Source organism: Cololabis saira, chromosome 17 (assembly GCF_033807715.1).
Source record: "Cololabis saira isolate AMF1-May2022 chromosome 17, fColSai1.1, whole genome shotgun sequence".
Classification (NCBI taxonomy): domain Eukaryota; kingdom Metazoa; phylum Chordata; class Actinopteri; order Beloniformes; family Belonidae; genus Cololabis; species Cololabis saira.
This window is the reverse complement of record NC_084603.1, coordinates 15,311,679-15,383,767: the sequence shown is the minus strand read 5'-3', so window position 1 is coordinate 15,383,767 and position 72,089 is coordinate 15,311,679. Positions and strand designations below refer to the sequence as shown.

The 72,089-nt window shown below is 42.3% G+C and overlaps 2 protein-coding genes and 1 long non-coding RNA gene across 3 annotated transcripts; all 3 read right to left on the bottom strand.

Moving 5' to 3' along the window:
• Positions 1–6,821: 6,821 nt before the first annotated feature.
• calm2a (calmodulin 2a (phosphorylase kinase, delta)) lies at positions 6,822–10,612 on the bottom strand. Its single transcript, XM_061745951.1, has 6 exons — positions 10,519–10,612; positions 9,170–9,200; positions 7,951–8,094; positions 7,760–7,866; positions 7,541–7,676; positions 6,822–7,452 (listed from the first exon to the last, which is right to left on the bottom strand). Exons 1-6 carry the CDS (start codon positions 10,519–10,521, stop codon positions 7,424–7,426), a joined length of 450 nt encoding a protein of 149 aa, XP_061601935.1. The 5' UTR covers positions 10,522–10,612; the 3' UTR covers positions 6,822–7,423.
• A 13,621-nt stretch (positions 10,613–24,233) lies between these two features.
• On the bottom strand, positions 24,234–53,258 carry LOC133464108 (neurogenic locus notch homolog protein 1-like). Its single transcript, XM_061746093.1, has 11 exons — positions 53,255–53,258; positions 52,912–53,090; positions 49,465–49,657; positions 49,171–49,290; positions 48,977–49,096; positions 44,652–44,672; positions 43,145–43,224; positions 42,397–42,589; positions 42,200–42,328; positions 40,160–40,307; positions 24,234–24,375 (listed from the first exon to the last, which is right to left on the bottom strand). The coding sequence occupies exons 1-11, from the start codon at positions 53,256–53,258 to the stop codon at positions 24,234–24,236; spliced, it is 1,329 nt and encodes a 442-aa protein (XP_061602077.1).
• Positions 53,259–61,375: 8,117 nt separating this feature from the next.
• LOC133463463 (uncharacterized) lies at positions 61,376–65,053 on the bottom strand. Its single transcript, XR_009784351.1, has 4 exons — positions 64,947–65,053; positions 63,875–64,018; positions 62,809–63,026; positions 61,376–61,451 (listed from the first exon to the last, which is right to left on the bottom strand). It is a non-coding gene; the product is annotated as an uncharacterized LOC133463463 (long non-coding RNA).
• Between the last annotated feature and the right edge of the window lie 7,036 nt (positions 65,054–72,089).

Genomic DNA, 72,089 nt, shown 5'->3' with positions numbered 1-72,089 from the left:
CTTGCATAAAAACGTAATAAAAATCATCTGATCATAGTTGCTTTTAGGCAAGTGTGTATAGAGGGAATGTGCAATGACGTCACAGATGCGACTTCACAGCGGGTTACACCCACTGAGTGTCAGAAAGACTGAGTGTCAGCGTAAACTTTCAGTTTGAGCAACTGGAAAACATCTAAAATGGGAAAGAGCTGTTGTGCGATCGACTGTACTCATAGATTTAGCAAGAAATCTGAGTTATCGTTTTACAGACTGCCCAAAAATAAGCTTAAGAGAGACAAATGGATCACTGCAATTCACAGAAACAACTGGAGTCCAGGCACCAAAACGTGGATTTGTGGTTCCCATTTTGTATCAGGTAATGTTGGATTTTTGGGTAGCTAACGTTAAACGGTCAAATCATAAAGTTCGGTGTCCTCATCACTTTAATTTCACCAACAAATCCTGCCTTGAAGTCGGACCAAGCGTCAAGACTTTTGTATGCCTTCAAGCTTTGCTTCGTGTATTTCCTGGTGTAGAAATTAAGTACATATAAATATCAGGAAACTGGATTGGTGGCCAAATATTAATGTCCATGGACCACTGGTTCTTGGTAACTGTACCAAATATTAATGTCCATGGACCACTGGTTCTTGGTAACTGTACCAAATATTAATGTCCATGGATCACTGGTTCTTGGTAAATGTACCAAATATTAATGTCCATGGACCACTGGTTCTTTGGGTAACTGTACCAAATATTAATGTCCATGGACCACTGGTTCTTTGGGTAACTGTACGGGTCACTGTCAAGTCCAACTGACGCTAATTTAAGTTGATAATCAGCTGTTATCCCGTCTTTTCCACTAGTTGCAGCTGTTTTTGCTACTTGTGCCAACATCTGACAGATCCCATGCTCTGTTGAATCTGCTTCCATGTTTCTATATATTTATTGTATCTATTGTCTCTTTGCTTTGTTCTGCTCTTTTACTTCTTTTTTATTTTTCTATACTATTTTTTGTGCACTATTCCAGGTGGAACAGGTGGAAAATAGCAAGCTGCTACAACCTGGCACAATGCATATTCTCTTGTACAAGATTAATGTCTTATTGTGCACTGTTCCTGTTTTGAAATAAATAAATTACAAATAATGTTTTTACTTCCATGACAGAAATCGAGGATTGAAGAGTTGCAGCCGGGAGCTGCTCATCCCCATCATTCAGTTGTATGTGCATGCAGTGCAAACAGGGGAAGACATAAGCAGCGGCCTTGGGGAGGCAATCATTCCTGCACATCAGTTTAAACGTCGTTCTGCGGAGAGCACGGAGGATTCACACATGGAAAACATTGAAGGCGGTCGTTAATCTTCCCAGATGTGCACGGCACAGCAAGTTTACCCCGAGGTCAGACCGTGCAATGCTCAGATTAATACCAAAACAAAACAACAAAAAGGACATGACAGCATGATTAGAGGGAAATTGGACAAGTATGAATTGTTTGGGAAGAGCTGACGGGAGAAATCCTTCTGAGTAACACGACAAACATCTACAACCAGGTCCCTGAACACACCGCTCCCTGGACAAGCTGTTCAGCCTTAGTCTGCAACAGTCAGTACGTTTAAATGCACTAACAGAAAGTCGAATTGTTGCTTTAATCCGACCGATATTGAAGTTTTAACAGCCGTGTTTACACCTTAGCCGAACTGAAGTGAAGCTCTGGAGATTGAGTTTTTAGTGCGGGATAATGCTCCTAATCCGAGTTATTCCAGCATGTATACGCTAGCCGAGCTAGCTACTGCCCCGGTGCCCCCCCTTCTGGAAGTGACGACGACGAACTGTCATTACCCGATGTGAGTCGCTACCCGATTTGAGTCACACATGCGCAGTGGCGTCCAACATCATCGGCCATCTTGGAAAGCAACATACAGCATCACCACTTGGACAAACTGTCGTTACCCGATGTGAGTCGCTACCACGCATGCGCCACTTTTCGCTGTGCATTTCAGCAGGAAATCAGTCAGTCAGTGGAGAAGTAGAGAGTGTTGTCATTACCCGATTATTGATTAAAATGAGCGAATTTTTGGGGTAATATTAAACCAATGAAAATGGCGTTTCTTCTCATTCATCATTAGTAATATCATAGGGAACTTTTACTTATTTCATTAAAATTCAGACCAAATAGGAAAAGCAATCATGTAAATAATAATATCCCTAACTTATTGTGAGTAGTGTATATCAAAACAAGTGTGTGTTTAGATCTTGTCTATCAAGTCTGGCGACGTAACTGTAGTTTGTCCAAGTGGTGTTGCCGTATGTTGCTTTCCAAGATGGCCGATGATGTTGGACGCGACTGCGCATGTGTGACTCAAATCGGGTAGCGACTCACGTCAGGTAATGACACGAACCACAAAAGCCAGAATATCAACACATTAGGAGAAGAAGAAGACGAACAAAGAAGACGGAATCGGAAAAACCCCAACGCAAAAGAGCTTGTGGTGCCACCTAGCGCCGCAGAGTTGAACGCACCTCACTCAATAATCAATTGTCTTCTCTTGTTTTTCTGGGAAACTCACGTTTAATCCTGAGGTGGATTGTTGCCTATAGAGGGTCTGCATTGACGTCGCATCCCCACTGGACCAGTCCCCTTACTCACACTGAGTGGCAAAAACAGCTGCAAATAGTGGAGAAGACGGGATAACAGCCAATTATCAGCTTAAATTAGCGTCAGTTGGACTTGACAGTGACCCGTACAGTTACCCCAAGAACCAGTGGTCCATGGACATTAATATTTGGTACAGTTACCAAGAACCAGTGGTCCATGGACATTAATATTTGGTACAGTTACCAAGAACCAGTGGTCCATGGACATTAATATTTGGTACAGTTACCAAGAACCAGTGGTCCATGGACATTAATATTTGGTACAGTTACCAAGAACCAGTGGTCCATGGACATTAATATTTGGCCACGAATCCAGTTTCCTGATATTTATCTGTACTTAATTTCTACGCCGGGGAAATACACGAAGCAAAGCTTGAAGGCATACAAAAGTCTTGACGCTTGGTCCGACTTCAAGGCAGGATTTGTTGTAGAAATTAAAGTAATGAGGACACCGAACTTTATGATTTGACCGTTTAACGTTAGCTACCCAAAAATCCAACATTACCTGATACAAAATGGGAACCACAAATCCACGTTTTGGTGCCTGGACTCCAGTTGTTTCTGTGAATTGCAGCGATCCATTTGTCTCTCTTAAGATTATTTTTCGGCAGTCTGTAAAACGATAACTCAGATTTCTTGCTAAATCTATGAGTACAGTCGATCGCACAACAGCTCTTTCCCATTTTAGATGTTTTCCAGTTGCTCAAACTGAAAGTCTACGCTGACACTCAGTCTTTCTGCCACTCAGTCTTTCTGCCACTCAGTCTTTCTGACACTCAAACTTCACACATTCATCCCATTCTCCTCCTTTAGAAACACACTCCCAACATTCATCTGTGATCATTGCACATGTTTGTAACTCTTCCGGAGCAGCGCTACCACTTTTTACTCATATTTTTTTAATGTGTTGTGTGTTTTTTATACATCGTGTTTGATTGTTTGTTTCACTGTAATTTTTTGTCATTTATTTATTTCAAAACAGGGACAGTGCACAATAAAACATTAATCTTGTACAAGAGAACATGCATTGTGCCAGGTTGTAGCAGCTTGCTATTTTCCACCTGTAGTCCCTGGGCAGGTTGATGGAATAGTACATAAAAAATAGTATAAAAACAAGAAAAAATAGTTAAAAGAGCAGAACAAAGCAAAGAGACAATAGATACAATAGAAAAATAGAAACATGGAAGCTGTGATTGTATGTGCTTGACTCTTTGTGTTGCCTCTTGCCCCGGTCGTCATTAATAAATGAGAAACTGTTCTCAACTGACTTACCCGGTTAAATAAAGGTTAAATAAATAAATACATAAAATAAAAACCAAGCACAGCAGTCTAGCAGGATCAGCTCATGCCTGCAGTCCAACACGGCGGTGGAGGGATGATGATCGGGGCTTTTTCTGCAGCCACGAGGAACTGATCTACCGGTCTGCTACCATGGTGGAACCTTAACAGAGCCGAGGCCCCAAAAACGCCTCTGAACCGAAGCAACGTTGTGGAGAAGAACAGAGGAGAATTCCTCCACAGATGCGAGAGACTGATAAAGTCATACAGGAAACTACAACCTTGAGATATCAGCGCCTACAGGTGGATCTACAGGTCTCTGAATCATGGGGGTCTTTAGTGTGAGTACCGTATTTTCCGCACTATAAGGCGCACCTAAAAGCCTTTAATTTTCTCAAAAACCAGCAGTGCGCCTTATATATGATCATTACGGTAATTTCTGTTACTGTAGTCAGGGGGATTGTGGGTAATGTAGTTGGTGTCGCCAAAGTAATGGCGTTAAAAACATCAGGAATCGTCACAGATGTTCAAGACAACAGCAGCTACGCTGACTCGCATCATGGCGAGTTTGACGAGACGGAGCAAAGCTGTTTTTATTTTGTTAATAAAGTTTGACATACGGTACTTTTCTTCTTTTTTTTTTTTTTTGCATTTGCTGTAGGATTTTGCAGCATTCCCTGTAGCGCAGCCACTATAGTACGGTATTTTACCAGATATTTAGTGCGCCTTATAATGCGGTGCGCCTTATATATGGAAAAGGTTTTTACATACGTCGTTCATTGAAGGTGCGCCTTATAGTGCGCCTTATATTGCGGAAAATACGTATACGTTAGTAGCATTTAGTAACATTAATTTATATTAATTTACTGTCCTGCAAAACCATTAAAAAACTAAACCCCACATAGCTTGAGTTTCATTTACCGATATCAGATTGAATTAGAGGAAACTGCATCTCCTTAAGAGTGAAGAGTCACTATGATGAGGTAACAGTTTTAGTATTCATGGGCTGAACGGAGGCTTCAGTCATCACCTGCAGAACATTCTGCAGAATCACCTGAAGACAAGTCTGTGTCACTGTGGTCAATGATTTTTGGTTTGGATAAAGCTGCTTTTCAAAAATCCCTCAGGTGAGGTCCTCAGGTCAAGCCCAAATTCACGTTTGATGCACCAAAAGGCAAAATGCCATTTTCCGCTGATTTTTAGATCATCGAGACCTCAGTCCAGGTATTGGAGCGGATCCAAGTCAGAAACCCTGATATATAATAAAAGACTTCCTAAGACAGTTTGTGAAACCTTTACTATGTTTGCGAAAAAGAGAGTGGTGAAACTGGATTAAATGATCCCTCAAATAGTAAGGTGTAAGACTAGAACCCACCCATCCCATCCCATAAGAAACAGGAGACTAATTCCATCCATCCCAACCTAACTGGCTAGAACTGGTCCTGATGCTGATTTATAGTGTCCTGCGTCGTTGGCCGTATCGAGTTGGTCAGCTGCTGGTCAGGGTTTGGGTTCACGGTGCTACTTGGACCGCTACCACCCCAACACTAAGATACAAGCCGAGCAAGACACAGGTGGCGGTTGGATGATACGAATATGCTCCCAACTCGCTGAACTCAGAAGCTGATGTCCTCTCCAACAGAGACGTCAGAGGCCACTTCCTTCCTGGGAAGTTACCAAGACATGTAATAAACTCACTTAATTGGCTTTGACAAGATGACACCGACCTGAAATCACAAAAAGCTTCATTCTAAAGCCTGAATTATGGTTCTGCGTCAAACCAACGCAGAGCACACGCCGTCACCGTGATGCCGTCGGACTTCTCCGTCACTCCATTTGGCCGCGGTGCAGTCCCCCCCGTGACCGCTAATTTGCGATCTTTTCCTGAATGGTTTATACGACTTTTTCCGGTCACAGTGAATCAAAGAGATAAGGACAACTATTGAGCAAAAAAAAACACATAGAAACAGGCACCGAAATTTCACGACTGCTTCAAACTGGAAACCGGAAATGCGTTGCAACCAAGCGAACCAATCACAGCTCTCTCCGTCGCCTCGACGCGTAGTTACAAGGGAGGCACGCGTCAGTGACGGCGTGTAGTCTGCATCGACGCGTACCACACGCCGTCGTTTTGACGCAGAACCATAACTCAAGCCTCGAAATAGAGATGCTGTTTGGAAAGGGCAACACCCCCTTTCCCTTCAGCTCCACGTACCACGAGATAAAGGCAAATTCAAAGCAGGAGTGATGAAATCAAGTTAGCTTTTGGTGCACGACGTGTACATTTGGATCCATTTGAATTAATTTTAAGTCTCATTGCAGCAGCATGAAAAGAAAAATTACAAATTTTTAAGTCTGATCAAACTTGTTTTAGCCACTGAAGGTTTTCAGTAAATGTTTAAAGATGCTTCTACCAGAGAAACCACACAGGAAGCAGAACCGAGGTCCACAATAGAGCTTTATTTTATCATTCAAAATAACAAACTTAGTATCTCTGCAAGCTACTGTAACAAACTCAGAAAAAGAAAGAAAAGTACACCTTATTTACACCATGTTTGATGTTCCACCTGCAGGTGTGGTTGCAGCTAGAGTCCAGTAAGACGTGAGCGGCTTCAGCAGGTCGGTATGCGCCGGGGGGGCGAGGGTAACGGATCCACGGAGATCTGATCCCACCACATGCCCAAGTTTAATGACAATGACCTTAGATCGTCAGAACATGAAGAGGCATTGGCTGATGCTCCTTGGTGTTTTCAGGATTCAAGAGGGAACTTTGAGCTGGTCAACATTTCAATGTGCGTCAAAGAAAACGATCCTTTCAGAGCCGGAGCATCCCGTCCTCTTACAGAAGTTTGGAGGGAGGTGGGGGAAACAAACTTAACTCAACTGAGAAAACAAGACAATTTTCAAATCTGGGTAGATTGTAAATTTTATTGGAAAACAAAAATATACAACTTGGAATGGATTATTTGAGGCATGACCAGAGGTCAAAACAACAAAAAAAAAGTTAAAGTGAGTAAAACATTAAAAAGCATGGTAAGATTAACAGCAGATACAAAAGAGTTTGTACGAGTACCGAGGAGATACACCCGTGTCATTTTTTTTGCAGTAGTGCAATGCTGAGAGATTTCCATATATACTTTGTCCATAGTCCATGCAGAGTTTCAATCCTCCACATTGCTTCCATGCCAGCGTTTGTCAAGTGACCAGCGGCTGACAGGTTTCCAATGTCGCCAGGCGTGGAGGGGCCCCGAGCACTCGAGACGGGGGAACGTCGAAGTTCTGACTCCCAGGGGCCTCCACGGGCGTCCGGTTGTACGACCGTTCCGTCACCCCCAAAACACCATGACAGCAAAAGAAAAGGGACATGGGGACAAGAGCCTATGCAGTTTACATGCAGTTCCTTTGGACAGCAGGAGGGGCGGGACGAATGGGGGCTATTAAGATTTTACAGATAAATTACACAAAGAAAAAAAAGGCAAGTTATTTATATACGAAATCTGTACAAGGCCTTCACTTCGCCGTCATCATTTGTACGAACTCTGTGGGGAAGAGAAATAAGTTGTCTCAAAAGTGTGTTTATGGGAGGAAATAAAAAGCAGGATGTAAAGGTGAAATACAAGTACCGACCTTCGTAGTTGACCTGTCCGTCTCCGTCGATATCTGCTTCCCTGATCATTTCATCCACCTCCTCGTCGGTCAGCTTCTCCCCCAGGTTTGTCATGACGTGGCGCAGCTCGGCAGCGCTGATGTAGCCGTTGCCGTCCTGAAGAAAAGCTCAGTCAATAACCAGGAGGGAGAAGAAAGGGCTGGAAATATTCACGGATTAGCGAGTGCCGGCGTATTTACCTTGTCGAACACTCGGAAAGCTTCTCTGATCTCCTCCTCGCTGTCTGTGTCCTTCATCTTCCGCGCCATCATGGTCAGGAACTCTGGGAAATCTATCGTTCCATTTCCTGGAGACAAAAACCCATGGAGGAATTGAGCAAGGCGCAGGGCCGGTTGGCTGATTTGTTTTAAAAGTTAAACCGTGATCTCACCGTCAGCATCCACTTCATTGATCATATCCTGCAGCTCTGCCTCCGTGGGGTTCTGGCCCAGAGAGCGCATAACTGTGCCAAGCTCCTTGGTGGTGATGGTTCCATCTCCATCCTTGTCAAAGAGTGAAAACGCCTCTTTGAACTCTGTTAGAAAGAGAGTGGATGAGCCTCTTTAGTGATGCCAGTGATCCTTAAAAGCTCGTGCAAGTGTCAGCAACATAATCTTTGCCAGAGTTGTCCAACCAGATGGAAACAAACCCTGATCTGGGAGAGAGTGAAGCATTTGGGTTTTTAAACCCATCATACTTCAGTAAAACCACAACTTGCTGATGCATCCCTCTGTTTTTACTTCCAACTTGCAATTGTTTCTGACTAAACAATGACAGCAGCCACAAGACTGAGCAGCCGGGGCCGAGTCGGGGCCATTATCAGCAACAAATAATGGCCTGCATAGTTTGTCGAGGGCCGCGAGGGACGAGAAACAATGACACACTCACCAAGCAGGATGAGCCCAATGAGCAACAAGCAGTGGCATGCAGCAGCTTGTCATAAAAACTATAACCTCCGCATTCTGAGACAAACGCAAAGACCAACACCCATTTTGTTATCGTTAAAGATCTGTCCAGTGAACGGGTTCAAACACATAAAAACCCTAAACAGCTACTTAAACCAAAACTATAGTAATTACTACATATTTACAACCAGAATGTAGTCTGAAAATGACAAGACTGGACATACATGGAGTCAAATCTCCAAAGAAGTCACTACTGTGAATAAATATAAGTGTTTGGGTTCACAATTTGCCATTTTAAGTTATAAAATCACAATATCCAAGTATCATCTTGGAGGATGTGAAGTAATTTTGAAGATACTGTAGTCTTGAGATGCTCAAAACAAAAGGGCAAAGGACACAGCATATAAAAAAGGTGAACGCCTCAGGAGAACACACCACGTCCCTCCAGATTACATCATTTATTACATGGCAACCATAAAAATGCAAAGTTTTCATAGAGGGAGTTCTTCAGCTCTCCAGATGGGGAAAAAAAAAAAAAGGAAAGCACAAGGCAACAGCAGTTTCTTTCATTCCCACTTTATGGCCAGGAGTCTGCCCTGCAAAACGCCTTAAAAGGCAAAAGAGTAAATCCAGCGAAAGGGGCTGTAAGGATCCATAATGCAGCCACTTTTGAGGGTTATGAGGGACAATGCAGTGAAGTCTTACCGGCAATCTGCTCCTCTGTCAGCTGATCAGCCTGCAAAACACAATCACACAATAATCAGTACACCAAAAATGGTTAAAACCTGCCCAAAGCTATGTTCATTTTGGTCATCTTTCTATAATACTCTCTCAAAAGCCCTTAAGAAACCGGTGGATTCTAGCCCTTTAATTTCTATTTTTGGTGTACCTGAAGATTTTAATTGTTTTACTATGAAGGAGATTAATATAATTGCTTTTTCCTCTCTTGTAGCTCGTAGACGTATTTTACTTCAATGGAAGGACCAAAAACCTCCATCTCCCAATTCTTGGTTGAAAGACCTGATGTCATTTTTATATTTAGAGAAAATTAAATATGGTATTAGGGGTTGCTCTGATACGTTTTCTTATATTTGGGAACCTATTCTTTTTGTTAATTCTTTGGCATCCTTGGAAGATTAATTTAATCTGATTTAATTTAATTACAGGGAAGTATGATATTGCTAACCATGTGTAATTTTTTTTTAGGGTTCCTCTTATGTCAGTTTATTTTCATTTATCTATCTTATTTTGTTTTTTTTTTATTTATTTTTTTTGTTGTTGCTAACCATGTCTAATTTTTTTTAGGGTTCCTCTTATGTCAGTTTACTTAAATTTGTATTTATTTATCTTTTTTTTTTCATTTTAATTTTTTTGTTGTTGCTGTTTTGCGTGTCCGGTATTTTTGTTTATTACTTTATTTTTCCTATTATTATTGTCTTCAGTCAGAGTTTGATTTATGTTAAGTTTTGTGTCCTTATTTATTTTTATTTTTTTTTAATTTTATTTATTCATTCATCTTATTTTATTCTTTTATTTTAATTATTTATTTTATTTTTTTATATTTTACATGGACTACCCAATAAAGAAACATGTTTAAAAAATAAAAAAAAATGGTTAAAACCTTAATAAAAGACAAGATTTGAAGTTTTGTGGGAGAAAAAGTCCCAGAAAAGACACTGGATCAAAATCAGGAGGATGAGACAGACTTTATATGGATAGATGACTAAAAAAAAATGCATTTAAAAGAGCAGGCACTGAAAGAGTGTTTACAGGTAAAACATGTGGTTGAGGAATAAAAGCTCAGTTTTCAATCACAGCACACCACTATAGTCTCATTTCATGCAAAAATTATCAATAAGGCCCATTTCCACATTTAATAGTCTTAAAAAAACGTTTATCCTTTAAAAAAAGCTTGTTTTGTGGAACTAACAGGCACTACAGAGGCAAACTTTTCATTTCATGCACAAAACGGGAGTTTTTCTGGTCTGAATTGTATTCAATTGAATTCAGACTACCAAAAACCGCAAAACAGACGTAATTATGCTCCTACTTACCATTTCAAAGTTAATTTAGCAGCTGCTGTGGGTGATAAAAATCCGTTTAAAGCCGCAGCGAGACAGACGTGTGAACACTGCGAGTCTCTGTGAACAGTGAGAGCCGTTACGCTGGACGCGCCTTTAACGACTCTCCCAAACCACGCCCCCTTTTTATATCACTCCGCCGACTTCCTCACTCTCCACTCACTAAATCCCTCAGAAAAAGCAATTGCTGCGTTCACAAAAAAAAAATACGGCAACTAACTAAAATAAAAACGTAGCACTAATGTGATTCTAGTGAAAGAAAATGTCAGAAATGTTCCTAACGGTTCGATTTTGCACTATTTCGCCGCGCAGGGATACCTTCTGCTACTGCTGTGATGGGGGCAGAAAACGTAACGGTTGGAAATCGCGGCCTCTGATTGGTCCGTTCGTACCCGCAATGCGTCACTCCCATGCTCTGCGCTGCCGCTGCACCGGCCATAGACATTCCAGTCAGAGCTACAGGCACAGCAGACTGGCTTGTTGCAGAGTGTTTACGCTACATTTGGGCATCATCTTTAGGGAGGCCTGACAAGATAGTTTTGATAAGTAATTAGCTACCAGGAAACTAGTTTGTTACTTTTAAATGGGACATGCTGGCCTATTTTTATCACTCTTTACAGTTCCAACCCCCCTCGTTACAGTTTTCTCAAGTAGTCACAACATTTTGCATGTATTTATGCTGTTTGAAGTTGTTTTCTGCAAGTCTTTGTCACTTTAAAAGCCTGAAGTGATGGGTTGGGTAATAATTAGTAATGTGTAGTATCTTGTGCATGTGTGGGTATTGGTCCATGTGTGCACGTGTCATAAGTAAGTGGGTTTCTGCAGGCGTTGCTGTCAGATAACTGTGGATTCTCAGGTCTAATTGTGCTGCTGATGCGGATGAGGTATCTCATTTCTTCACGGCTCATGCCTGACTGCTCTCCTGTCTCCCAGTGTCCACCTGTCTCTCCCCTGATCCCACAGGAGATGCTGGTAATGGGATGCGCAAAGAAAGAGATGGAGCTGAGGAAGCAGTCTGAGAAAGTACTAGAATATGTCACTTCTCTTAAAGGAAACTTATGTACATTCTGTTTAACAAGTTGTCAACAGTTTCTTGAGGTCTGTGACTAGGGTTGCCACCTTTCAGAAATAGAAATAAAGGACGCCCCAATTTCAGCAGCGCACGAGCCAAAAAAAAAGCCCCAAAACTTCTAAACTGCATAAAAATGTGTTTATTTTATATGAAAAAACGTGTTCTTTAATAGCATTGAACTTGCATGACTGTACAGACAGCCAACCATACTAGCAGCTGAAATAGCTGCCTATGCTCTGTATGTCCACATCAGCCAAGGTGTAGAATATTGCTTCAGGTGAAGAATATGGTGTAAAAGTTAACTTATTTCAATAATTCAACTAGAATATGGTGTAAAAGTTAATTTATTTCAATAATTCAACTAGAATATGGTGTAAAAGTTAATCTATTTCAATAATTCAACTAGACTATGGTGTAAAAGTTAATTTATTTCAATAATTCAACTAGAATATGGTGTAAAAGTTAATCTATTTCAATAATTCAACTTAAAAGGTGAAACAAATATATTACCTAGTCTTATTACATGCAAAGCATGATATGTTGAACCTTTATTTGTCATAATTTTGATGATGGAATTGATCAATTGAATTGATTATTGATCAATTTAGTGTTGATGTGTGTGTGTGACAGACGTGTGTATGGGTCATTAATGAAAATATGGGACAAATCGTGTCCCGTATTAATTCAATACGGGACGCAACATTTTTTTCTCAAATAAAGGACAATTCCGTATTTTACGGGACGGGTGTTAACCCTATCTGTGACACGGTTTTGTCCAAAATACAACACAGATACGATAGAAAAACTCCCTTTCAAACCATATTTTGATGTCAGCTACCCTACTCCACCCCGTCTCCTTCTTCTTCGTAAGTTTATCTCTTTAGATTTAGTTTGTGCTACAGATTTATCTGATCCACTTCTGAGAAGTTTAGTGGAAGGAAAGATGGGGAAGTTGGATAACTACTCCGATCTGGATCTGTGATGTCACAGTTCCCAGGAAATGCAAACGGTTCGCTGAATGAGAAATGTTCAGACTGAAAAAAGTGTCAAGGATGCATTATCTTAGGTAGTAACTAATGCATTAAGACCAGGGGCGTCAATTGGGTATGAAGGTACGGCAGCCGCCACACCTTGGCTTCAAGGGAAAATGTAAATGTTCGTTTTTTAAATACATTTATGGAATTACTCTGTCTATTTGTATTGATTATTCTATTACTTAATACATATAGAATAACTACAAATGCAAATCAGAACAACATGATCAATTTCACTAGTTATTATACACTGCAAAAACTCAAAATCTTAACAAGAATATTTGTCTTATTTCTAGTTAAAATCTCAAATTTTTAGTCAAAGACTAGAGTCAAAAACAACCATTTTCACCTGTTTCAAGTAGATTTTCACTTAAAATAAGTGGAAAAATCTGCCAGTGGAACAACATTTTTTTGCTTGTAATGAGAAGATAAATCTTTCCCACTGGCAGATTTTTCTACTTATTTCAAGTGAAAATTTACTTGAAACAGGTGAAAATGGTCAAATAACAAGTTATTTTTCTGGTGATGACTCTTGTTTTAAGCGTAATGAGATTTTAAAGTAAAGTAATTGATTGATTTCTGACTAAAAATGAGACGTTTTAACTAGAAATAAGACAAATATTCCTGGTAAGATTTTGAGTTTTTGCAGTGAGCGAGATTGCATTTGAAAAAGTTCCAATTTTCTTGACCACACAGATTAGCTACATATACTTCTGTGATGAGTATTTGCTGGACGTGTTGATTGATACTCTAGTTAAGTTCTGTGACGCGTAACCTTGCCATACCTTAGCTTCCACTGAATTGACGCCACTGATTAAGACACAGGGAATGTGGTTGTTTTTATATGTCCCCTTTAATTTAAGACACAGGCGTTACAGCGTCTGTAAAGACTTGAAAAGTTGGGCGGTTTTTGCAGAGGCGATGCTGCCAAGTGATCTCCTGAGCGATCTCGGGACCGGCCGGCCTTCGGCAGACTTATCTGGAGCACATTGGACTCTTTTCTTTTGTGAAAATCTGATTTTCTTCCGGGAGGTTTTGTCACTGTTCAGATTACATAACGCAAGAGGTGACGGAACAAAGGCCTAAGTATGTCACGAGAACCAGATAAGCCGCTGCGTGTGCCAACGACTGTATGCGGAAATGTTTGAATCCACCTTCTTACCTGTCGAAAAATGCGTTGAGCAATACGGCTTTTCCTCCAGTAACTCTTTTTATCTATGAATATTTTTTTTTTCAGACATTATTGTCAGCTCATGAATGTTTGTAGCATCAGAACAGCTATCTACTTAATCCTCCCTAAATCCGCCCTTCATCCAATATGTAGAATCAGCTGTTTGGCTCATTGATGACGTGGCCTCCGGAGACGCCCGGGTCTCGGCGGACCCGGCTCGGGTCAGGGGTGATGTAGGTTGGAGGTTAATTGGAACAGGCGTACCGAAACCCCAGAGACGTTACTTAATAGGCTATAAACCTCAAACCCGATCCCCACGATGTCAGCCAAAACAGGCAGCCAAATACATTCTGTGTTACAGTGTTGTTGCCGGTAATTTGGGAGTATTAATCCACGTATGCACGCACAGATCTTTTATACCCTCTAGTATAGCTCTGCTAAATAAATTATAGATGCATTAGTCATTTCATAATTCACTAGGTTTGTTGTGAAGCACTTTAGGATCGATGTCAAAAGTATTCACATTCATTACTCAGGTAGAAGTATAGATACTAGAGTCAGAGCCGCCTGGGAGATTTGCGAGGCCCTGTGCAAAATGGCGGGGGGGGCCCTCGCGCAAAATTTTGGAGTTTTTCGGGTCGGATCGGGTGTCTATATGCGCAATTTTAACTCTCCAATTAGCAAAATACTGGATACCTTCCCCTGCCTCATCATCATCTCTTGCCTCGACGCGGGGCCCCACGGCTGCTTGAGACCCGGTCGGATCAGTGATTTTTGTAACAAATTGATCAAACGAGCCTTTCAGAGAGGCATTAAACTCTTCCATTTTCTTTAGTTTTTTTTCTTTTTTCATCCCCTGATGGAAATTTCCTGAATCTGTCTCGTTCTCTCGACATTGTGTGACAGTTTGTTCCAACTCCACCTGTCTGGATCAGAGCAGCTTGTGTCTGCGCTTGGTCTGGTCAGTTGTATTGAACAACAGACACGCGCATCATTGCACATATATTTATTGATATGCACAGACTAGTACACATTTAGGTCTGTAATGGAACGTAACTGTTGATATTTATAAGGGAAAAAACGAAAAAAAAAATTTTGAAAAAAAAATTTTTTTTGAGAAAAAAAAAAAAAAAAAAAAAAAACGGCCCATAGCGCGAGGCCCCCTGGGGCGCGAGGCCCCGTGCGGTCGCACGGTTCGCACACCCCTTGCGGCGGCCCTGACTAGAGTTTAAAAATACTCCTGTAGAAGTTGAAGTATCAACTCAAGTTTTTTACTCAAGTAAAAGTATAAAAGTAAAAGTAATGTAAGGGGGAACTTCCTTGTTTCCTTCCTCCCTTCCTTCCTTCCTTGTTTTGTCCTTTCCTTCCTTCCTTCCTTCCTTCCTTCCTTCCTTCCTTCCTTCCTTCCTTCCTTCCTTCCTTCCTTCCTTCCTTCCTTCCTTCCATCCTTCTTTTCTCCCTTCCTTCCTTCCTTCCTTCCTTCCTTCCTTCTTTTCTCCTTTCCTTCCTTCTTTCTTTCTTTTCATTCTTCCTTCCTTCCATCCTTCCTTCCTTCCTTCCTTCCTTCCTTCCTTCCTTCCTTCATTCCTTCCTTCCTTCCTTCCTTCCCTCCTTCTTTTCTCCCTTCCTTCCTACTTTCTTTCTTTTCATTCTTCTTTCCTTCCTTCCATCCTTCATTCCTTCCTTCCTTCCATCCTTCCTTCCTTCCATCCTTCTTTTCTCCCTTCCTTCCTTCCTTCCATCCTTCTTTTCTCCCTTCCTCCCTACTTTCTTTCTTTTCATTCTTCTTTCCTTCCTTCCATCCTTCCTTCCGTCCTTCCTTCCTGCCTTCCTTCCTTCCTTCCTTCCTTCCTTCCTTCCTTCCTTCTTTTCTCCCTTCCTTCCTTCCTTCCTTCCTTCCTTCCTTCCTTCCTTCCTTCCTTCCTTCCTTCCTTCCTTCCTTCCTTCCTTCCTTCCTTCCTTCCTTCTTTTCTCCCTTCCTTCCTTCCTTCCTTCCTTCCTTCCTTCCTTCCTTCCTTCCTTCCTTCCTTCCTTCCTTACTTCCTTCCTTCCTTCCTTCCTTCCTTCCTTCCTTCCTTCCTTCCTTCCTTCCTTCCTTCCTTCCTTCCTTCCTTCTTTTATTCTTAAAAGGCCAAAATGAAATAGAGTAGCGAGGCTGTTTTTAAAATGTAAGGAGTAAAAAGTACAGATAATTGCGTGAAAATGTAAGGAGTAAAAGTAAAAAGTCGAAAAATAATGACTCCAGTGAAGTATAGATAACCAAAATTTCTACTTAAGTAAGGTAACAAAGTATTTGTACTTCGTTACTTGACACCTGTGTGTACTATACTGCACTTAATCGTTCTATGTCGAATTGTCTTGTATATTCTTCTGTTTTCTTGTTTTTGACTATGTATTCTGACTGCCACAGATGCAAAACGTACGATGAAATTGAATTGAAATTGAAATTACGAGGATAAAGTCATAATGTTGTGAAAATAAAGTCGTAATAGAATAAAGTCGTAATATTACGAGAATAAAGTCGTAACATTACGAGAATAAAGTCGTAATATTACGAGAATAAAGTCGTAATTTATGAGAACTCTAACAGGAAGAGCATCTTCTCCCTGTGTTAAAATGAGGAATATCTTGTGAAGTTATATTTATATATTATATTATATATTACAACTTTATTCTCGTAATATTATGACTTTATTCTCGTAATATTACAACTTTATTCTCGTAATATTACGACTTTATTCTCATAATATTACGACTTTATTCTCGTAATATTACGACTTTATTCTCGCAACATTAGGCTATGACTTTATTCTCGTAATTTTATGACTTTATTCTCGTAATTTTACGACTTTATTCTCGCAACATTAGGCTATGACTTTATTCTCGTAATTTTATGACTTTATTCTCGTAATTTTACGACTTTATTCTCGTAATTTTACGACTTTATTCTCGTAATATTACGACTTTATTCTCGTAATTTTACGACTTTATTCTCGTAATATTACGACTTTATTCTCGTAATATTACGACTTTATTCTCGTAATATTACGACTTTATTCTCGTAATTTTACGACTTTATTCTCGTAATTTCCATTATTTTTGGTCTTAGTTTGGCCCTAATACTCCGTTGTAAAAAAGAGTATCCGAAAGGACAATAAATTGAAACTAACTAACTAACTAACTAACTAACTAACTAACTAACTAACTAACTTGCACACATTGCTTAAACCACTGCTCAGCACTAGCGCCGCTGCAATTATCATCTCTGTGAATGTGTAACCGCTTCACATCGCTCGTTCTTATCAGACATCGATGGATGTTCTTCAGTCGACCTCAGGGGTCAAAGGTCTCCCAAGTTCTCCGGAGGCGAGACGGAGGTCGGCCCTCCCTCTTCATCAACGCTCCGTAACTTCACTCCTGCTAAAGTGTTGGTTCTGCACAATCATCCTCCTGAGGGGGGAATAAAAAAAAACAAAAAGTGAGGACTCTTTGAGGCATTAAGGTGATAAAATCGAGAAGACGTTCCCTGGTGTAACTGTAAGATGCAGCCGGCATCATTAATGGATGAGGAGTCGTAATGCATCTGCTGGTTTGGTGCCAGGTGCACGTATCGCTCTCCGCGGGAGACAATGGCAGCCGTCTGTGTGTCGCGGACGCGGCGGTGAAAGGAGCAGCTCATTGTTTCAGCCTGCAGGTCAACAGAGCGCTGAGCAGGTTCAGCCAGTTTCTGGAAAAAAGGTGAACCACATCTCATGTTAGATCTTATTATGCTTCCCTTTATCTAATTATTAACTGCTTATAACTCAGCTGGAGTCATAACTGCGTGACCTGTTGTTGCACTTTGATTTTTTCTTCCACAGCTTCCTTCAACACCCAGTTTCTTAGGACTTTCACCTCCAAACGCTGCGCCGTCTATTAAAGTACACCCTCTCCTTATTAAGTTGTTGTAAATAACTTTTTTTGTGAAGGTGTGACGAATGGTTGCGGTCAGTACTCGAGTTGTAAAAAAAAATCAGGGGGGATGGTGGATTTTATCATATGGGGACAGATAATTTGTGCTGATTACAAATAATATAATATATTACAAATAATAGCAGTGACCAAAACACCTGCAGAAATACTGCAGGAATGACATAGCAGCAGTTAAATGCAGCCTTCTGTAAGCTTTAAATATCCACTGGGCTTACATCAAATACATCAAAACACAACAATAAAAAACAGTTTTCTGAACTTATCAATATGACTCTGTCCTTCACAGGATAAGTAAAATGGATCACTGCAAAAACTCAAAATCTTAACAAGAATATTTGTCTTATTTCTAGTTAAAATGTCTCATTTTAGTAAAAAAAAATCTAATTACACTTAAAACAAGACTCATCACTGGAAAAAACAACAATTTTCACCTGTTTCAAGTAGATTTTCACTTGAAATAAGTAGAAAATCTGCCAGTGGAACAAGATTTCTTTGCTTGTAATAGGAAGTTAAAGGTGAAAATTGTCAAATAAAAAGTTATTTTTCTGGTAATGACTCTTGTTTTAAGTGTAATGAGATTTTTTGACTAAAAATGAGACATTTTAACTAGAAATAAGACAAATATCCCTGGTAAGATTTTTGGTAAGAGTTTTTGCAGTGAAACTACAAAGTTAGTCCTATGTTGCTGTTTTTCTTTCATAAAAACGTGATAAAAATAAATCTTGTCCCACTGGCAGATTTTTCTACTTATTTTAAGTGAAATTTTGCTTGAAACAGGTGAAAATTGTCAAATAAGTTATTTTTCTGGTGTTATTTTTCTGGTGATGACTCTAAATGTTGAAATAGCAGTAAAACCACATTCATTGATGAAATGACATAAGGGATGGAAAGGAGGGATGGCAGTTTTACAGGGGGGATGATTTGGACCATTTTTATTTCAGGGGGGGATGCCGTCCCCCCTCATCCCCCCTCATTTCGAGTACTGGTTGCGGTACTTCCAGCTGCACCTGACCGGCTCCCGATTAGAAATCGGGTTTGACACTTCCTGGCGTCTGCTAGACGAACGTCTGGTCGAAGTTTACGGCCTTCGGCAAACCACTCCCTGTGAGCAAGGAGAGGTTTTACGGCCTGCCGTTGATGGTGTTCGTCGTGCAGAGTCCAAACCTCGGCAGCCTATCCCCCCTCGAGCTATTCTACCTGGGACTGAAAAATAAAAACAAAAAAAACTTAAATTCCCAAATTGCATCATGAGGCAGAAATGATTAATGGCTTTAAATCGGATAAGAGGATTTGGTAAAGTCTGCAGTCCCCTGCCTATTTCAATCATGTTGTGATGAAATGGATATAGTGTTAAGCATGCACTTAGTTTTCTATCCCCCTGACGTGTTTTTCTATTTGTCGGGTCTGCCGCTGTGTCATCAAGTGTTTCTGAACCTGCACATCTCCGCTGTTTTTATTTGAGGGGATATAAAGGACAAAACCACTTACTGGCTGTCAAACAGAAACCCCTGCTGTTGCTCTTTGCTTTCTGGCTTTTCATTTCTCTCCCGTCACCGTGGCCAGCTCCAGCTCCATCCCCATCCTTCCTCCTTCCCTCCCTTCCTTCGCCCTCTCCCCCTTCGTTGGCTCGCCTCCAGTTCGTCTGCTGCAGTCGGTGAGGAGCCCGAGTTCAAACACCGCAGCGCAGGAGACAGCGCTGCTTGGAAACTCCCAGAAATGTGGGATTTCATCCTCACTGTGGACCGTCACAGGTGTCAGGCGTGCTACTCTTTTTACTCTTTCCAGAAGTTTCCTCTACAATCCCTCCCTGCAGTCACTTCACTCTCTAATCGGTCTCTTGCAGAAAAAGGGAAAGTGGAGCACGAGGGAAGCACGGCAGGTGTAATGGAGGGCTCATTTGTGCGTACAAGGGCACACTTTAGTGAGTAATGACAGTAAGGGAGTGACGGGGCGGAGTGTTTGGGCCAGGTTTGGCCGTCCTTGACCCGAGTCGGAGCCGAGTCCAGGTCTCCAGGCCTCTGCAGAGGCGGGATCGGACCTGCAGATGATCTCATTCTGCAGGGGTCAGTGGGCTCTGCCGCATGCTGGGACCACTTCAGATGAAGACTGCAGAGCAGGTGTCTAATCAAATGTGTTTATGTGTGTGTGAGAGAGGGAGAGAGAGAAAGTGCTGCATGCATTTCTGCTGAGACTCTGCTCATAAAACAATTTGCATGATCTCCTCCTCGTGGAAGACTCAGCAGCGACATCTGGTGGCCGGAGAAGAAACTGCAAAAACACTGACAAAACAGGAAGCCAAAGGGGGAAAAACACTTCTTATTTTATGTTAAGGTGGAAAATAACCAGTACTCGAGTTGTAAAAAAAAAAAAAAAAATCAGGGGTGATGGTGGATTTTATCATATGGGGACAGATACTTTGTGCTGATTACAAATAATATAATATATTACAAATAATAGCACTGACCAAAACACCTGCAGAAATACTGCAGGAATGACATAGCAGCAGTTAAATGCAGCCTTCTGTAAGCTTTAAATATCCACTGGGCTTACATCAAATACATCAAAACACAACAATAAAAAACAGTTTTCTGAACTTATCAATATGACTCTGTCCTTCACAGGATAAGTAAAATGGATCACTGCAAAAACTCAAAATATTAACAAGTTTTGTCTTATTTCTAGTTAAAATGTCTCATTTTAGTAAAAAAATCTAATTTCACTTAAAACAAGACTCATCACTGGAAAAAACAACAATTTTCACCTGTTTCAAGTAGATTTTCAATTGAAATAAGTAGAAAAATCTGCCAGTGGAACAAGATTTCTTTGCTTGTAATGAGAAGATAAATCTTGTCCCACTGGCAGATTTTTCTACTTATTTCAAGTGAAAATGTACTCGAAACAGGTGAAAATGGTCAAATAAGTAATTTTTCTGGTGTTATTTTTCTAGTGATGACTAAATGTTGAAATAGCAGTAAAACCACATTCATTTTTAGTCAAAAAATCTCATTACACTTAAAGTCACTACCAGAAAAATAACTTGTTATTTGACAATTTTCACCTGTTTCAAGTACATTTTCACTTGAAATAAGTAGAAAAATCTGCCAGTGGAACAAGATTTTTTTGCTTGTAATAAGAAAATAAATCTGGCAGATTTTCCTACTTATTTCAAGTGAAAATGTACTTGAAACAGGTGAAAATTGTCAAATAAGTTATTTTTCCGGTGTTATTTTTTTAAGGGATGGAAAGGGGGGATGGCAGTTTTACAGGGGGGATGATTTTGACCGTTTTTATTTCAGGGGGGGACGCCATCCCCCTCATCCCCCCTCAACTCCAGTACTGAAAATAACCCACTGCATTTAGTACATAAATACAGTGCACTGAGAATACCCACTTAATTAACTTTTTTACAGTTTGTCGGGCTCTACCAGGACCAGGCACAACATTAAAAGTCTATATTACATGATTTCTTGCAGAAAGTAAGGACTTAATTATCTATACTGGTGGTGCTCCAACCCATATTGCGTGAAGCTGGTGTGAAAAATGACCATATTCTTCTTTACTTGCATGTATTTATGTAATTTACGTGAGCAGAAACACAACATTTCGACACATATTTATTCACATGCGTCTTACCACAGATTGTATAAGAAGAACTGGACAAAACGTCACCCAAAGACTTTCTGAATGGTGCTTTCAAATCCACTTTTTCTTCATATCAGGTGAACCAAGCAGGCCTTGGCCGCTGGCAGGAACCCCCCCCCCACCTCAGTTTAGTCAAAGTTGGTTAACCCTGGTACTGTCTTTGGGTCAAAATGACCTAATTCTCCTGTTCCTTCCTTCCTCCTGCTCTCTCCTTCCTTCTCCCCTTCCTCTTTTCTCCCTTCCTTCCTTCTTTACTCCTTTCCTTCTTTCTTTTCTCCCTTCCTTCTTTTCTCCCCTTGTACATTCTTTCCTTGTTTTCTCCTTTCCTTTTTCCTTTTTATTGTTATTTTATTCTGCATGTAAAGCACCATGTGTTGCATTTATATTGTATGATTTGGTGCTATATAAATAAATAAAGTTTAAGTTTAAAGTTTCCTTCTTTCCTTCTTTCCTCCCTTCCTTCTTTTTTCCCATCCTCCCTTCTTTCCTTCCTTCCTTCCTGTATCCTTTCCTTCCATCTTTTCTCCCTTCCTGCCTTCTTTCCTTCCTTCCTTCTTTTTTCCCTTCCTTCCTTCTTTCCTTCCTTCTTTTCTCCTTTCCTTCCTCCCTTCCTTCCTTCCTTCCTCCCTTCTTTCCTCCCTCCTTCCTTGACCCAAAGACAGCACGAGGGTTATTTTAGCTTGGCTGGCTCGGTTTATGCCAACCTGTGACGTAAATTAATATTCATACTGATCAAATCTCTCCAGTTTCCGTCATTTCAAGTGTGGCGACCAAGACAACGTCCGTAACAGATCTGAGCTGAAATCAGAGCTCTGCCGGGACCCTCTGTTGCTCCGCTTGCCACGCGTGACCTTTGACCTTGCAGTCAGGTGAGCTACTGGGAGTGATGAGTTGACTGACTGCAAGAGCTGCCAGCAAACCTCGATTATGATGATTCAGTTCAGTCCAGCTTCATCTATAAAGTGCCAACTCATGATAAACGTCATCTCAAGGTCGTTTCTTTGCTCCGATCCGTCGTCCTGATGCAGCACCAGGCGACTGTGGGAAGGAAAAACTTCAGACAAAAACAGAACCAGACTCAGGACGGACCAGCGTCCTCCTGGACCGGTTAGGGGGTTGAGAGGACGGGAAAGAGGAGAGAACAGGAATCCCTGCTGGGAAGGAGGAACCCAGGTTAATAGTTGGAGTAGAGGAGAGGTGCATCATGGGAGGTCCGCCAGCAGCATAACTAAGATTCAGATTCAGATTCAGATTCAGAAAAACTTTATTTATCCCAGAGGGGCAATTGCAAGAACAACTAAGCAGCAAGACGTTGAAAGTACCGAATAGAATAATAAAATAAAATAAAAGTAGATAAATAAGGCATGTCTCGTATGTACAAATATATAAAATATCAAAATATCAAAAAATGTAAAATAGAGTGACTGTGGTGGTATAGGAATGTTTCAGGACCCACACTGCAAAAACTCAAAATCTTAACAAGAATATTTGTTAAAGTTAAAATGTCTCATTCTTTAGTTAAAAAAACTCATCACACTTAAAACAAGAGTCATCACTGGAAAAAACAACAATTTTCACCTGTTTCAAGTAGATTTTCACTTAAAATAAGTAGAAAAATCTGCCAGTGGAACAAGATTTTTTTGCTTGTAATAAAAAGAAGATAAATCTTGTCCCACTGGCAGATTTTTCTACTTATTTAAAGTGAAAATTTACTTGAAACAGGTGAAAATTGTCAAATAAGTTATTTTTCTAGTAATGACTCTTGTTTTAAGTGTAATGAGATTTTTTGACTAAAAATTAGACATTTTAACTAGAAATAAGACAAATATTCCTGGTAAGATTTTGAGTTTTTGCAGTGCATCCCTAATTGTATGTCATCATAAGATATGATGGAGCTTTATACAGGACTGTCTCAGAAAATTAGAATATTGTGATAAAGTTCTTTATTTTCTGTAATGCAATTTAAAAAAACCAAAAATGTCATACATTCTGGATTCATTACAAATCAACTGAAATATTGCAAGCCTTTTATTATTTTAATATTGCTGATTATGGCTTACAGTTTAAGATTAAGATTCCCAGAATATTCTAATTTTTTGAGATAGCATATTTGAGTTTTCTTAAGCTGTAAGCCATGATCAGCAATATTAAAATAATAAAAGGCTTGCAATATTTCAGTTGATTTGTAATGAATCCAGAATGTATGACATTTTTGCATTACAGAAAATAAAGGACTTTATCACAATATTCTAATTTTCTGAGACAGTCTTGTGAGGAGAAGAGTTTAAACTTTATTCTGGGAAAGGTGACAGCTAGAAACAAAGGCCACACCCCTTTGTTGTTCATACACGTTTGCTTTATTCACTTTCACCTCGTCGCTCCTGAAAGGATAACAAAACTATGACCTCGAACGGTCATTAGCGAGTGGGCGTACCTGTGTAAATGGACGTTTTTGTGATTCTGTGGAGCTTTAAAAAAAACGCAAACGCCAAAGAGGCCACTGGCGGAGAGACGCAGAGCACTGCAGTGGTTTGCGTCTCCTTTTCACTTCTCCTGCCAAGAGATTATAGAGTTCTGCTGGGTCAGTGTGTAAACCGTCCTCAAGGACGAAAGGAGGAGAAAAAAAAAAAAGTCATTCTGCTCAAACTTGGCATCGTTTTGCATGGTGAATTAGAGATGAGTGACTTTAGAAAGTCACCCGTTTGTTCCAAAATAAATACGAGTCAGTCACCAACACAGCGGCTGTTAAGTGCTTGTCCTGTGTTTGGAGATTCCTCCCCGGACGCTGCAGCTCGGGCTATCGGGTCCGCTGCCGGGGCGAGACGTTGTCGATGATCCGGGGGCTGACGTGGGTCGTGTACTGCAGGGCCGGGTCCGAGAAGTTGTAGGGCGGAGGGTTGCTCCGCTCCTGGATGTGGTCCGGCAGCAGATGAGGGAGGCTGGTGGACAAGGAGAGATGGACGTCAGGATCAATTGTACTCAAGTAAAAGTACTGTTACTTCAGAATAATATGACTCAAGTAGAAGTAAAAAGTAGTCATCCAAATAATTACCGGTACTTGTGAAAAAGTAAAAAAGTACTTGGTGAAAAAACTACTCAAGTACTGAGTAACTGTTGAGTAACGTCTGATTAATTTTTTTAACACAACCATTCAAACAGACAAAAGTACAAAATAATCATCTTCAGGCCAATTAAATCAATAAAATAATAAAATGAATTAAAATGAATAAAAACCCCTCCTTGAACCGCCACCTTACTGTGGTGGAGGGGTTTGTGTGCCCGAGTGATCCTAGGAGCTATGTTGTCGGGGGCACTTTCGCCCCTGGTAGGGTCTCCCATGGCAAACAGGTCCTGGGTGACGGGCCAGACTAAGAGCGGTTCACAAACTTGTCATGAAGAAGAAAAGACCAAGGACCGTTACGTCGCCCGGATCGGCGTCACTGGGGCCCCGCCCTGGAGACAGGCCTGGGGTTGGGGCTCGTAGGCGAGCGCCTGGTGGCCGGGTCTTTGCCCGTGGGACCCGGCCGGGCTCAGCCCGAAACGGCGACGCGGGTCCGCCTTCCCGTAGGCCCACCACCCGCAGGAAGGACCATGGCAGGCCGGTGCATTGTGGGCTGGGTAGCAGTCGTGGCGGGGTGCCTCGACGACCCAATCCCTGGACCAAAACTCTCACAGTGGGGACATGGAATGTCACCTCGCTGGGGGGGAAGGAGCAGGAGCTTGTGCGTGAGGTTGAGAGATACCGGCTAGAGATAGTCGGGCTCACCTCCACACATAGCTTGGGCTCTGGAACCCAGCTCCTTGAAGGGGGCTGGACCCTCCACTACTCTGGAGTTGCCCAGGGTGAGAGGCGGCAGGCTGGTGTGGGCTTGGTTATGGCCCCTCAGCTCAGTCGCCATGTGTTGGAGTTCACCCCGGTGAACGAGAGGGTCGCTTCCCTGCGCCTTCGGGTCGGGGATAGGTCTCTCACTGTTGTTTGTGCCTACGGGCCGAACAGCAGTGGGGAGTACCCGGCCTTCTTGGAGTCCCTGGGAGGAGTACTTGATGGTGCTCCAACTGGGGACTCCATTGTTCTACTGGGGGACTTCAACGCTCACGTGGGCAATGACAGTGATACCTGGAGAGGCGTGATTGGGAGGAACGGCCTCCCCGATCTGAACCCGAGTGGTGTTTTGTTGTTGGACTTCTGTGCGAGTCACAGTTTGTCCATAACGAACACCATGTTCAAGCATAAGGGTGTCCATCAGTGCACGTGGCACCAGGACACCCTAGGCCGGAGGTCAATGATCGACTTTATTGTCGTTTCATCTGACCTTCGGCCGCATGTCTTGGACACTCGGGTGAAGAGAGGGGCTGAGCTGTCAACTGATCACCACCTGGTGGTGAGTTGGATGCGCTGGCGGAGGAGGAGGTTGGACAGACCGGGCAGACCCAAACGGATTGTGAGGGTCTGTTGGGAACGTCTGGCCGAGCCCTCTGTCAGGGACATCTTCAACTCCCACCTCCGGGAGAGCTTCTCTCGGATCCCGGGGGAGGCGGGGGACATCGAGTCCGAGTGGACCATGTTCTCTGCCTCCATTGTCAACGCGGCGGCTCGAAGCTGTGGACGCAAGGTCTCCGGTGCCTGTCGTGGCGGCAATCCTAGAACCCGGTGGTGGACACCGGAAGTACAGGATGCCGTCAGACTGAAGAAGGAGTCCTACCGGGCTATGTTGGCCGGTGGGACTCCTGACGCAGTAGATAGGTACCGGCAGGCCAAGCGGGCCGCGGCTCGGGCAGTCTTGGAGGCAAAAACTCGGGTCTGGGAGGAGTTCGGGGAGGCCATGGAGGAGGACTTTCGGTCGGCCTCGAGGAAATTCTGGAGGACCGTTCGGCGCCTCAGAAGGGGGAAGCAGTACTCTGCCGGCACCGTTTATGGTGCTGGTGGGGAGCTGTTGACCGCGACTGGGGACATTGTCGGACGGTGGAAGGAATACTTTGAGGATCTCCTTAACCCGACTGACATGCCTTCCACTGAGGAAGCAATGGGTTGGGGCTCGGAGGCGTGCTCATCCATCACCCAAGCCGAGGTCACCGAGGTGGTTCGTAAGCTCCTCGGTGGCCGGGCACCGGGGGTGGATGAGATTCGCCCTGAGTACCTCAAGTCTCTGGATGTCGTAGGGCTGTCTTGGTTGACACGCCTCTGCGACATTGCATGGAGGAATGGGACAGTACAGCTGGGGTGGCAAACCGGGGTGGTGGTCCCTCTGTTTAAAAAGGGGGACCGGAGAGTGTGTTCCAACTATAGGGGGATCACACTTCTCAGCCTCCCGGGGAAAGTCTACGCCAGGGTACTGGAGAGGAGATTACTGCCGATAGTCGAACCTCGGATTCAGGAGGAACAATGCGGTTTTGGTCCCGGTCGTGGAACACTGGACCAGCTCTATACCCTCCGCAGGGTGCTCGAGGGTTCATGGGAATTTGCCCAACCAGTCTACATGTGTTTTGTGGATCTGGAGAAGGCATTTGACCGGGTCCCTCGTGCCATTCTGTGGGGGGTGCTGAGTGAGTATGGAGTCCGGGGCCCTCTATTAAGGGCTGTCCGGTCTCTGTATGATCGGAGCAGGAGTCTGGTTCGCATTGCCGGCAGTAAGTCAGACTTGTTCCCAGTGCATGTTGGACTCCGGCAGGGCTGCCCTTTGTCACCGGTCCTGTTCATAATTTTTATGGACAGGATTTCTAGGCGCAGCCAGGGGCCGGAGGGGATCCGGTTTGGGAACCTCAGGATTTCATCTCTGCTTTTTGCAGATGATGTTGTCCTGTTGGCTTCATCAGACCGGGACCTCCAGCATGTGCTGGGGCGGTTTGCGGCCGAGTGCGATGCGGCAGGGATGAGAATCAGCACCTCCAAGACCGAGGCCATGGTTCTCGACCGGAAAAGGGTGGCATGCCTTCTCCAGGTGGGTGGAGAAGTCCTGCCTCAGGTGGACGAGTTCAAGTATCTCAGGATCTTGTTCACGAGTGAGGGAACAATGGAGCGTGAGATTGACAGACGGATCGGTGCAGCGTCCGCAGTAATGCGGTCGATGTACTGGACCGTCGTGGTGAAGAGGGAGCTGAGTCGAAAGGCGAAGCTCTCGATTTACCGGTCAATCTACGCACCTACCCTCACCTATGGTCACGAACTTTGGGTAGTGACCGAAAGGACAAGATCGCGGATACAAGCGGCCGAGATGAGTTTCCTCCGCAGGGTGGCTGGACGCTCCCTTAGAGATAGGGTGAAGAGTTCGGTCACCCGGGAGGAGCTCGGAGTCGAGCTGCTACTCCTTCACATAGAGGAGAGGAGTCAGCTGAGGTGGCTTGGGCATCTGTACCGGATCCTCCTGGACGCCTCCCTAGGGAGGTGTTCCAGGCATGTCCCACCGGGAGGAGACCCCGGGGAAGACCCAGGACACGCTGGAGAGACTATGTCTCTCGGCTGGCCTGGGAACGCCTCGGACTCCCCCCGGAAGAGCTGGAGGAAGTGTCTGGGGTGAAGGAAGTCTGGGCATCTCTGCTGAGGCTGCTGCCCCCGCGACCCGGGAACGGACAAGCGGAAGAAGATGAGTGAGTGAGTGAGTGAAAATGAATAAAAAATAAAAAATAGCTTAAATTAAAATAATCTTAAAGTAAATTAAAGTACTTACATAAATAAAATAATAACAGAATAAAAAAATAAATTAAGCACAAGTAGCACAAAATTTCCAGCCTTTGTACTTTTCTTTTTTAACCAGGCAGAACTAGAACAAACATGAACTCATATAAACTCTGTGTGTGTTTGAGTCTGTGTAAATGTGACAAAACATGCAAAAACAAACATTTTTCCCAAAGAATCACTCAGTGATGTCATGAGATTGACGCGTACGTGGATAAAAGGGATAAAAGAAAAGTAACAGCTCAACGTAGCCTAATGTAGCGGAGTAAGAGAAACAGTTTCTTCTTCACAAATCTACTCAAGTAAAAGTAAAAACTACTGGTCAGGATGTAGTCGAGACATAGACTCAGGATGCTATGATGCCATTTAGGGTGATCGTGTGAGCGGGTCGGACTCGAGTGGGTCATTATTAGTGGTGGGGGAAAAAAAATCGATATTGCAATATATTGTTGCGCTCTCTGTCGCGATAAATAATCGATAAACTGACAGCAAATATCCACACATAATGGATTTACGATTTTATCTTTTTATAAATTTTATATATTCTATATTGTATGTCAGTGTGCATTGGTCTCCCAGTTTTTATTTTTTGGTCTCCCAGTTTTTATTTATTTGTTTATTATGCTTATTTTTCAATCAAAATGTCAAAGCACCTTGTATTTCATGTACCTGGATGAAAGGTGCTATATAAATAAAATTTGATTGATTGATTGATTGATACTGACTTTTCAGTATTAGAAACAAAGCAGTGCACTGTCCTGGTTTATATAAAACATGTTACTAATGTTCATGCACTTTAATTTGTCTCGCTGTACAGTGTTTATATTAACAAGCCTAGGAGGCAGTGAGGCAAATATACAAATGCACTTTCTTTGTACATTGTATGAAGTTTTGGCATTGAATAAATGCATAACTACGACGTTTTCCTTTTTATGGGTATTTTTTCTTTTTCAGTCACATATATCGCGATATATCGTTGATGAAATTTCTTACAATATATCAAATATCGTAGATATCGTGTATTGTGATATTATCGTTATCGTGGGCCGCATATCGCCACAGCATTGAATCGTGAGTTACTGTATCGTCCCAACCCTAGTCATTATACATCTGGTTTTAATGTTTACCTCCATCAGTGCAAGCTGTTACAGTCATGTTAGTCCCGCCTTGTTCACAATCATGTTGTTTGTGTAAAAACACAGTAAATATTGTTGAAAACTCAGTGCCTCGTGCTTTTCCGTGCACGCTGCAGCCCAGACACCCGGAGAGTCGGAAGACAACAAACCCACAAGAGTTCAGCTGCTCTCTTTGCAAACATGGACGTCCCCCGTCACGATGAGGCTGAGGCAGCGTTCTCTGCTTTATCTGAGAGACACACAAGATGTGACCTAAAATGTGCTAAACCATCCCGACTGCTTTTCTTTGTGATTTCATCATGATCCAAGTGTCTTTTTTCCTTTCTGTGATGGAAGAAAACATCAAAACGAAAACATCAGCGCGGCTTTTCCGCCGCCTCGCTGATTCCAGTGAAATCAGGCCGGTTATCCCGGGAACACGTACTGTACACGCTCGCGAGGACGGCTCGGTGAACTTCACTACACCCTGAACGACTCACTGTGTCACCTTTTAACGACCTTTATACCTGACCTTATGACCTTATTCAATGACCTTAATACCCCCCCGGCGCTCATATTCACTTCAGACACCCGACTACATGCTCTCAAGCAGAGGAAGCTGGTGAACGAGCTCTGCCACTCTGAGGGATTCTCCTGCAACGATGGTCTAGTTTGATATTTTAGGCCTCTGAAAGGAAACTAGAGGAAAAGAAGAAGATGAAGAAGAAGAAGAAGAGCTTCACAGATCTTGGAGGGCTGATCTGGCCTCATCATTATGCTACGCTGAGGTACCACGAGATGAGACGGCCGAGGCTACGATGAGCTGCTGGTCAAACGATGACATCCAACTCCCCGTCGTCCTCGACAACCGACCGTAAATAGTCAGATTTCCTTAACCCTTGTACTATCTTTGGGTCAAAATGACCTAATTCTCCTTCCTTCCTTCCTTCCTTCCTTCCTTCCTTCCTTCCTTCCTTCCTTCCTTCCTTCCTTCCTTCCTTCCTTCCTTCCTTCCTTCCTTCCTTCCTTCCTTCCTTCCTTCCTTCCTTCCTTCCTTCCTTCCTTCCTTCCTTCCTTCCTTCCTTCCTTCCTTCCTTCCTTCCTTCCTTCCTTCCTTCCTTCCTTCCTTCCTTCCTTCCTTCCTTCCTTCCTTCCTTCCTTCCTTCCTTCCTTCCTTCCTTCCTTCCTTCCTTCCTTCCTTCCTTCCTTCCTTCCTTCCTTCCTTCCTTCCTTCCTTCCTTCCTTCCTTCCTTCCTTCCTTCCTTCCTTCCTTCCTTCCTTCCTTCCTTCCTTCCTTCCTTCCTTCCTTCCTTCCTTCCTTCCTTCCTTCCTTCCTTCCTTCCTTCCTTCCTTCCTTCCTTCCTCCCTTCTTCTCTTCCTCCTTCCTTGACCCGAAGACAGCACAAGGGTTAAAAAAAACCTACCCCTAGTAATATCAGACGAGATTATTGATAATAATAACAATAATGATGATGCTGTTTTAGCAAGTAAACACTTCCTCTTCCTGGTATTTCTGCAAATAAACCTCGGTGCTGCAAACTCTGATTTAATATGAGGAGAGAGAGCAGGCGGTTCGTCCTCCAACTAAGAAATTAAAGAGAAAAAAAAGAAAAGGAAAAGACGTTGCTGCACCAGCAGAACGGCAGACAGGATTTACAGCCATCGAGTTGCTGCAAAGGACTCACTCTCGCCAGCCGTGAGTGTGTGTGTGTGTGTGTGTGTGTGTGTGTGTGTGTGTGTGTGTGTGTACTGTAGGTGTATATGTGTGTGTGTGTGTGTGTGTGTGTGCGTGGTCATCCTCTGCAGCAGGCTGTGATGACCTGCAATAAACCCTGCCTCATCAAGCCCAGAGGAGCTGCTGACCCACCTAAAAACATGTTTTATAGCGACTCATTAGCTTGAGAGCTCCGCCGCGGTCCTGCCGACTCCCGGCCGGACCGCTCGGCTCGCTGCGACAGTGACGCTCACTGCAGACGACAACGCGCCCCACGTGTGATGTGTGGCTTTCACTGCCGTCATCGGGAGTTTCAATCAAACCCAAATGTTTTTTATTGCATTTATTTCCCATGAAATGTAAATCTGTTACCGTGGGTTACCGTGACACAAGAAGGGATTTTTATATTTGCTCATGTGAACTGTTGTTTAAAGGTTTGAAGGGTTTTTCTAGACCAGGGGTCGGCAACCCAACATGTTGAAAGAGCCATATTGGACCAAAAACACAAAAAACAAATATGTCTGGAGCCGCAAAAAATTAAAAGTCTTGTATCAGCCCTGCTGGTAGAGACGCACAATTTAAATGACATATTTTGGTCAACTAACATGACTAAGCATAAATTACATAGAAACACCAGCAAAAATATTTTAAAAAATGAAATAAATAAGGATTTAATCCAGATTTAAAGTCATTAAACCTTCATATTGTTTAGTTTTTATACGTTTTAAGGATTTAAAGTGATTAAACCTTCATATTGTTTAGTTTTTATACATTTTAAGGATTTGTTTTTTTTTTATGTTTTAATTTATTTTTTTAATTGTAGTTTTCAATTTGTTAATATGTGAATTATTCAAGTTTAATCCACTTTTTTTTGTAAATGTTCCCATTTAATCAGAATTTAAATTACATATTTGGGTCAACGTGTAACAAACATGACTCAGCATATATTACATAGAAACACCAGCAACTGCTGGTAGAAACTAGTGTTGCAGCTCCGACGCAAATCTTCGTTAACAGAAATGTTGAAATTTAATATTTATTCTAAAGTACATATTTTTACAGCATTGGAAAACGTTAAGAATGTTTGTGTCATGTTTGTCCTCCTATAGAAACCACATTAAAACCAAACATATATTTCCCTCCCCCATTTACTTCCATTTTTGAAAAAGCTCCAGGAGCCACTAGGGCGGCGCTAAAGAGCCGCATGCGGCTCTGGAGCCGCGGGTTCCCGACTCCTGTTCTAGAAGGTTCTACACTGGTGGTCGCTCTCGGGGCAGAATCACCTCCTGTTTTTCATGACTAGAATGTTTATCTGAGTTCTTTTCTTTAGGTGAAGACATTCAGTGTGGTTACATACACATCTAAATCAAGCTATTGGCAACAAGAAATTAAACTGGAGTTTCAGAGAAATCCAAGTAGACTGCAAAAACTCAAAATCTTAACAAGAATATTTGTCTTATTTCTGGTTAAAATGTCTCATTTTTAGTAAAGGAAAATCTCATAACACTTAAAACAAGATTCATCACTGGAAAAAACAACAATTTTCACCTGTTTCAAGTAGATTTTCACTTAAAATAAGTAGAAAAATCTGCCAGCGGAACAAGATTTTTTTGCTAGTAATGAGTAGAAAAATCTTGTCCCACTGGCAGATCTTTCTATATATATGTATATATATATATATATATATATATATATATATATATATATATATATATATATATATATATATATATATACATATACATATATATATATATATATATATATATATATATATATATATATATATATATATATACATATATACATACATATATACATATATATATGTCCCCCGGTTCGAGACTCGTCCGGTTTCGTCCGGGTACTCCGGTCTCCTCCCAAGACTGGTGACCTGTCCAGGGTGTAACCCCTGCCTCTCGCCTGAAAATAGCTTGAAACAGGTGAAAATTGTCAAATAAGATGTTATTTTTCTGGTAATGACTCTTGTTTTAAATGTAATGAGATTTTTTGACTAAAAATTAGACATTTTAACTAGAAATAAGACAAATATTCCTGGTAAGATTTTGAGTTTTTGCAGTGTATACATGCGTGAGAAGACGATCAAATTATTGAGTGAGGTGCGTTCGACTCTGCGACGCTAGGTGGCATCACATGCACTTTGGCTTTGTGGTTCTTCCGGTACAATTATGGCGCTTTTATACTACTACCTACTCTGCCCGACTCCACTTGCCTTGCCCTGGTTTCTTTTCAATAACCAGATCAGAAGTAGGAGGTTGGAGCGAAGCTGCTGTGACTTAGACCCCGTCCACACGTAGCCGGGTATTTTTAAAAACTTCCCCCCTCCGTTTATAAAAAAATTTGCATCCACATTACATCGTTTTAAAAAAAAAAACCCTTCCACACATAACCGAAGATCTGCGTTTTCGACCACATTCATAAGCATTCTAACCTGTAGATCATCTGCGGCTCCCGGGGAAGCTGCACCTCCGCGGCTCCTCCGCGGGGGCTCCGCGGGCTCTACACCGTACGGTGCGCGTCGCCGCGTACCCTACGGCGTAGGCTCTGTGTCGGTGTAACGGTGTCAAGACCAGAGACCATTTATTTAATAAATAGCTTGGAGAACAGATGCTGGATCATCTGTAGTTTTGTAGTAGGCTAAACAAAAGGCGCACGTCAGACCAGATTTGTTGTTGTTTTGGCGCATAATGTGACGTTCGAAAACGCAAAGCTCCGGTTGTCTCTGTCTACACGCATCTACATAAACAGAGTTTTCAAAAATCTTCACTTTGCCCGGAGTTTTTTTAAACCTTCGTTTATTTGCGTTTTCGTGTGGATGACAGGTCAAAACGTAGGAAAATATCTCCGGTTTAGCAGATATCCGCAGATATCCGGCTACTTGTGGACGGGGTCTTATTTGATTGTGTGATCTAAACGGAGAAGACAACACTAAAGATGTAGAACCTGGAGGAGATGATAGATGTGCTGCTGGTCTGTGGCTTGTGTTCAATATCAAGTTAAAAAATGAGAGTGAGAGAAGCTTCAAGCGTCGACCGTTTTTGTTAGTTTGTCTCGGCGCAGCTGAAAAGTCCATTGGTAGCCGTGAGCAGCTATGAAGTGACAGAGCTCCTGGTGGATCTGGTCATTCCTTATCGCCCGTCTAAATCCCTTTTTAATTTTCTCCTCAGCACCAGGTTTATGAACATCTGCACCTCAGAGTTGGATCACCAAACAGACTTCTGCTGCCGTTGCCTGTCGAATAAAATGAATAGTAAACCGCGAGTCGCTCTTTCGCTGATTTCCGCCTCCGAACTCAGACTCAGCACGCTTCGACCCCGAGTGGAAAAGCACAAAATGGGGGCGAGGCGAGTCGCGCTGAGTAGGTACTAGTGTAAAAGCGCCATTAGTAAACAAGCGCGTTAGCGACCCTAACGATGCAGTAGCTCTGTAAATGTTGTATACAGACTAAGCCAGTGGTTCCCAAACTGGGAGGCATGCCCCCTAGGGGGGTCGCGGTGAGGTTGGAAGGTAGATTAATAAAAAAAAAAAAAAAAAAAAAATTAAGATTTTTTATTTTTTTAAGATTTTGCCTTCAACACATATGTGTAGTGAGAGAGAGACAGGAAATAGGGGGAAGAGAGAAGGGCCCCACAACTACCCGGTGCTACTGAGGTAGATGCATGTGGTAATCCCTCACCTGCAACCAGTTTGAGAGGATCTGTAACATGAACAAGCCCACCAAGTCACTGAAAAGGTGTGGGATTAAAGCTGACATTTTTGCAGAGCAATTGTTGAAATTTTGATTATTTGTTTAGCTTTTGCTGCTGTTTTTTTTCCTCAGGGAGCTGGTTATTTTTGGAAAGAAATATGTTGAAAGTAATGCATACTGTATTGTACAGCAAAAAGGAAAAAAGAGAAATGTGTTGCACACATGAAGCAAGCCCACTCACATCACTGAAAACATGTGGGGATTAAAGGTGTAATTTTTGTAGAGCAAATGTTCAAATTTTGACTCCTGTTTGTATTGTTGTTTCAATCTCTGTGAGCTGGGGCCTGTACTACGAAGCAAGTTCAACATACCCAGGATATCTTTTCCTTATCCAGATTCACTAACCCGGACAATTGCAATCATGCTAAGCGGTCACACGACGTTGGTTATCAACTCGGTATATCAACCCAGGTTTCTCCAATCTGGATATGAGCGCGTGCACATAAAAGGGGCGGTGTTTTCAGCGCATGACCAATCGCAAGCATGGAGAAGTCCGCTGTCAGAGCCGCTTATTTCAGTAGCGAAGAGCAAACAATAATTTTACGGAAATATGATGAGTATAGGCATATAATACAGGCAAAAAGCAACACAGTTGCAGCTGCAAAATGCAGGAAAGACAGCTGGCAAAAGATCGCTGACTGTATAAATGCGTAAGTTCATAGGGATATAAACATCACTGCCCCATCATTAGGGCATAAGTAGATCTGACTATAATTACAGTTGTCTATTCTGTTAAATGCATGTGTTGCTTAGATGTATTCGTATGGCGTGTATGACAATTGTAGGTTCATTCCTTCAGCTGCAACCCCAGCGGAGTGAAACGCACATGGGAGCAAATACAAAATAAATATAAAAACATAATTCAAAGTAAGTAAGTAGGCTCACTTTCATATCTTAGAAGTACAACAAGTACAAGGCTTTAGTGTTTCTATCATATCAGTATACAAAAGCACAATGAAATAGCATTGACATTACTTGCAGCAAACAGAAAAAAAAATGACAAGAAGAAGATCGGAGGGATCCTCTCACGATCCGCGCACCGAGCTCCACTGGATTCTCTTCGAAAGGGCATGCCATTTTCCAAGAGAGCTGATTGGTCAGTGGGCGGTGCTTTTATACCCGGCGATCTGTATCTCGAACATAACCTGCTCCGGAGCAGGTTAGCTGTTCAGCATAAGTTACCATGGCGATGTACCCCGGTAAGAAGTTAACCACCGTCGTAGTCCTGAAAACCCAGGGTTAAACCTGAAGTTACCTCGCTAACCCCAAATCCCGCTTCGTAGTACAGGCCCCAGGTCAGGTTGAAAATCTATTTTTACAGAGATGGACCGTTTTTTCGCACATATGTTCAATATATGAAATAAATTACAGTCGCATTTGAATGCAAAAGATGTGTGTGTCTGTGTTGGGGTCGGTGGGGGGGCTCGAAAATTCTGTTACGTACAAAAGGGGGGCCTGGCAAAAAAAGTTTGGGAACCAAGCTGATCATGTTGCAGGTGAGATGCAGCAAAGTCTCCCACTTCTTCTTCTGTTACCTTGTTGTTGTAATTGTTATTATTCCCGCGGCTCGTCACTTCGGAGGTGGGGGGTCCCAGGACGGTCAGTAGCTCGGATTAGGACGCATTATCTGGCACTAAAAGCTCGATCTCAAGAGCTTCAGTTCGGGTCGACTACAGCCTGTCCACAAAAGGTGTACACATGGGTTTTAAAACTTCAATATCGGTCGGATTAAGGCAACAATTCCACTTTCTGAGTGAAGAGAAATAGATGCTTTAAAATTGATGGGTCCCATCCTGGTTCTCTTAAAGTTTAAGTTGTCTTAGATCTTTGCGGGTTGAAACCTCAATTAGGAAACAGTGAACAGAGAAATAAGGCTGAAGGTGTGACATGTTTGGGTGTTTGGCTCCACAGAGGGGGTTCACGCACAAAACAGCTCCTTTTTCAGTATAAATACGACTGGATGGATGACCACCGTGTGCATTTCTCTCCTACCTCTGTGGATTGGACATCATTGTGCATGACATAATAAAGCTTGTATTAACATTTGATTTAGTTCTCTGGTTTTCTTATGGTGCAACAGACAAACGAACAGAACTAAGTCTTGCAAGAAGTATCTCTGAAGACAAACGACGAAAACCGATCTGGATGAAGATAAGATAAGAAGATAAGATTTTTAGGATTCCAATTCCATTCTGCTTAACGATTTGGTTCTTTATCGATTCCCTTATCGATTCTCATTTGGAAAAAAAGGACAACAATGAAGCAAATGGGACTAATATAACAGGAAGTGTTCCTTCGTTAATTAGTTACCTGCAGTATTATTAGCCGAGAACATGCTAACGTTGCTGCTGGGTGGAGAATTACTGAAGTTAGTCCGGAGCGGATTGAAAACGCGACATTCATTGATTGTTATTGGTTGCTGTTTGCGCAATATGTTTTTTTTCAATATGTGTATAATGTTTTTTTCCCTTCGACGATATAACCACTTGGCAGGCGCGTCATCTCCGCCGGGGACGGTGGGGACGCGTCCCCACCACTTTGTCTGAGGAGCAGATTTGTCCCCACCAATGAGAGGGCCCCGTTTTGTGTGATACGTTCATATATAATCGTAAAATGTGTAGGTTATAATAACGATAAAATGTGCATTGTGCGGCCAGTGTAGGTTAATTCTTACTTTACAACTGTCCTGAACGCATCAGGGCTGTGACCCAACCTGATTGGCTGGAACTTAACTTGTTTCGTTTTTTTACATTTGAACTAACTCGTCTTGTTGTAGGCTATGTGCGACTGCGGCATTTTGGAGGGAACTTTGAAAGAGGAAAAATAAAAAAATAAAAAGCACCAGTCTGGATCGTTAAAAAGAAAGGTAAAAGAGAGAAAGGAGAGGCTAGTTGCTTCCTGTCCGCCGCTCACCTCATATTTTGCAACGGCGCCGGTGGCTGATGAGGAGGCTAGTGTTAGCTGTAGTGCAGAAGGAAAGAAGTTTCAGCCGCCTGAAGCTCATATAAACCTGTTTACGTTCGTGCATGGATGAGGCCAGGCTGTAGAACCTCACTTTGCTGAGTGTTGAGCGGGACATTAACATCGATAAGGAGAAAGTGGTTGGCAAGTTCGCCGCCATGAAGGAGAGGAGGGTAAAACTTTAAGAAGACCACACAGCATGTACATAGTTCTGAACCGTTACATTATATTGTTCGAGCGAGGATGATGTTCTGGAGTTCGGAGTCTGTGAATTGGTGCAGCGGCAACAAGCGCAGAGACAGCAATCGGTGAGCACATAAATAATGATCAGAATGTTGTTATTGCCTTGACCACCTTAATGTACCTTGTGTTGTTGTCAACTGTAATAGACCGCCGAGTCTATTTTCTATTTGAATGCATATTGTGTGCAGTTGATACATTTTTAATAGGCTATGCGTTTTGTTGTGTTTAGACCGCCGTGTCTATTTTCTATTTATAGATCTCATTAATGGCTTATAGACAATTGTGTCTATATTCTATCTGAATAGATTGTGTAATTGTAGTTTACATTTTATGTTTTAAGTTATATTAAATGGTTCGGCTCAGACCCTGTGAGTCACCGTCACACCAGCACCAAGGACAGCAATGCTCTCAGATTGACGGCTGTCAGGCTGCGTGTGTGTGAACTGGTTTGAGGCTTTATTCTGAGGCACCTAGGCTTGCTTGGCTCAGTAAACGTGAGCATTTGTGTTGTTTGCTGGGTATGATGAGGTGTCCGTTATCTTTAAGTTGTTGAATAGTAAAATAATTATCATAAGGGCCCATTGAGAATGCTCCGCCCCCTCTGTGCTGAAACCCACGCTCCGACACTGAAGACCGCGCAGATGGCTTTTAATATGGGGACAATATCGCGTCAATACGCATCATCTAATGCAATGCCTATTATTTATCATGAAACCTCAATTCGGAAGTAATGGGCCTAGCTCGTACCCAGCACTTTTCAAACCTTACTCAGGTTTATGGTAAATGTCCCCAGCACTTCTGAAATCAAACTGACGCCCATGCCACTTGGCAAGTATTGCAAGTTGCCATGTTGTCATCTTTTTTACTGAAATGTAACCAGACTTTTGAGCGTTTGTATCGCTTGGGCTCCATGTTTACTGACTGCTGGCTTACGCATATTGATAAGCAACGTGCGTGCTGACATCATTCGTGCCCACCGGAATCGAAAAGGGAATTGTTTGCAAATTTTGCAAACGATACTAAGGAATTGAAACACTGGGGAATTCTCAAATCCCATCCCTAGTCATTGTCAGCCTGCTGAAAAACAATGAGACGAGCCCCGGCCCAGTTGTCAATGATTTCCTTGACTGGTGCAGTAAGTCTTTTCTTCAAATGAACATTTCTAAAACAAAAGACATGATCATTGACTTTCGCAAAAACAGTGCTCCCAACCAAGAGGCTACAGTTTTAAAAGGTCAGGCAGTGGAATGTGTCAGCACATACAAATATCTGGGAACTGTCATCGACAACAAACTGAACTTTGAGGAAAACTGTCAAGCCGTGTACAAAAAGGGACGGCAGCGCCTGTTTTGTCTGAGAAAACTTTGTCTTCTTTTAACATTTCCAGGACCATGCTGATCTTGTTTTATCGGTTTTATCTTTCTGTCTTGCTTCATGGTTTGGAAATGCGTCCCTTAAAAACAAAAACTGTTTAAACCAAATTGTGAAATGGTCAAGCAAGCTGATTGGTGAGTCTCAGCTTCATCCAGAATCCCTGTATTCTAACCAGTTACAGAGAATAGCTGGCTCGATTTTAAAAGACAACTCCCACCCTCCTAAATGTGAGTTTCAGCTGCTCCCATCAGGTCGGAGGTTCAGGGTACCTGCTTGCAAAACGAAACGTTATAAAAACAGCTTTGTACCAGCAGCCATCAGTGCCATTAATAAGTGAGGGAACTGCAACATAACTTTGTATTTGTGTTTTGTATTGTTTCTTTTATCTTGTTTTTATGAAAAGGCACATTTTTTATCCTTTTGCTTGGTTTTAATATTTTAGTGTTTTTTTCTACTGATGTTTTAACTTATTTTGATTCTTATCTTGGGGCCGTCCTTCTTGTTCTTTGTTCTTTTAGCCAAAACACTGTTGTCACTTTATCTTATCCTGTGTTGTTGAGTGTATGGTTTTATATTGTATGAGGAGGCACTCACTGTGAACCAAATTTACCCAAGGGTACTATAATAAATCTATCTATCTATCTAGTCAGGAAAGTACATCAATGGATATTTTACGGCCTTCAGATTCTGAGATAACGGCCCAGACCTCGACCCCGCAGAGACGCCCTGGAAGGACTTCAAGGGAGCGATTCCCACCGGACATCCCAGACGTTGTGCAGGTCTGAACCCCAACCCTCAATAAAGACCTAACTAATCACATCTCCTATCTTGTGCGCTTCGTTCAGGCTCAGCCGTGCGTGTGGACGCTACTCACTCCCCGGTGACGGTCTTCTTGCGGCAGCAGAAACAGGCCAGCGCAGCCAGGAGCAGCAGCAGGATCAGGGGGATGCCGATGCCCAGAACCAGACCCAGGATCAGGTCCACGTCCGTGTCGGTCACCTTCACTCTGTCTGGAAGTAGGGCTGGGCGATATGGCCTTTTATTAATATCTCCATATTTTTAGGCCATGTCACGATACACGATATATATCTCGATATTTTGCCTTAGCCTTGAATTAACACTTTGATGCCTACAATCACACCAGTATGATGATTCTATGTCTACATTAAAACATTCTTGTTCATACTGCATTAATATATGCTCATTTTAAACTTTCATGCAAAAACGGCGAATAAGTCAAATTTACCAAAACTGTATTTATTAAACAGTTACTAAGCAGTGAATGACACAAACATAAAAAGTGTAATTTCAAAATAGAAAGTGCACGTTGCATCTCTCTGACTGCCCGTCTGAAGAACATCTGCTAAGAACATGTTCTGGTCCTGGTTTTACCAGGATGACCAGGTTTCACCTGGTTTTACCTGGTTTTACCTGGTTTTACCTGGTTTTACCAGGATGACCTGGTTTCACCTGGTTTTACCAGGATGAGCTGCTCTGAGCAGCAGGGGCCCCTTAGAGCACCTTTATATTAAATTGTAGGTGCAGGGACTGCAATGTTTCATCCTCTCCTCCTTTAATTTGCATCACTTTCACTTACTTTTAGAAATATGACGTCATATAGTCTTGTTTGACTTTGTTTTGATGATAGTGATTTATTTCATGTGGCCACATTTAAGCAACACTAGGTGACGTTTCTCAGTTCTGGAAGAGAAAAGCCTGAATTATGGTTCCGCGTTAAATCGACGCAGAACCTACGGCGTAGGGTACGCGGGGATGCGTATTTACGGCGTAGGCTCTGCGTTGGTGTAACGCGGGACGATAAATCAGCCTAAAGGCTCGGCTGCGCGTGTCGCGCTAAGCGGCTCCTCGGCTCTCCACAGAGCCGTTCGCGTCGTGCGAGGAGAAAACATCCCCTCCCGTCTTTACTAAGCCGGTTAGCTTTGAAAAGAGTCCGCCGCGCAGATGAGCTCACGTCGCAAAAAGGCCGAGTTTGGGAAAGTTAAAGTAAAGTTAAAGCGGGGTGAAGTGAGCGGCGGTCCCGACACCAGCAGCGCTGACACCTGCAGGACCAATGACAATGCACACATGACAGCACGTGACTGACGTTGTGACTGGGTGCGCTTGTTTTATGTCTCAGAGAAGGAGAGACGAGACGAGAGAGTGAGAAAAGCCTGTAATTTAATGCCCGCGGCTAAAAGCAAAATGCGTGAAAATTTATATTCGAATATGCACGATAGAGTAATTTTGTACATTGCACAGAGTAGAAGCCGAGATACATCGGCTATCCTCGATATATCGCCCAGCCCTATCTGGAAGTACAGTTGACTTTATCAGAACCCGTAGGTAGATTTGTTTAGATGTACCGTATTTTCTGGACTATAAGCCGCACCTGCATATAAGCTGCATCCGCTCTATTTAAAAAAAAAAAAAGATATGCAAGCTGCAGATATTTCTGTTGTTAGATTAGATATTTACTACATGTACAGAAGGATTTTGAACCGTAAATGATGTACATGTTTGTACCTAAATAGATCCTTTCCTAACAGTGTCTTTTAACACGGCAGCAACTTTGCTGATTAAAACGGGACAGAACCAAAAGAAAATAACCGCTATTTATTTATCTATTTATCTGTTTGGAATCTGCATCTACCTACTTCTATCTGCTAAAGAAGAAGTAGCGTATTCTTCTTTGCATTTATTTTGTCTTAGTTTTGATTCTAATTCCGGTTAGAGCGCCCCGAGTGGTGGAAGAAAAATCCACAGAATATCTGCACCTTTGTATAAGCCGCATGGTTGAAAACCTATGAAAAAAGTAGCAGCTTATAGTCCGGAAAATACGGTAATCAGAGTTTCAAGCAGATCTGGGAAAGCTGATTGAAAACGTGAGCGTGTCTCGGGTGCGACGTGCGCTCACCTATTACACACGACTGGGTGTCGTCCACGTCGGCGGTGCCGTTGCAGACACACCTGTAGCCGCCGTAGGTGTTGGCGCAGCGGGCCGGGGACACGCACACCGCCTCCCTGGCCTTGCACTCGTCCAGATCTGCGATGGAGACCGTTTTACTCACATGTCAACACAGAATAACGGCTTACAGGAAGTGGAGTTGCTACCGTCGACGTCCACGGCTCCGATGTCGTAGTGGCCGCTGACCCGGGCCAGGTAGTCCCGGATGTACCAGTGAGGGGTGTCGCTGGACACGCCCACCCAGTACTCATCCGTGCCCGGCCGGGATTCCTGCCCCTGCTGCTTCTTGCTGATGTTGTAGAACTTGTTGGTGAAACCTTTGGTCAGGATGTCGTCCAGCTGAGGAGGAAGCAGACTCTTAATGTCTTTTATGGCGCTTTTCCACTAGAACCTTCTCAGCCCGACTCGCCTCGCCTTGGTTCTTTCCAACTAGGGGTCTAACGTGCCGAGTAGGTACTTTGGGCCAGTCCCAGCCCCCCCCTAGTTCTACTTTTCAGTCCTACCCCTAAATTTTGCGTGTTCCCGTGAGGGTAGTGGTGTCCCAATTCCTCTTTGCATGTAGGGCTAGTGGACATAACGAGGGCTAGTGTGTATGAATCTAGCCCTTCACAGCGAGGGATTTCAGATGCTGACCTCGCGACAGAGGGCCAGAGAAAATTTCCCAGAATGCTTTACGTCATCATTTGCAGACTGAATTAAAAAAAAAAAAACATGGCGGACATTTCTTATTTTTTAGTGAATAAAATCAATATTTTGAGTTAGTTTCTGCATAAAAATGCGTTTTGATTACATTTCTAGCGAGAAAGAAACCAGGCCGAGTTGAGTCGAGCCGAGATGAGTAGGTGCTGGTGGAAAAGCTCCATTACAGATCACACGTTACCGGGACGTTGTTACCCACTCCCAATCCCACACCTGGCTGAGCCCGTCGGCCCGGTCGCTCTTCCAGCCCACAGAGATGTTGAACGTGTTGAACCCTGCGGACGCAGAGCAGCAGATGAGCTGGGAGACAGAGCTACGACACGGCTGCTTCCTTCTCTCTTAATCACACCGAGTTTATTGGGAAGGGAATGAAAAAAACGATAAAGGTCACCCGACCGTCGTGGGTCTTAGTAACAGGAAAATCCAGCCTTAATTGAAACACAACACACTTGATAAGTCCCTTCATTAGACCTTAGCAGAGCTGTGCAGAAACACCAGGATCAACCCTGCAGACTGGTAAAAACTATTTCACGTTACTGTTGCAAAGATCTGCAAGACACTGAAGCTTCGGGGTACGTAATACTGCCCCTATAATTTCATTTATATGTGAAGTTTTCTTTGCTTAATTCTAAGACCTCCCACGATCGTGTGATTTTTATTATGTTTTTATATAAAAAGGGAACTAATTTAATTTAATTTCAATTCAATTCAATTCTAGGCTTTACTAAACACTAACTAGAGGTTTACTAAACACTAACTAGAGGCTTTACTAAACACTAACTAGAGGCTTAAAGCAGTACAACGTAACTTTCAGCTTTTGTTGAGTTTGGCGGCTCCTTTGGACAAAAGCGGTAGTGCTTTACCAGAAAGAACATTACATTTCCCATGAGCACCAGCGCGTACTGCCGGAAAGATCCTGTGCCCGTCGCGTGCATTTGTTTTGATAGTGAATGAAATAAGACGGGGAAAATACTAGAACCCAAGACGAATCCCCTGTATGTGAAAACATTCTAATTTTGATTCTTATTGAACATAGAACTCTACATTTACATTTGTATCATTACAATTCTGTCTCTCTTGTCGGACATCCCTCCTCATCTTTCAGCTCACGCCAGCGAGTGAACGCCGGGACAATGTTTATTCTTATCCGGGCATTTTTATTTTTTTTATTTTTCTTTTGTCCGGGCATTTAGCTTGTTACTCTCCTGCTTTCTTTTTTCGCCTCCTCCGATAAAACTTTAATTTTCTTCGTTTTTTCCATGATACCAGCTTCTACTGAGCTCTGCGCTCCACGCCCCGCCCAGCTTTGGTCTGGACTACGAATGGGGAAGGAGGGGGAAGTGACGTATGCCGTAAAGCAGTCAAAGCCGTAAAAATGTGTAGTTTTTTAGTGTGGCAGGGTTCCTACCATGCCCCTCAAAGTTACATAGTGCCAGTGAAGGTGATACAGACCCCTCAGACCATGACAGAGGTTCATTAAACCTGTTGGAAGTTGATGTACCATCACAATGATGATGATGAAATATTAGATTAAGGTGGAAAAGTTACATAGTGCTGCTTTAACTAAACACTAACTAGAGGCTTTACTGAACAGAAACGTTTGAAGTTTGGTTTTAAAGGTGGAGGTGGAACTAATGTTTGCACTATTCTATATATAGGATATTTATAAATGATGAACATTTCTATACATGGAAGCTCTTACCTGGAGGATTGGGGGAATCACCTGCAGAGAAACATGAAATGATTTACTATGCAGTGGTAAAACACTCAAACATCTGATTTAACCAGCGCAGCCCTCAACAACCTCTTCAGAGGAGCTGCACGCTGGCAGCCTCCGAGAGGACCTGCAGATTAGTTCCTTCTCTCTTTTTTTTGTTAGACTCTGCAGTAAAACACGGAGATGAAAAGCTGACAATGTTCCTGCTTCATTCAAGTCTGTGTGTACAAGAATAAAAGGGTAAAAGATCATTTAAGAGATGCTACAAGAAATGTGTCAAATGTAGTGTCTTGCATCAACGGGAGGAAGGATGTGAGGTAGTAAAAAGCAGTAAAAAGCAGCGATGCGTCTTGAATATTGAGAAACACCCCATCGACCCTCTCATCATTTGCTTTTTGTCACCAAACCATCGGTCTGAAAGATCATGAGATCAACGTTCAGATATTCTCTGGTCCAACGTCCATTCCCTGTGTTTCTCTGCTAAAGCAATTATCTTCTTCTGATTGATTTCCCTCCGGAGTGGTCTCTTTAACAAAAATCCCACCACGGAGGCCCGATCGCACTCAATCTGCTTTTCAGCAGTTTGATGTTGAGACGAATCTGCTGCTGCACTCTAATCTGCAGGGCGGAACATTGATCCGGTAGATCTAAACTTCTCCTGGTCCTCCATCCAGAGTCTCCATCAGGGTTAAACTCATCGTTCATTCATCGCTTCACGATGGCTCCGTAGCTTTCTCACTGACTCCCTCCTTAGCTGGGCATGATGGTGGTGGTCCCGGTGCATGATGGTCCACGAGTTACTCAAGGAGTGAAACATGACTTCACATTAGAGGCTACCTTATCTGTGAGTATTTCCTTCAATGCATCCCCCGGTACTGTGTTACTGTGTGAAAAATCAACACAGGACAGACCGGGAACAGGGTCATAAAACAATATCTGTAAAATCAAAATGGTAATTTATCATCATCATCATCTGGAAGGTCCAGTGTTGCAGAGAAAATCCAGTGAAGATCTAATTTCCAGTGGCCGTGGCCTCAGGTGGAGGAGTTCAAGTATCTCAGGTCTTGTTAACGAGTGAGGGAAGGATGGAGCGTGAGATTGACAGACGGATCGGTGCAGCGTCCGCAGTAATGCGGTCGATGTACCGGACCGTCGTGGCGAAGAAGGAGCTGAGTCGAAATTCGAAGCTCTCGATTTACCGGTCAATCTACGTCCCTACCCTCACCTATGGTCATGAACTTTGGGTAGTGACCGAAAGGACGAGATTGCGGATACAAGCGGCCGAGATGAGTTTCCTCCGCAGGGTGGCTGGACGCTCCTTTAGAGATGAGTTTCCTCCGCAGGGTGGCTGGACGCTCCCTTAGAGATAGGGTGAGGAGTTCGGTCACCCGGGAGGAGCTCGGAGTCGAGCCGCTGCTCCTTCACATTGAGAGGAGTCAGCTGAGGTGGCTTGGGCATCTGTACCGGATGCCTCCTGGACGCCTCCCTAGGGAGGTGTTCCAGGCATGTCCCTCCTCCCTAGGGAGGTGTTCCAGGCATGTCCCACCGGGAGGAGACCCCGGGGAAGACCCAGGACATGCTGGGGAGACTATGTCTCTCGGCTGGCCTGGGAACGCATCGGACTCCCCCCGGAAGAGCTGGAAGAAGAGCTGGAGGAAGTGTCTGGGCGAAGAAAGTCTGGGCATCTCTGCTGAGGCTGCTGCCCCCGCGACCAGGGAACGGATAAGCGGAAGAAGATGGATGGATGGATGGATGCAAGACAATTTTCACGTGTAACTAGTTAAAAAACAAAGATGTGTAAGGTTTGTGCTACAAGGATAGCAGTGAATTGTATCCATGTGTGTCGCCATGTGCAGAAGACTGTCTTAACCCTCCTATTGTCCTCATTTTCTGAATACAACCCGTGTCCTCCGGGTCAAAATGACCAGTCTTCAGTAAACCCCCATTATAAGCACCTTAATTGAATTTTAAACTCAAATTTCATCTTGCTTGAAGAAACAACTTGTCATTCATCACAAAATGCGTGAATGCTTAAGTTTTCCCTCTTCATTTGTATTTCTATAGGTAAAGAAAAAAATGTGCAAAAGGAAGTTTTGAATGCATTATTATTCATCCCAATGACTCAGTTTCTTTTTTTTTTCTCCAGTGAACAATTTTAGATAATGTACAATACAAAAATCCCATTCAACTAATTAGCACATATAGGGCAGTATGCAAGTGCACAACCTTTGTAGATGTATTTATTACACCTGCAGCAAACAGTATAGTCCTCCTTTTGAGGGCAGAACTCACATCTCTTCCTCTTACTTGCCCTCGCTGGGGAAGTTAAATTTCAAGTAAAAAAAACATAATTTAAAGGATTTTGGGTTGTTTTTAAACACAGTGGCGGGTCATTGTGACCCGAGGACAACAGGGGGGTTAAGAATCATCATTTGAGGTTTAGAGTCTCGACACGGGTTTCCAAAGGTGTCAAACGTAAAGGCCGGCAATGAAAGATTACAGGTTCAATCGAGCCAAAGGGAACGATGGACGTGCTGCAGCAGAAAATAAAACTACAATTCATTGTGCAAAATGAGCAACTGCTTGAAAAAGTTGGGTTTTGCTGTGTAATAACATCTGGAGCAGCAGCACAGTTGATTCAGCTGACTCAGTTAGGCAGCATGCTCTTTCTTCATGGTTCCAGATGTTTTGGGAAGCACACCGGTCCCACCTTCACTGCTCTTGCACCGATCCCTCCTGCAGCACTGCAGCCCGTACCAATGTGCTGCTGCCCCCGTGCACGGTTGGGATGGGGCTTTTACATCATATCATGACTTGAACAAGTCTAACATGTGTCCCCAGGCCTGAACCAGACGTGTCCGAGTGTTCAAGTCGGTTTCTTGGCTGAAATTTTTTGATTGATTGATTGAATTGTTTATTTCGAACACATAAGGAAAAAAATATAAGATTTTAAAACAAATTCAAAACATACAGAAAAAAAAGCAACAACAACAAAAACGTAATACAAACAGGGGAAAAAAAAACAGTGTCCGAAAAGGAGCAGGTAGAAGTAAAACTTATTTAACCCTGCCCCTTTGTTACCTCTATCATAAATTAAACATAAATATTAATAATAAATAGCTGCAATTACCTAATAGGCTACGGATTTTCCCATTGGTTGTGCCTTTGCACCTAACCAGCTAACAAACAACATATTGCCTTAACATAACTCCTCAACCAAATAACTTCCCAGAACTTCCTTTTTGTACAGTTTTTTAAATTGATTTATATTTGTACATTGCTTCAACCCATCACCAACCCATTCCATAAATCCACTCCAACAACTGAGATACACATGCTTTTCCTTTTAGAATGAAAACATTGTTTTTTGAAATTATATTTTCCTCTTAAATTATAACCCCCCTCCCTGTCACAAAACATTTTCTGTAAATTGCCTGGAAGTGAATCAGTTCTCGCTTTGATACCCCGTCCACACGTAGCCGGATATCTGCGGATATCTGCTAAACCGGAGATATTTTCCTACGTTTTGACCTGTCATCCACACGAAAACGCAAATAAACGAAGGTTTAAAAAAACTCCGGGCAAAGTGAAGATTTTAGATGTAGATGCGTGTAGACACACACAACCGGAGTTTTGCGTTTTCGAACGTCACATTATGCGCCAAAACAACAACAAATCTGCTCTGACGTGCGACTTTTGTTTACTACAGATGATCCAGCATCTGTTCTCCAAGCTATTTATTAAATAAATGGTCTCTGGTCTTGACCACCGCTTACTGCGTTACACCGACACAGAGCCTACGCCGTAGGGTACGCGGCGACGCGCACCCTACGGCGTAGGGACCGCGGAGCCCCCGCGGAGGAGCCGCGGAGGAGCCGCAGAGGTGCAGCTTCCCCGGGAGCCGCAGATGATCTACAGGTTATGAATGTGGTCGAAAACGCAGATCTTCGGTTATGTGTGGATGCAAATTTTTTTATAAACGGAGGGGGGAAATATTCGTTTTTAAAAATACCCGGCTACGTGTGGACGGGGTCTGAATATGATTTGTAGAGTTTTTAGTTTGACAATTTCCCAGAATTTCAACACATACAACTTTAAAAACAGTGTGTTTGTGTGATCCTTATAACCCACATTGTGAAGTATCCTGATTGCTTTTTTTGCATCAAATAATGTCGGTTAACCCACAAGTTGGGCCCCAGCGAGTGTTTGGTGTCTTAATAACCTACAACAGGTTTCCTCAACTTTACTGTCAGACATGAACAAATAAATAGCATCTGATTGCAGCGTTGTTGTAATAACGGTGTACCTACCGCAGCCTTCGGTGTTCTTGGTGTTCTGATACCTGCAGAAACATTCGAACGAGCCGGGCTTGTTCCTGCACTCGTACTTGGCGTTCTCGCAGGCCATGAGCGCCGCACACTCATCGATATCTACGACGGGGACAAGTACAGACTCTCACTGGGCGGTTGGGGTGTGTTATCGTGGTTTCTGGGCGTTCAGATACCTGTGCAGTTGTGTCCGTCTCCGGTGAAGCCCGACTTGCAGGTGCAGGTGTAGTTCAGCTTCGTGCTGCGGCATTCAGCATCGCTGTGGCAGGGGAAGGGGAACGGGGGGCTGCACATGTCTGGGGAGGGAAACACGGAAAACAGGGATGAAGGGGTACTGTGTATCTATCTATCTATCTATCTATCTATCTATCTATCTATCTATCTATCTATCTATCTATCTATCTATCTATCTATCTATCTATCTATCTATCTATCTATCTATCTATCTATCTATCTATGGTGTTACAGACCATGTTCAAAGCATTTGTATCCCTGGTTGCCGTTGGAGACGGTATTATTAGGACAGTCTCCACAGGAGAACCGGCCGGGCGGTGACTCCGCCTGGCACTGCACCCCCGGGAAACACGGCTTCCCTCGACACGCATCTGTGGCGTTCCCACAAAACTCCCCGCCGTATCCCTCCGGGCAGAGGCACGCCAGCACCTGAGGGGGAAAGAGGAACAAACAGAGGAAAAAAAATTAAAAAGAAGTTTTTATTCTGATGTTCTGTACACTGCAAAAACTCAAAATCTTAACATGAATATTTGTCTTATTTCTAGTTAAAATGTCTAATTTTTAGTCAAAAAATCTCATTACACCTAAAACAAGACTCATTACCATAAAAATAATTTGTTATTTGACAATTTTCCCCTGTTTCAAGTAGATTTTCACTTGAAATAAGTAGAAAAATCTGCCAGTGGAACAAGATTTACAAGCAAAAAACTCTTGTTCCATTGGCAGATTTATTCTACTTATTTTAAGTGAAAATTTACTTGAAACAGGTGAAAATTGTCAAATAACAAGTTATTTTTCTGGTACTGAGTTTTTAACTAGAAATAAGACAAATATTCTTGTTAAGATTTTGAGTTGAGTGTAAATCCTGCTTTTTTAAAAGAGTTGCCAACATGATGCCCTTCCATTGTCCTTCAGGTTGCACAATTTCAAGCTCGGATGACAATTCACCAACGAGGATGTCATGATCCCTCCCCTGATCACCTGCCTGCCACTCCCACCTCAGCAGTGGAACCAGCTTCACCTGTGCTCCCTCACACAGGTGGTTCGTGGTTGATCAGATTTCCTGCCTCAAGGTTTTTGCGTCTAAGAAAGGACTGATTTCTGGCCTGTTATGGTTGTGGACTACACTGCAAAAACTCAAAATCTAACCAAGAATATTTGTCTTATTTCTAGTTAAAATGTCTAATTTTTAGTCAAAAAAATCTCATTACACTTAAAACAAGACTCATCACTGGAAAAAACAACAATTTTCACCTGTTTCAAGTAGATTTTCACTTAAAATAAGTAGAAAAATCTGCCAGTGGAACGAGATTTTTTTGCTTGTAATGAGAAGATAAATCTTGTCCCACTGGCAGATTTTTCTACTTATTTCAAGTGAAAATTTACTTGAAACAGGTGGAAATTGTCAAATAACAAGTTATTTTTCTGGTAATGACTCTTGTTTTAAGTGTAATTAAATTTTTTGACTAAAAATGAGACATTTTAACTAGAAATAAGACAAATATTCCTGGTAAGATTTTGAGTTTTTGCAGTGTACCACGTTCAGCTTTGGCTTGTACCACCTTATTTTTGGCTGCTAAAGTGAACTGTTTCACCTCAATCTGTGCTATTCTCGGGTTCAACCTCACGCCCATCGCAGAGCAGGCATTCTCTGCATGTAGTGACACGTGTTGTGCAGTGAATCTCTGCAAAACCATAGAGCGTTGCAGCTCGTACAGGCAAACGGTAGCAGGAGATAACCATCATCTCAGGAATGCATGCACTTATAGGGGTTTATACAATAAAAACAAGAACTGTTGTAGGTGTTTAAAACCTGTTGCCACTCTTGTAAAAGTCGCCCAAAACGCCTATCCAAGGCATACCCAAAGTAAATTGACAGCTGTTCTTGAACCGTTTGAAGTAGATGGACGGTTCTGGTATCTTTTGAAAGGTAACACTCTGAAGTTTTTCCCCCAGCTGTCAGAATCACTGTAACTACTACTATAATTCAGTAATCTCAGTTTGAACACACTGAAATAGAAGGTTTTTATTTCAGCCAGAAATTTGTTTCGTAATCAGATGTCTGCGGATGAGTGAATCTGTGACTTATTAGCTGGAGAACACAATGGTACTACATCCTGAAGCCTTATCTAGTGCAATTTCAAATTTGATAACAAGACCACAAAAAATATAGTATTTTACACATGTTTTTGTAAGACAAAGAATTTTATTATAACGATTAGACATTAGATTATGTCCCATGGGCATCTGCGGAAATCTTTCTTTGTTTGTTTGTCGTTTAAATATGTACCAGCTGCTATGATTATATCCTGAAATGGTTTATATTGCTGGAATCACAAGAATCTTAGCTTTCTAAGCAAGATTTGTAAGGTTTGTAGAAGATTTCTAAGATTTGTAAATTACCTAGTTTTGTAAATTTTGGACTGAGTGTGCATCGAATATGGACTGGATGGCCCACAGTGGCAACGGGTAAAAAAGGGTTTTTTCTTCTTTAAATCAAGCTCATATCTGGGTGTAGAAATACACAGAATAGAACTTGAATTATGGGGTTGTGGGTTCTTGTTCTCTTACGTTGATGAAGCGTTTTTGTGCTTGTTTTCACTGGTCAAAAGTAGGGATGACTAGTGCTGAACTCGTACATGTCCATGTCTGTTAACGGTCTCAACACTTCCTATGAGAGCGTCCAAAGAGCCTGCAGATCTCCAAGTCTTGGGACCCATGGGAGTGAATGGGGATAAAAGGCTAAAATAATCATTTAAACCTGGATACAGGCAAAAAGAACAGACCTCCAACCAATCGGAGAACTGAAGCCTGTGATGTGGGCACGACTGCTGTCAGCTCTACAGTTAAAACTAATCAGACCAAGGTGTCATCAGCTGGTCATCTCATTTGTTTTGGACCGCATGAGTCTCATGAAGCCAGATGACGAGCCTGGTACACTTTGTACCGATGGAGATGGCTGTGAATGTTTATTTTTTTAAGCGATGCCAGGTGAAGTTGCTTTCGTTAATGAAAATTATGACTAAATATCGTCATCAACGAACCTTTATCACCTGAGGAAACCGAGACGCAACAAAAATGCTGGTCATGTGACGATATTGATAATATATAATGCAATATCATAGACCAGGGATTGTCAACCGGTGGTCCACGGCCCTCTGGTGGTCCGTGGCGGTATTGCAGGTGGTCCGTGAAATTGTAAATGGAAAACAATAATAATTTAAAAAATATATATTTATTCTTTAGACTCAATTTATATTCCATTTACTATTCATATTTGTGAATAATTTACCCATCCAAATTATGTCAAATGAGTGAGAGTGAACTTTGTAATATTATAAGCCCTCTTGGCTTCCTATTGTTCATTTTTCATTGACTGTTTTTTGTTTTGTTTTTTTTATAGCAAAAGGTGCAAATAAAAATAGACACTGATGCAAATAAATAGCCTATATAGACCCATACTCTTATTTAAAAGCAAAGTGCAAAATAAAACAAATATTCCCCAAAAGCAGTGGTCCCCGAGTTGCTTCTTGGTTATAATGGTGGTCCCAAAAGTGATAGCTGGACCCAAAGACTAGACTAAAACTAGAATTGAAACAGGCTGACACAGGGACGGGTTACAGAGACCGGCTCGGTTCCTGTAAGGGTTCAGGTCCCCGGCTTGGTGACATGTGCTGCTTCACCTGGAACTTTCCCTGCAGGTGGTTTTCAGCAACGCTGTCCCGAGTGCAGGTTCCCCCGTTGAGGCAGCCGCAGACAGACAGGACGGGGGTGAACAAGGAGCTGGAGACGCCGTCGCTGACTCTGATGGTCAGCCGGACGGGCCGGAGGCTGGACGGGGTCCAGGTCAGGTAGCCGTCTCCTGGAGGACGAGGAGGAAAATCTTACTGCTGGTCTACAAAGACCTGAATGGTCTTGGACCAAAATACACACTGCAAAAACTCAAAATTAAGAGAAAAGAAGGTATTTTTAAGGTGCCTTTCTTGGCAATCAAGGTTGCCGTAAAACAATCAAACCATAGAAAACCCATTTAAAACAGCAGAAAACAGCAGAGTTTGCAGCAGAACATAAAAGACAGGCGTTAATCATTGGGTCATGGTCATTCCCCGTATTGAAATAAATGCAATACATAAATGCTAGTAAACGGGGGACACTTTACTTCGTAAAGTATCTCAAAATATTAACTTGGCTTTAGTCTTTTTGTACATTAGAGATTTAAAAACTAAAATTTAAAAACTTACCTGCTGTACTCTACTGCCCTTACTTTACCTCTTTTCTTATCATTTTATTTTTTATTTACTGTTTAATTGTGTCTTGCTGCTCTTAATGTTGATGTAAAGCACTTTGAATTACTTTTTGTTGAATTTTGCTATACAATAAACTTGCCTTGCCCGTAACTAAAGCAGTGATGGGCAGAGGGGTGTGTGTGTGTGTGTGTGTGTGTGTGTGTGTGTGTGTGTGTGTCTCACCACTGCCGATGGAAGCCCCTGCAGGTCGGGGTAACAGTAGAGAGAAGGTGATGGGGTCACTGTTGGCGTCCTGAGCAACAATCTGCACGTTGACCTGAGAGTCGACCGTGGCGTGGATCACCGAGGGCTCCGTCACCGCGGGGGGAGAGTTACCTGTCAATCACACACCGGTCCATCAGCACAATCAGCGCTGAGAGCCCCGTGGCCACTAGGGGGCCCCCAAGAGTTTAAAAATAAAATACAATAATTTTTTTATGTGTGAGTGATGATTCATACATTATCAAAGGTTAGTTTGTTTATTGTACATAATTAATTAATTAATATTATGACATAAACAATAGTATGTTAACAGACTACAGTAGACGACTGCCTCTCAGCTCCAGAGCTCCACTGGTCATGTGTTCATTCAACTTCGCATCTGAGGAGTAGGTTGAAGGCCCACCATGTCGCAAAAATTGACTTTATTTGTTCTATTTAATAATATCTGTTTTTGTACATTTGAATGTATTTTTATATGGAGAACATATTGATGAGGTATTGTTTATCTAAGTTGAGTGATTTTAATTATATAAAATAGTCAAACTCAGCAATAAAATGATAGGTCAGGAACAGGAACCACTCATCAACATCTACAATACTCAGGTCAAGAAAAAAGGCATACAGATCGCAACAGACACAACACACACATTACATGGCAACTCCACTCTACTACCATCAGATCAGATACAGGTCACTCCCACTCCGCACAAAGAGCATCATCCAGTTTCATCCCACACCTGACCCGTTTTCCTTTTTCTATAGACCTGTTTCTTTCTTTTATCCTATGTAACTTTTTTATCCTGTAGCCTATGTGATTGTTTTTAACCCTTGCTACGAGTACTTGTGCTTATGTAGGAATTTGCTTTTATTATTTTACTGCATGTAAGGATGAGTGGACTGTGATTTTTGCACTTGCACTTTTGTCCTCCCGCAATGAAGTTCCTAACGGAAAAATAAAGTACTTTTGAGTTTGAGTTGAGTTAATTATAGTTATATTTTTTCTAGTACTTTGTTGTTGCAGTTAATTGTTGTTGTTCCACTTCAAATTGTTGTTGCAGTTTATTTAAAACCAAAAATAAAGTAGATAACGTGTTTACAGTAAATGGTTTATAAATGGTACTTGATTATTTTGTTTCTTTTAGTAGACCTACACTGTAGATGACACTCAGTATCACACTTAGTACTTTATCACTTTAAATATTAAGTGTAAATCAACCCCAGGCCGCTCTTGTAGCTGAATTTGCTCCATTTCAGATTAAAAACCATAGATGGTAAAAACCTGCCAGGCTGACAGTAGGATGATGGAAACAACACTGCTGCAACTGTGACCTTTGACCTTTTATCTGTTGCTTCTCTGTGTGGCCAGTAGGGGCAGTTGCTGACTTTGCAAAATAGGAATTGAAAGATTTTTCTGCAAATTTGTTCATCTGTTGTAGCTTCCATGGTGTTAATCAGTGTGGATTACAATCTAACTACAACAAAAAGTTCTTACATCTAGTTTTACAAGTGTATTTGTAATGATAGGGAATGACAATGTTCAAAAAGGAGCAGGTAGAAGTAAAACGTATTTAACCCTGCCTTTTTGTTACCTCTATCATAAATTAAACATAAATATTAATAATAAATAGCTGCTAGTTTACACTATTAGGCTACCGATTTTCCCATTGGTTGTGCCTTTGCACCTAACCAGCTAACAAACACAATCTTTCCTTAACATAACTCCTCCTCAATCAAATAACTTCCCAGAATTTCATTTTTGTACCGTTTTTTAAATTGATTTATATTTGTACATTGCTTCAACCATCACCCAACCCATTCCATAGATCCACTCCAACAACTGAGATACACATGCTTTTCCTTTTAGAATCAACACATTGTTTTTTTAAATTAAATTTTCCTCTTAAATTATAACCTCCCTCCCTGTCACAAAACATTTTTTTCTGTAAATTGCCTGGAAGTGAATCAGTTCTCGCTTTGAATATGATTTGAAGAGTTTTTAGTTTGACAATGTCTCAGAATTTCAACACATGCGACTTTAAAAACAGTGTGTTTGTGTGATCCTTATAACCCACATTGTGAAGTATCCTGATTGCTTTTTTTTTGCAGTCTGAATAGCGGTTGTAAATTGCTTATATATGTGTTGCCCCAAACTTCCACACAATAATCCAGATATGGTAATACTAGTGATGAATACAGAATGTGCAATGATTTATAATCCAGCATGTATCTTGTTCTCCCCAATATTGCTACACTCTTAGCCAGTTTTGTTCTTATATGATTTATATGGGGTTTCCTGCAGATTTTGTGATCTAATATATATTATTTCTAATATAGAAATAAGTTTATAGTGGGTGTGAATGATCAATAATCAATATTATGGCAGTAATAGAGGGCCCCATGGCTTGTGCCGGCCCTGCTGGGAGCACAGGAACAGGAGTGACTGTAGACGTGTTTACCGTGGATGAGGGCCAGGGTTTGGAAGTGCTCCTTGGCGTCCCGGGTCTGCCGGCCCAGGCCTGAGCTGTTGGACGCCAGCGTGTCCTGGACGCACTGGACGCTGCTCTTGCAGCGTCTCTGCAGCTCCTGAATCTCAGCCGGACTAAGACTCGCCAGCAGCAGCTCGGTGGACGCAGACGCCAGCGGACGCTTCGGGGGGGCCGAGAACAGCAGGCTCTCTGGCCCCGGGACGGCCCCTGGAAAACCCCGTAACAGGGCAGGTGTTTAATCAAATCAAACTTTATTTATACTATTCTATAGACTAGAATATAGCTTCTATAGACCCCCGAACAAACACTAGATTAACAGTGGCAAGAAAAACTCCTCTTTAGGAGGGAAGAAACCTGGATCAGGACCTGGATCTTAAAGGGGACCTATTATGGCATCTAATACCTGTTTAAACAGGTCTTGCATGTCTTAAAAACAAGCTTTTGATTGTTTTTTGCTAAATAAATTAGAAATTCAGCCTCTCAGCCATGACTTTATCTTCATTCTCTAACCTCATTATCTATGCAGGATTCTGAGTGGGCGGGGCTATGATAATGAGGCTCTGTGCTAATTGGCTGCCTGAATGACGCGATACACCGCTACGAAAAAATGCCGGAAGCTCCGGCCGGCGGAGTTAAGCCTGAATTATGGTTCTGCGTTAAATCCACGCAGACCCTAAGCAGTAGGCTCTGCGTCGGTGTAACGCGGAACCATAAATCAGCCTTTACATCGTGTCATAACTGCATGCGATACGAGCGAGTGTCAGCGACAAAAATCAATTCCATTGCTTTATTTTCTATTGGACTGTCCTAACTGGACGCAGCGACGCAGCGACGCAGCGCCGTTTTGAGCTGAACATTTGTCGGACGCCCTGCTTCTATTTTCTTCCTGTCACTCGCGTTGAAAGCCGGTTGAAAGCGCTGTAGGAAACAGTCATGGATGAGGAACGGCTGATCCAGTTAGTTGAAATGAGAAGTTATCTGTATGATTCTTCCTCATTTCTCTACAAAAACCTCAACGATAGTCAGACGCTCATGCAGTTACACGGTGTTTAGTTGTGGGCGTGGTTTGCATTTTGGTTACGTAACGACAGGAGCAGAATCTGAACAGCTCGTAGATCCACATCAGACTGGATGGATCATCCGGGCGGCTGTACAGACACTGCAGAATTTGGTTGTTTCCTCCTTCTCTGAGTTGGCAGGCTGAAGGGGAAACCACTTTATATATGTTAAAGAAAGAGAAAACCTGTTTTTCATAATAGGTCCCCTTTAAGGTTTTTTTTTCTCTTTTTCTTTTTGTATCAGCAGGTGGTGGTAATGCGCATCATTTCAGTCTGTCAATGAAATAGAAGAAGACAAATAACTTATTCTCTTAAAGGAACATGAGGCAGGATTGAGGCAGGATTTATGAAAAAATTTCGTATACGTTTTAAGTTTTCTAGTAATAATGTCAGATGAAGCGTTCCAAACCAAAAAGAATGATTCCTCTAGTGTATCTCTCCTTTGCCTTGAACAGGCTGTGTGCTGCAAAATGTGCTGCAATTCGGGGCCCGAATTTCCCGCGCTGTCCTGCGGATGTGACGTCACATGACGCTGCATGCTCGTTCTCCCCGTTCTCCCGTGCCGGCTTCACTGTTGGCTGCAGTACCCCCAACGGCCGTCGTGGTGAAGGGTGGCGCTAGAGAGTCTCATTTCTTAAAAGGAGCCTCAATGCTCCTTTAAATGAGGGCTACATTTATAGCCCACATTATCTTTGTTTTTACTTAATATTTGATCATTTAAATTATCCACAATCAAATCAAATCAAACTTCATTTATACAGCACTTTTCCTACAATAGTAACACAAAGTGCTTTACATGATACAATCAACATTTAACATAGAAAAACTCACACATTCGTGGTTAAAAACACACATCTGGTCATTTTCACACACATCCTCACTTTAATACCCCCACAGTACACACACACCCTCCTACATAGACATTAAAACATAATCACCAACATAATAAAAATAAAAAACATCGTAAATAAATAATTAAATACCTACATAAATAAAAACCTGTGTTGATGCTGAGGTTTTTTATATAAATAAATACATAAATAAATAAATAAATAAAATAATAAGTACATAATAAAATAATTGAAAAATAAGTAGTTCAAATAATAAGTTTAGCATCAAGGCACTAACTCTGGCTTACAAGTCCTCACTTTTATCTTTGATTGGACAACAAGACACACGAGAAGCTTAGCTGCAAATGAAGACATCTCATCTTGATTCTCCACAGATCCTGTACATTGAGACTGAATTTTGAAGCTTGGAGGCCCCTAGTGGCCCCTAGTGGCCCCACCGGGCCCTGAGCATCTGTATAACAAGAAACGGCCCCGTTTCTAGTGCATGAAAAGATTCAGAGTCTGGGGGAATCACCAGAAACCACCGCTCGATGCACATCATGTTTGAGCCCTCGGCGACACCGCAGACATCTGAGATCAATACGCCCACACGGTCATAAAAGAGCAGAAATGTGACCTGGATCAGTGGCACTCAATGACGACACTGTAACAACCGCACAGATAAACGTCAACGCATCTCAGAAGGACAAAACAGACGGTGGACATGTTTCAAGACAAAAGATTTCAGGGTATTTAAAAAGTGTGATTGAAGGGAAGATGATGAAACACAATGAAAACACGTCTGTCTCTTATCAAGTGTTCATGGCATCAAATTCTGTAATGGACTATGTTTTCTTCTGTAACATGAAGCTGCTCATTTCAATTAGATCTGTGAAATAAAAACTCAAAACAATGAATGCAGTCAAGCTAGTTGTCAAAAACCTCCTCTTTTAATCATTGTTTGATCCTAACGGGTCATAGTATTAACAAATTCGGCCTAAAATGAATGGAACCTTATTCTTCTTCACTGTAGCTTTATTGAATTATCAAATATTAAGTAGAATAAAGATAACGTGGGCTATAAATGAACCCCTAATTTAAGAGAATACGTTTTTTGCCTTCTTCTATTTCATTGGCGGCTGACAGACTGAAATGATGCGCAATACTGCAACCTGCTGGTGTGGAGTGTGGACCAAACGAGAGCCAGATTTAAACTATAAATACAAAAAGAAAAAGAGAAAAAAAACCCCTTAAGATCCAGTTTTCTTCCCTCCTAAAGGGGAGTTTCTCTTGCCACTGTTTCTCTAATATTTGCTCGGGGGTCTATAAAAGCAGAGGTTTTAACTGTTTACTCGTCGTGAGTATTTATGTGTGTGTCAACACAATGCCCATAGGGTAAAACACAAGCCTTGGCTTTAGAGAGGCAGTTATTGGTGCACAGCAATCTGGTTAGCAGTAGAAAACAGTTCACAAACAGTTCACAAGTAACGAGAAGAAAGCCTTCAGGACAGCTTCCACTCTTCTCTGAGCTTTTATGCACCTAATAGAGACTGTAAATTGCAGATTCAGATTTTGTTTAAATTGACCAAACTTCCCACCATTGAAAAGTGGGAAGTTGAAAACCTTGAGGAAGTGGAAACGTGCAGAATGTCCTTAACCATTGTTCTCAAAAGCTTCCCAAAATGTACAACCTTGTGCATTTCTACGGTGGCCGAGACCCGCCATTGCTGAAAATAAAAGTAACGCTGCAAATAAAAACAAATGCCGCTGCAAATAAAAGAAACGCTGCAAATATAAAGAAAACCCGCTGCAAATAAAATAATAAATGCTGCTGCAAATAAAAAAAAACGACGCAAATAAAAAAGCCACAACGGAAGTGAATTACCGGGGACTAATTTTGCTGATGCACCGGTGTTTTTTACGTGAGAGGAGAAGAAGAAGACGAAGAGGACGTAAGTGAAAAGGAAAAAATAAGAAGAAGCGAGGAATAAGAAGAACAACGAACGAGAAAATAAGTGAAAAGGTTAGTGTTCAACGTCGCTACGTGTAATTTTTTACGTCTTCTTCTTCTCCTCTCACATAAAAACACCGGTGCATCGGCAAAAATAGTCCCCGGTAATACACTTACGTTGTGGCTTTTTTATTTGCACGTTTTTTTATTTTATTTGCAGCGGGGTTTATTTATATTTTCAGCGTTTCTTTTATTTGCAGTAGCGTTTGTTTCTGTTTGCAGCGTTACATTCCACCGTACATTTCAGCTGTACTCACAGGACAAGCCGAAGTAACGCAGCCTCTCCTCTGCCGGGGGGTTGAGGTCGTCGGAGGGGAGGACTTTTCCGTCTGACATGAGGAAATCATCCGACCTGTTGGAGCTCCAGAGGCCCATGAGCCCCACGGTGCGGTTGTAGAAGGCCTGCGGAACCTCCACCATGGAGGCCAACCGGTTGCAGCCGACGCCTCGCCACACAGATATGTGCAGACCGCCGGCGTACACAACGGCGCAGCGATTCACAGAGTCGCAGCGCACGGAGAAGTCCCCGTCACCCTCATACACGACTCCTGCAAACATATGGACGGATCTCAGACACGACAACAGAACTTTAACTGTTAAATATACAGTAATCGCTCGCTATAACGCAGCTCACTTTTCACGTCTTGCTGCTTCACGGATTTGCATTGTGCAATGTGTTCTTTTTTTTTTTTATACTTTTTATTTTGTCTTTTTCAAGTTTCACAGAAAGGAAAGAGAAAAAATAATAAAATGAAAGAAAAATAAAGAATGATAGTAACAATTATAACATCATAACTTCCTGGGGGAGATGTAGTATTTTGCCATTCTTTTCTTTCCCTTCTTTAAGGGCATGGCTGGGATTTGACCTTAAATGTAGACCATTTTTGACACTTTGACACAGTTACTCGGTGTGGGCTGATCTCCGCAGTTTGAAGCCTTGTATAATAATTGTAAAAAATTAAAAAATAAAGGTTTCTACTTTGCGGATTTCACCTATCACTGGTTCTTTTTGGAACGTAACCCTCGCGAAAAACCAGGGATTACTGTACACTTGTTATGTAGCAATACCACTTTCAGCCACAAGGGTGCGTCTAGCGCTGTGCTAATGAGTGGAGACGACGCAGCACAGCATGTAATACCACCTTATTTCATTAGAGGCACACTTTGCTTGGGCACATGCTTGTTAACTGCACACAATGGCTGCTATATGTCCCATAGAACGAGTGCAGGTGACGTGCGTGTTGTGATAATTACCATCTCTGACTGGGACGTCGACATCATCCACCAGAACCTGCAGCCCGCCGTGCGTCTCCGAACACCTCCATTCAATCTGACCATGAAACACGGGGCACAGAGGATCACGTCAGTGCTACTTTATCCTGCTTTCATGTCATAATTCAATTACTGTAAAAGATTAAAAAAGCATAAAAACATTTCTCCTCAAAGTTACTGATCTCTCATTTCTATTAAAAACAGGCCAAATGTGAAAAAGTTAAGATTGTTACAGAAAATGCAACATTGAAAAAACTAACTAACAAAAAAAACATTGATTTAATTTCGTTATCCAACATGATATCGAAGTATTTCATGTTTGCAAGTTGATATTTGACACGAGAGGAAATTTCCTGAAGCTAATAAACATCAGCAGTTACGTTCATGACCACCGGGGGCAGACTCTAAGACCCATCAATGTTCAACTTTAGAGTTTTTGAGTTTGAACTTTAAGCATCAGATGACTAACTGTCATAACCGCATGATTAACTACTTTCAGTGAAACTGACTTGTGAGCTGAAAAGAAAGTTTCAAAGGTTCTGAAAAGAAGCTGCAGCCACAGGTCTGGCGCGGCTCCACAGTCGTCCTCTCAAATGTTGCCTCGACAGCGACAACAAAGCATTTTATCACTAAACAAAGCTGTTGTTTTTTTTTTCCCTAGTTGCTGCTTTTAATTGTTTTATTCTCTTTTCTGCCATGTCTTGACTTTTTATCCCTTTTATCTCTTATCTTGATTTTATTATTTCTGTTTCCTTTTAATTATCAAACTGTAGCTCTTTGAGATTTTCAGTAATGTAAAGTGTATTATAATTAAATGTATTATTATTATTATTATTATTACAAACACGTTTTTATTGACCCTGCTTCGTACTCTTCTACAACTCTTCTTCTGCAGGCTGAATCTTGACCTCAGCTTTCAACAATAACAGGTCGCCCTCTACTTGACTCTTAAGTACTGTAACCATAAAACGTTGCACTTATCTCTGCAGACAAACATAACATTTAACAAATATAAATGACCTATAATTAACTACGATACTACAGTGGGAATGATTGCAAAAGTGCCTGAAAAACGTCCCAATGACAGTCAATCAATAGAGATGTCCAGCTACTTTCTGTTCAAACACTGAATTATTTTGGGGTCATGCCATTTGAAATAAGGTGAAAATGTGAGTGGATGCTAGAATCACTGTTTTCAATGCTTAAAAGCGGGGTTGTCATAATGACACTTCATCAGAAATCTGGGGACGTGACTGTTGCTACAAACACACTTGAATGTTGATAATGAGCTTAAAGTAATGAGCTTAACTTCCGTCCGAGAAGCTGCAGGATCCAAACAGTGGCATTGTGTTGGTTTTCTAATCTCAAAAGGTCGAAAGTGTCAGTGTTCCCCCAGTGTACGCTCTCAGGCTGACCTTGCCGATGCCCTGGTGGTACGCCGCCAAGCGCACCAGCGCCGGGACTTCCAGGGCCGCCCCGGCGTCGCTGAGCAGCCGGTCGCTCTGCCCTTGCAGGGTGAAGATGTTGGAGCCGGTGGCGGAAGAAAGACGCAGGATCACAAACTCCCCCAGGGCCCTGAAGGAAAACTCCGCCCCGTCGAAGGTGATGAAGTGGAGGCTGCCGTACACCAGCGCTGCAACGGAGCCACATGTTTAGAGGAAGCAGCATCGTCTGCATACATGTTTTATGACATGTACTCAGTACTCGAGTTGTAAAAAAAAACCAGGGGATGGTGGATTTTATCATATGGGGACAGATAATTTGTGCTGATTACAAATAATATAATATATTACAAATAATAGCACTGACCAAAACACCTGCAGAAATACTGCAGGAATGACATAGCAGCAGTTAAATGCAGCCTTCTGTAAGCTTTAAATATCCACTGGGCTTACATCAAATACATCAAAACACAACAATAAAAAACAGTTTTCTGAACTTATCAATATGACTCTGTCGTTCACAGGATAAGTCAAATGGATCACTGCAAAAACTCAAAATCTTAACAAGAATATTTGTCTTATTTCTAGTTAAAATGTCTCATTTTAGTAAAAAAAATCTCATTACACTTAAAACAAGACTCCTCACTGGAAAAAACAACAATTTTCACCTGTTTCAAGTAGATTTTCACTTGAAATAAGTAAAAAAATCTGGATGTGGAACAAGATTTTTTTGCTTGTAACAGGAAGGTAAATCTCGTCCCACTGGCAGATTTTCGTACTTATTTCAAGTGAAAATTTACTTGAAACAGGTGAAAATTGTCAAATAAGTTATTTTTCTGGTGTTATTTTTCTGATGATGACTCTAAATGTTGAAATAGCAGTAAAACCACATTCATTGATGAAATGACATAAGGGATGGAAAGGGGGGATGGCAGTTTTACAGGGGGGTGATTTTGACCGTTTTTATTTCAGGGGGGATGCCGTCCCCCCTCATCCCCCCTCAACTCCAGTACTGCATGTACTCTGAGGACGCCCTCACCGGTGCCGGGTGTGGCCCTGGACGGGGAGGAGCCGGGGCCGGTCCAGCTGGGACCCCTGCAGTCGTCCGCCGGCCTCTTGTTGAGGTAAAGCTGGCACAGAGGAGACTCGGTACAACACCACTGGAACGGCAGCAGGTCTTCATCTGCAGAGAGACGTCTGATGAAATATTACTGCAGCCCTGGGAGAACGGGTCGGTGCTCAGACCAGCAAAAATTTGATCGCCAAGTCAGCTCAGTTATAAAAAACTGTTTTTACCATTTAAGGATTTTATCAAAAGTTAAAGGACACCGCATTTCATGTTCAATCTGCACGAAGTTTTTAAATCAAATAAAAAATAAATAAAATATATATATATATATATATATATATATATATATATATATATATATACATCAAGAAAATAAATATATATGATATATTAAAATATATATATAAAAAATGCATATATGCCTTAGGTTTTTACCAACTTGGTATTAATCATTCATATATATGCAGACAAAAAATAAAACATAAAAACACTTTTTCTCCCTGCTTTTGATTAGTTTTAGTGGATTCAGGCAAAATTTTATTTAAAACCTATTCTTATTTTTAATTATTTTACTCTTTTATTTCATTGTATTCTTGTATTTTGTACTCATCTTACTCTTACTCATCTTATGCTATTTATTATATCTTTGAAATATATGCCTTTTATTCAGCTGTTTTTTAACTGTACAGCACTTTGGTCAACCACAGTTGTTTCAAACTGTAAACTATAAATACAGTTGAGTTAAATTGGTATAAAAAAAGTCGATAATTCTCCCAGATGTGTGACAGAACACAGTAGAATAAAATGCTGTGCTCTATAAATAAAGTTGGGTTGAGTTGAGGCCGGTTTGACCACAGCTACAGGAGCGCGCTGGTTTCTATTCAACCCTCAAGAATCACAAATCTCACAAACTCATACTTATTTCTTGTTTTTTTTCTCTTATCCAAATGCCATTATGGATCATTCTTATTGAATTAGTGATTATTGAAGACAGCTTGCACATCTGGAAGCCTTGTTGCTGGGAGGTGTGCAGGTTTATTACCGATGTGCTTCTGGACGCTGGACCCGGAGAAGTATCGCTCGTGGTATCCGGCCAGCAGGGGCCCGTCCGGCTCGTACACGCACGTCTTCCCCGCGCCGTGTGTGTTGGTCAGCAGGGACCTGAAGACGTGTCCTGCAGCACCGCCCCAGCGCTGGCCCCTCAGAGTCCTCACAGCGGGACCCGGGTCACTCATGTCCTGCAGAAAGGACAGGTCCTGCAGGGCCTGGGTGCGGGTGCAGGGGCAGGAGGGCAGCCCCGTCGCCCACTCCCCAGGGCTGGGCTGGGCCATCGTCCACGACCGGCACCTGATCCTGGGGTCTATGTCGGCCCCCTGGGGTCCGGTCAGAGCGTACACCAGCTGGCCCGGGTTCCCCAGAGTCCCATTCCTCTCCTGAGGCCTGTATCTGCCCCCGGGTCCGAACAGGTTCTCCGGGGGCAGAGTTTCCTCTGTGAGGGAGACGTTTCCATCCATGTAGCCGATGAGAGCGTCGTGGTGCCGCCTCAAGCCCGGACCCCAGCTCATGTTCCCGTAGCGCAGCAGGGCGAAGGAGCGCACGCCGTCCGTGGTCAGGACGCACTGGAACGTGTTCGTCTGAAAACATCATTAAACATCATTAAACTTTAATTTGCTTTGCTTCAGCCTACACCTTCTTCGGTCTAGATATTATTTATACATTGTAAACTTTTTTTGTAATGTTTTCTGTGAACAGTGTATTCGTTTCCTTGTTGTCATTTTTATTTTATTTTTAATTTTGTAAAAGCTATTTTGATGTTTGTCTTATTTTTATTCTTTTTTGTGACGTCATGACCAAAATAAACTAAACTAAACTAAAAACTTTCATCAAGTACCGTTAAAAGCCACATTTTATTGGTGTATCAAGTACTAAAGATACTTTCAAGATTCAAGATTCTTTAATATAATTTGCTCGAAATTACATGTGCTTTGTCAAAGGTGCTGGTCCTTATCTAGATAAAGTGCAGAGAAAATAAAAGTAAGGTAAGTAAAATATATATTGACTTATATATAACTTATATATATTGAATATATATATATATATATATATATATATATATATATATATATATATATATATATATATATATATATATATATATATATATATATATATATATATGTTGGAATAAAAAAAGATTTAAAAAAAATGAATAAAATAAATAAAAAAGATTAATAAAACAAAGAGATACTAAAGGAAACAATGCTAAGGTACACACATTTTCCAAGGAGTGGACCTTAATGAATGAAATAACTAATTCAAATGAACCTTTAATATTTTGTGCTAATTTTCCCTCCTTTTAATGGAACCAGCGTTTGAAATGCAAGAAGAGAGGATGCAGATGCTGCATCAACACACACGGTGTTCACACTTCTGAGGCTGAAACAACCATTAGATGGCGCCAAAGATGAAAACAGCATGACGGCCAATTTACAGCAGGAGGAGTCCGTTTATAATGAATAAAAGCTTAAAACAACAACTCCAAGAGAAAGAAACTGGTGCAAAATGAACAGTTTAAAGAAGCAGCTTTTTTTTGTTTGTCCATCCATCCATCCATCCATCCATCCTTTTTTTGCTTCAGGGTGAAACTATAATTGATGACTGCTCTGCAGCATTTTGTCGATTTCAATTATCATAAAAGTGAGTTTTCAAGTAACCTCTGAGAAGTTGATCCTCTGGTAGGAGACGGGCATCACGTCTTCCCACGTGATCTTCAGGATCCAGGCAGGGGAGAAAGCGGGTCTGCTGCTCAGACCCTCGTACCAGGTCACCTCGTCTGCGGTGCGATTGAAGGCGATCTCTGAGTAAACATCCGACACTCCCGACTTGTGGTATTCCTGGAAGATTGAACACGTATAGATGTGACTGATATGAAACAAAGGTGACTGTACGAGAAGCCAGTTGCACACATGCTGAGATCAGTGATAAATGATGTATAAATGTATAAATGAAAGCGGGTTAACTTTAAATGTTGCACTGAAGTTGCTTTCATTATATTTAAAATGCTTAAGATGTGTTAACAAAGCTGTAATTGATAAATTCAATATGTATCTAAGACAGGGGTCGGCAACCCGCGGCTCTAGAGCCACTCTTTAGGGCCGCCCTAGTGGCTCCTGGAACTTTTTCAAAAATGTTTGACCTTTTTTTTTTCCGTTTTTTCTTCCTTTTTTCTCTTTTTTTCTTTTTTTTTTCTTTTTTCTCTTTTTTTCTTCCTTTTTCCTTTTTTAATCTCGACTTTTGACTTTTTTTCTCGACATTTCAACTTTTTTCTCGAAATTCTGACTATTTCCTTGACATTTCGACTTTTTTCTCAACATTTCGACTTTTTTCTCAACATTTTGACTTTTTTCTCGACATTTCGACTTCTTTCTCGACATTTCGACTTTTTTCTCGACATTTCGCCTTTCGCCATTTGCCTTCATTCTAAGGCTGATACAAGACTTCATTTTTTGCGGCTCCAGACATATTTGTTTTTTGTGTTTTTGGTCCAATATGGCTCTTTCAACATTTTGGGTTGCCGACCCCTGATCTAAGGGCTTTATGACAACACCCATACTCAGTTTTGAGTGCAGTTACAACATTTCCCCAGGAGGGGGCGAGTTTGACAGTAGTCTGGCGGGTAATTACTCATTTTCAATTAAGTTAAATTTGTTAATTTCAGACTCGAGTCTGATTCAAGGTCAAATACCAAGGACTCATGATTTGACTTGGATTCTGATTCAATAGTAATTTTGTGCACGATGCACATTCCCAATGTCATTAGTTCATGCCATACGTCTTCTTTAGAAACAAAGTTGTGCTAAAATGCCATGACTCAATGTTCAATTCCTGTTTCTTTGTTGGTTTCTCGTGTAGTGAGGAGAAAATGAAGACAGCTTCAACATTCAGTTGTCATCTACAAAAAAATCATTGTGGATAAAAAAAACCTGCCAAGAACAGGCCTGTTTGGCCAAATTTGTGATTTTGGGATGGACAACTTTTCTGTTTTTTTAAACTAAATGGCAGTAATGATAAATACGCCGCCAGCAACGACACACGGAACAGTGCTGATGAGATCATTGAACTCCACATATACGAGTCCCTACATGGTGATCGTGGAAGGGATAGCAGACGGTGAGGAGAAATTCAATGAAAATGGCAAAACGTCAGCTGGGTTAGGAATCCCATTGAATTACTTACCCTTCCTTTAAGGTGGCGTGCATGTTTTTTGTATTGTGTGAAAAGACAAGATTAAGCAGAAAAACTGCACGTAGAAAGAACTCAGCCAGTCTGACCAATCAAGATTAATCTGTGACTTTAAAGGAGACCTATTATGGCATTTAATGTATATTTTAAATAGGCCTTGAATGTCTTAAAAACAATCAAAAGCTTGTTTTTCCAACATAAATTAGAAATTCAGCCTCTGGACCATGTCTTTTTTTTTTACCGCTTCTAACCTCCTTCTCCATGAGGGATTCTGAGGGGCGGGCTATGATAATGAGGCTCTGTGCTGATTGGCTGCCTGAATAACGTGTAGCAGGGGAGGGAACAAAGCCTCGCTCCGGGAAGAAGAGCCGTGTAAACTATTAAAGAGTGTCCCATCCGATGCGAGCGAGCGTCAGCGACAAAAGCAATAGTCAGGGCCGAAAATTGAAAAAGCCCCTTAGAAAACAACATGGTAGGCATTTTTGAGGAAAAGCACTTTCTCTATTGTTTCTGTATGATTTTTTTGTGCTGAATCCATTTCTGCCGTATGCTAAGCTGTCAAAGTTATCGTTTAGTCATAATTATTGATTAATTAGCACAACTATTGATTTGTCGTCTAAAGTTAGAAATGGTGATCAGTTTCCTATTTGTCAATAGTAGATATATGATTGTTTGGTATCAATGTAAAGGGGAGCTTCTCAGCTTTTATCTGAGCCCATGGTTGTGTTTTTCTGACAAACATAGAGGTCACACGGCCTCCTTAAACCATAAATTACACACATTTCCATACAATTTTTCGCCTAAACTATCTAGTTAATTTTATCTTCTGGGATCAAGAGATATCAACGACCCAAAAGACAACAACCACAATACCCAATGGACTTTGACGAGTCAGGAAATGTATGATATAACCATACTTTTTCTTTGTGAGAAGTTATTATAAGGCTTGAAATAGCTGTAACCAGCTCAGTCCCATTCACCACCATTCATTCTTTGGACCAGCATTTTGTAAAGACTATTATTAGTAAGCAATATTCAAAGGCCTGAGTGATTTTCATCAATTTAATTCATCAAAAATTTCCCTGAACAATCACATTTTTCACCTCCTTGAACCGCCACCTTACTGTGGTGGAGGGGTTTGTGTGCCCGAGTGATCCTAGGAGCTATGTTGTCGGGGGCATTACGCCCCTGGTAGGGACTCCCATGGCAAACAGGTCCTAGGTGACGGGCCAGACTAAGAGCGGTTCACACCAATCATGGAGGAGAAAGAACAAAGGACCGTAACGTCGCCCGGATCGGCGTCACCGGGGCCCCGCCCTGGAGCCAGGCCTGGGGTTGGGGCTCGTAGGCGAGCGCCTGGTGGCCGGGTCTTTCCCGTGGGACCCGGCCGGGCTCAGCCCGAAACGGCGACGCGGGTCCGCCTTCCAGTAGGCCCACCACCCGCAGGAAGGACCATGGCAGGCCGGTGCATTGTGGGCTGGGTAGCAGTCGTGGCGGGGTGCCTCGACGACCCAATCCCTGGACATCAACCCTCACAGTGGGGACATGGAATGTCACCTCCCTGGGGGAGAAGGAGCCGGAGCTTGTGCGTGAGGTTGAGAGATACCGGCTAGAGATAGTCGGGCTCACCTCCACACATAGCTTGGGCTCTGGAACCCAGCTCCTTGAAAGGGGCTGGACCCTCCACTACTCTGGAGTTGCCCAGGGTGAGAGGCGGCGGGCTGGTGTGGGTTTGGTTATAGCCCCCCAGCTCAGCCGCCATGTGTTGGAGTTCACCCCGGTGAACGAGAGGGTTGTTTCCCTGCGCCTTCAGGTCGGGGAAAGGTCTCTCACAGTTGTTTGTGCCTACGGGCCGAACAGCAGTGCGGAGTACCCGGCCTTCTTGGAGTCCCTGGGAGGAGTACTTGATAGTGCTCCAACTGGGGACTCCATTGTTCTACTGGGGGACTTCAACGCTCACGTGGGCAATGACAGTGATACCTGGAGAGGCGTGATTGGGAGGAACGGCCTCCCCGATCTGAACCCGAGCGGTGTTTTGTTGTTGGACTTCTGTGCGAGTCACAGTTTGTCCATAACGAACACCATGTTCAAGCATAAGGGTGTCCATCAGTGCACGTGGCACCAAGACACCCTAGGCCGGAGGTCAATGATCGACTTTGTTGTCGTTTCATCTGACCTTCGGCCGCATGTCTTGGACACTCGGGTGAAGAGAGGGGCTGAGCTGTCAACTGATCACCACCTGGTGGTGAGTTGGATGCGCTGGCGGAGGAGGAAGAAGGTGGACAGAACGGACAGACCCAAACGGATTGTGAGGGTCTGTGAGGAACCTCTGGCTGAGCCCTCTGTCAGGGACATCTTCAACTCTCACCTCCGAGAGAACTTCTCTAGGATCCCGGGGGAGGCGGGGGACATCGTTCTCTGCCTCCATTGTCGGCGCGGCGGCTCGAAGTTGTGGACGCAAGGTCTCCGGTGCCTGTCGTGGCGGCAATCCTAGAACCGGGTGGTGGACACCGGAAGTACAGGATCCCGTCAGACTGAAGAAGAAGTCCTACCGGGCTATGTTGGCCTGTGGGACTGAATTGCAGCACATTGTGCAGCACACAGCCTGTTCAAGGCAAAGGAGAGATACACTAGAGGGCTCATTCTTTTGGGTTTGGAACGCTTCATCTGACATTATTACTAGAAAACTTAAAATGTATACAGATTTTTTTCATAAATCCTGCCACAATCCGGCCTCAAGCTCCTTTAACTTTAACTTTAATCCAGGAAATTGGTTGATATTTTTTTTAAATGACTTGATTAACTTAAACACATGATTCATCTTTTCAAAATTATTGTTACTGTTACTGACCCTTAATAGAGGAGATGAACACCACCACATATATTTGCACTGGCAACATCCATGTTAGCTAGTTGTCTTGCTAACTCGTTGTTGTGGCAACTCACCACCTGCTGCTTGACTGCGGTATTTCAGCATCCTAACTGCCCACGAATTCCAGCACACAATCACCCACAAGATAGAAATAATATGGTGATATTATACATTTTCTGAAACTGTATATGAAAGTGAGTATTGCTGTACTTGTTTTTTATGTCTCTGGTATTCCTAGGTGTCACAGAGTTAATACAAATAAAAATAACATAGGCGAAAATGGTGAAAAATTAACATTCTCTGGGGTTTCTGGAGCTCTATTGACCTCCAAGTATGTCAGAAAAGTTCAACTTTAGGTTTGAAAGAGAGCTATAAATATCTCCTTTAAAATGATACCAAACACAGTATTATTGTAACTTAGGAATTGCTTGATCTATGAGCCTAAACCAGGATAGGCAACAGCGTTTACAGTCCAATTTACCATATGGGGTGGCCATCTTGAATGTGGGAATATAGAAAACCAGGGGTCTAATTTTTTTGGCATACGGTGGATTCTGGTTTGGGACACATTGATCTTTCAAAAAATGCTGTATGCCATCTTTTCCTCAAAAATGCCTACAGGGTTACATGATTCTGAAGTTACAGCCCAGTCTACAATTCCATTGCTTTATTAGGGCCCGAGCACCTTCAGTGCGAAGGCCCTATTGTATCTGTAGGAATTTTTCTTTCTTTCTTTCTTTCTTCTGACGAAAGGAGGGCCTTTTTGCCCCCCTAAACGTGCCCAAAAAGTCACCAAATTTTGCACGCAAACCAGGCCTGGCGAAAAATTTGATATTTAATAGTTTGCATTAATGGGCGTGGTAAAATGGCTCAACAGCGCCCCCCGGAAAACTTTGTGCCTCAAGCCCCACAATACGGTTTGACGTACATGCACGAAAATCGGTACACACCTGTATCATGTCGCAACTTAAAGAAAAGTCTCTTGGCGCCATGGCCGAAACCGAACAGGATGTCGGCCATTTTGAATTAATCGTGTAATTTTGGCGAAATTCATGCCATTCCTTCGGCAGT

Coding starts and splice junctions, on each gene's coding strand:
- calm2a (XM_061745951.1), bottom strand. Junction 7,867..7,950: donor CAATGAAGTGGATGCTGACG/GTGAGATCACGG, acceptor TTTTGTCTCCAG/GAAATGGAACGATAGATTTC. Junction 7,453..7,540: donor CGGACAGGTCAACTACGAAG/GTCGGTACTTGT, acceptor TCTTCCCCACAG/AGTTCGTACAAATGATGACG.
- LOC133464108 (XM_061746093.1), bottom strand. Junction 44,673..48,976: donor CAAGAACACCGAAGGCTGCG/GTAGGTACACCG, acceptor GTTTCTCTGCAG/GTGATTCCCCCAATCCTCCA. Junction 42,590..43,144: donor AGGTGTGGGATTGGGAGTGG/GTAACAACGTCC, acceptor CTTCCTCCTCAG/CTGGACGACATCCTGACCAA.